The sequence below is a fragment of the Mytilus edulis genome, chromosome 9 (assembly GCF_963676685.1).
Source record: "Mytilus edulis chromosome 9, xbMytEdul2.2, whole genome shotgun sequence".
NCBI classification, from domain to species: domain Eukaryota; kingdom Metazoa; phylum Mollusca; class Bivalvia; order Mytilida; family Mytilidae; genus Mytilus; species Mytilus edulis.
In genome coordinates this window covers 77,450,916-77,523,004 of record NC_092352.1, presented here as the reverse complement: position 1 = coordinate 77,523,004, position 72,089 = coordinate 77,450,916, and the positions used below count along the sequence as shown (strand labels likewise).

At 33.2% G+C, this 72,089-nt stretch overlaps 1 long non-coding RNA gene across 1 annotated transcript; it reads right to left on the bottom strand.

Annotated features, from left to right (window-relative positions):
• Positions 1-27,649: 27,649 nt before the first annotated feature.
• LOC139489102 (uncharacterized) lies at positions 27,650-31,922 on the bottom strand. The gene is made up of 3 exons (XR_011656145.1): positions 31,841-31,922; positions 29,646-29,844; positions 27,650-28,263 (listed from the first exon to the last, which is right to left on the bottom strand). It is a non-coding gene; the product is annotated as an uncharacterized lncRNA (long non-coding RNA).
• Between the last annotated feature and the right edge of the window lie 40,167 nt (positions 31,923-72,089).

Genomic DNA, 72,089 nt, shown 5'->3' with positions numbered 1-72,089 from the left:
ATATTTTATGTGAAAAGAAAGCCGAGTGTGTAAGTCTTTCCTGCCAGTATACAGCCTCTACATTACCAAGACTCAAACAGTATCCTCCTCGTTGGTAACACTGGTAACTGACATCTTTCGAAGTCAGGCTGAACTGCTTGGGGATCTCGGAGCAGCAATGGTCTCAGAGATTCAGTGTGTAGGCCCATCGATGTGTGGACATGCCCTTGCACTCATCAACCTTGCTCCAGCTATGGGTAAATAGTTGGCTAGATAGGAGTTATAAGCCAAGCGAGGCAACCTATCTTAGAGAGACAACTCGAACAAAATTATAATTTTTTTGTGTGTGAAAACTAGGGTTTATAGTCTTTATACACTACAAAAATCTAGTCTGTCCTTCCACGAAATTTTTAATCATAATTTTTTTTTAAAATGTTTATGAATTTTCGAAAATTCCACATGACAACCGATTAGACAATAGTTTTAAGTTGAATCAATGCTGACAAGATCATTAACTGATGCTCATTAGCTAGTTGATACATTTGTCTTTTAAAATACAACTGACATATAAGGATCGTAATGGTGTAATGTGGATAGTTTTATCGGTTTCCATGAGCAAAATTGGTAGCGCGTCATCCCGTCAATGGCTTCCATTTCTACGATTGTGAAAATGAACTGGCGTAATGGGGAGATAATTCTGACGAAGTAGATTCCTGACTGAAGTTAACCCCTTACCTAGAGATGGATAATGCATGAAGTGTGCTGTTCGGTTATTTAAAGGAAACGAATGTCAACATTTAAAGTGAAACAAACTTAAATCGTTTGATTGACTGGTTCGATGCACATAACCATCATTCTTATAAGGTAAAAACGATGATAAACATGTAATTTTAATCTATAATATGAAATTAAACAGACCAAGAAAAGTCCAATTTCCTGTGTTCGCGTTGCCCTGTAAATTATTTAAATTAGTCTTTTTATATTTCGGATTAATGTTTTACATGGTTATAAATCAAATATGATAAATTGAGTCAAATTAGTGAACATGGAATTTGTTATCAAGTGTTCCTTTAATTTTGCTATCTATATAATTCATATAGAATATTTGCAATATCCGAAAAATAAAAATGAGATTTTAATACTTCCTTTTTTGATATCTCTCTCGATTTTTCTCTTGAACACCGATGTCAGGCGTATTGGATTTTGCTGAAGTTTCAAAACAAAGTGATATAAGAAGAGGTCCGTAATACGTAAGTAGCGATTCAGGAGGTTTGGGAGGGCGTTCCGTGGGTTGCTTTTTTCTTTTAACGATAAATGCCCCCTTTTAATAATGTATGGATCCGACCCTGACATTGCAGTAAGCAGATACATTGTCTACAGAAAGGTTACTCATATCGATTAGAACATGTACTTTTCTCTTTTTAGTATGTCTGTTCATCGAGTTATCCCTTCCGCTAATGGACATATTTATTCAGCTACCAAATTTGCTGTGACTGCTCTCGGAGTAGGTATCGGACACGAACTTCGAGAAATGAAATCACAAATAAGAATCACGGTAATTAAAATAAATATACGTTTTTTTTTAATATCAATACATAAATGTAAAAATAAGAAGATGTGGTATGATTGCCAGTCAGCCAATGAGACAAGTCATTTGGTATTTGGATTTAGGTATTTCATTCGTTTTTAATTTCAAGTATATAATATATGTACTATTGTCCTATTGATTTCAGTATACTTGTAGGTACTACTAACCAACTCTTTCTTGTATTTAAAACAATGTTTAAAGTTATGATTATCATTCAATATGTTAAGTTGGTATTTTTTCCTGCCTTTCTTCAAATACACTATTAGTAATTTTAGATCATGGTTTCATAAAAGTCGAGATTATAAACTTTGTCAAAGATAACTGCAACTATACACTTCAAAACACATACAATCAATTTCAGGCTGTGTACTTATTCTGGTAAATTGGGTAACTCCCTTATAATAATGCAAGTATATACATTGTTTATCGCTCGCTACACGGACAGTCAGAAACATATTTAAAACTTGAAGTAGACTGTCTTATTAAACACGTGCTCTGCACTTTTCAACTTTTACAAAATTGGTTAAATACACTGTTATACTATGAAACATCGCACTTCCGTTGGTACTATTTCTTTATTATAGGTATCCTGAAAGACGGGATATTTTGACCCCTTTACAGATCAATAAATTTTTATTCGTATTTTGTGAACTGCTAGACACTTTGAAAGTCAGGCAATCTGCTATAAGGGTGACTATGGTTCTGAACCTTGTGCTCTTCAACTTCGTTATATTTGATTTGGCTTTTCAAATTTTTGACTAATCTCTTGGAGACGGAACGTGCATATTACTTATCTCTATCTATTGACGACGTATCAACATCGATAAGCTGCTGTTTTTTTTAGTTCACCTGGCCCAAAGGCCCAAGTGAGCTTTTCTCTTCACTTTCAAGTTGCAATTGCGTCCGTCGTCGTTAATTTTTACAAAAATCTTCTCCTCTGATACTACTGGGCCAAATTAAACCAAACTTGGCCACTATCATCATTGTGGTATCTAGTTTAAAAAATGTGTCCGGTGACCCGTTTAACCAACCAAGATGGCCGTCATGGCTAAAAAATAAAACATACGGGCAAAATGTAGATTTTAGCTTATATTTCTGAAAACAAAGCATTTAGAGCAAATCTGACAAGGGATACATTTGTGTATCAGGTTAAGATCTATCTGCCCTGAAATTTTCAGATGAATCGGAGAACCCGTTATTGGGTTGCTGCCCCTTAATTGGTAATTTTAAGGAAATTTTGTTGTTTTTGGTTATTTTCTTGAATATTATTTAAGATAGAGATAAACTGTAAACAGCAATGATGTTCAGCAAAAGTAAGATCTACAGATAAGTCAACATGACCAAACTGGTCAGTTGACACTTAAGGAGTGTTTGCCCTTTAAAGTCAATTTTACGATTTTTTCTGAATTTTTGTGATCTTTTACAAACATCTCTCCTCTGAAGCTACTAAAACAAATTAAACCAAACTTGTACACAATCATCATTAGAGTATCTAGTTTAAAAAATGTGTCCTATGACCTCGCCTGTGAACTAAAATGGCGGACATGGTTAGAAGTAGTACATAGGGAAAAATGCAGTTTTTGGCTCATATCTCTGAAACCAAAGCATTTAGAGAAAATTGATCCATACGATGTGTCTTTGACCAAACTAGCTAAGGACATTTTTACCACATGGTAGATAGTGGTTTGTCATTACGTCGTCTAATCTTTTAATTACCGAACGTGACTTATTCCTGATTGTGACTGTTTTGCTGAGTGTGAATTCGTATTACTATAAGACGTGTTACGGTACTTATCTATCCCAAATTCATGTATTTAGTTTGATGTTATATTTGTAATTCTCATCGGATTTTGTCAAATGTCATGAATGTGTTGACGTCTTTTCTATTATATTCATGTGTTATGGTAAAGAAAATTAATCACCGCCTTCATTTATTAGATTTGATTTTGTTCAACGTAATCTGTACGATGTTTTACGTTTGAAGTTAGATTCAAGACAAACCGGACATAGCTGTATACTATAGTTAATTAATACCTTAGTTTGCTATTAATAAGTATTACAATGTGCATTGTTATTAAATGTAATATCAGTATTTAGTTCAAATATAATCTTAAATCAAATGAATCCTAATTCTATCTTATTTTTGAGATATAGTTTTAGTCATTCTAATGTGACGTCATTTTTATGCTGTTTCAGAATTTCAAATGTGACGTATTTTTTGTGTCTTTTCACCACTTCGTATGTGACGTCACTTTTTTCACTTTTTGCGTTGAGGCCTTGAAGTCGGATGTGTCTATTTTTTGTGTTGGTTTATGTGTGTATCCGGGTTTTGTTTTCTGTAATTAGTTAATACTTCAGTTTTATCATAAAATTGAGAATGGAATTTAGCGTAGTTTAAAGTATGTAAAGTGTTGTTGGAAGAATTTTGTAAAATACAGAATGACTGGAGAATTTCAGCAAAAGTATCATAAATCATAGGTTATTGGGGAAAGGAAAATGTTTTTTTACCCTCCACCTTTATTTCCAAAGTTCTCAATTGTTGGTTTTCTATCAATTTCAATATGAACATACATTTAGTATGTTATGAACATTTATTTAAGTAAGGAGCCTGTAATTCAGTGGTTGTCGTTTGTTTATGTGTTACATATTTGTTTTTCGTTCATTTTTTGTACATAAATAAGGCCGCTAGTTTTCTCGTTTGCATTGTTTTACATTGTCATTTCGGGCCTTTTGAAGCTGAGTATGCGGTAGGGCTTTGATCTTTGTTGAAGGCCGTACGGTGACCTATAGTTGTTAATATCTGTGTCATTTTGGTCTCTTGTGGAGAGTTGTCTTAACATGGCAATCATACCACATCTTCTTTTTTTTTTTATGTAATCAATGAATTTTGTAAAAGATTTAATGACTGGAGAATTTCAGAAAAAGTATCAAAAGTTCACATGAATAATTTTAGCGCTTATCTGTATATTATGAACATTCATTACTATATAAATAAAGCGTATTTACTTTCAATTCTAAGTTTACTCATCGATCCATGGTGATCATTGATATGGTATACAGACCCTCTTTATTTAATAAACTCTGTGACCGCCGTGGATAGTAAACTTGAAAATGATAGCAGATAAAATTCTGAAAATACACTTTATTCGTAGTATATGTATGTTCAAAGTATACAGAAAAACGCAAACCGGAAGTCTAATCTTACTTCGTACAATGACGGGACAATATCCGGATGCCTTTTTTCTCGTTTTTCTCCTAAAATAACTCAATCTGAATAATCATATGAATGGATGACAAATGAGACTATGCACTGTACCTATAGGACACAGAGGCGTGTTGATTAATTTATTCTGGAAAGAAGAGAAGCGGCACCAAAAATGAGGTCTTCTCGTTTAATAGTATAGATGCCTTTTGTTAGCTATTATTCATGTGTTTCTATGTCTAATATTTTCTCCTATTTATTTGTATTGTAGTCCTGTAATATTATGTTGTAATTTTAATGTTATATTTAACATTGCCATTAAACAATGTTAAAGTGCGAGGTTTGGCATGCCACAAAACCCACCATTTTGTCTTTTAAAATGTCTTGTACCGAGTCAGAAATATGGCAATTGTTATATTATAGTTCGTTTCTGTGTGTTACATTTAGACGTTGTGTTTCCGTTGTGTCGTTTGTTTTCTCTTGTGTTTGAGTGTGATTTCACATTACTATAAGACGTGTCACGGTACTTTTCTATCCCAAATTTCGTGTATTTGGTTTTGATGTTATATTTGTTATTCTCATCGGATTTTGTCTTATGCTTAGTCCGTTTCTGTGTGTGTTACATTTTTATGTTGTGTCGATGTTCTCCTCTTATATTTTATGCGTTTCCCTTAGTTTTAGTTTGTTACCCCGATTTTGTTTTTTGTCCATGGATTTACGAGTTTTGAACAGCAGTATACTACTGTTGCCTTTATTAAAGACAACTCTTTGACCGATAATTGTTAACTTTTTATACACTGTGACGTAGATGGCGAGTTGTCTCATTGGCACTCATACAACATCTTCTTAAATAAAGGTATTGTTACATGTTTTCCAAACTCAGTCCATTGACTTTCGGATTGTCAATCTGTTGCATAGTAAAAACTCTATTATCCGTGATCGGATATACTGTACCTGACACCATGGAATAAATTATTACATTGGACGTGCTTTACCAGAACATAACTGAAATTACCGTAAACTGCTACTTGATTTATTTATAGAATTTTGTTTTTAAAATAGAATAATCCATTTTATGACAGTTAACACATCAGTATCTATATAATATTCTTTTTCATACATTGTTTGTCAGGTAAATTATGTAAACTGTCAAATAAAATTGAGAAAGGAAATAGGAAATGTGTCAAAGCGACAACCCGACCATAGAGCAGACAACAGCCGAAGGCCACCAATGAGTCTTTAATGTAGCAAGAAACTCCCGCACCTTAAGCGTCCTTAAGCTGGCCCTTTAAAAATATGTTTACTAGTACAGTGATAACGGACGTCATACTTAACTCCGAATATACACAAGAAACTAAAATTAAAAATCATAAAAACTAACAAAGACCAGAGGGTCCTGACCTGGGACAGGCGCAAAATTGCGGCGGGGTTAAACATGTTTGTGAGATCTCAACCCTCCCCCTATACCACTAGCCAATGTAGAAAAGTAAACGCATAACAATACACACATTAAGTTCAGTTCAAGAGAAGCCCGATGTCCGATGTCAGAAGATGTAACAAAAGAAAATAAATAAAATGACAATAATACATAGATAACAACAGACTACTAGCAGTTAACTGACATGCATGTGAGTTACGTATATTAAGCGCGTCATTGTTTTTTTTATATCCTGTGATGTTTGTCATTGATGTGATATATTAGTTTTTGATCTGCAGTTTGCATGTTTTTTCGACTGCTAGTATTATATTATTTGTTTATGTTTTTCTCTGTGATGAATGTTCTTGTGTGTGTTCGTGCTGTATTTTTATCACGTAGTATTGTCATTTTATCTATATTTATTTTTACATTGTCATTAAGCGGGAGTTTTGTTTAGCCATTAAACCATGTTCAACCTACAATTTGTCTTAAAATATCCTGTACCACGTCAACAGTATGACAGTTGTTATCAATAGTTCGTTTCTATGTTTTTCTTTACTTCAGTGTTCCTGTTGTTCCTTTGTTTTTCTTTTATAGTTGTATGTTTCCATCGTTTTATTTGTAACCCGAATTTGCTTTCCCTCAATTGATTTGTGACCTTCGAACACTTGTGTACTACTGTGGCACAATTTGTCACAGCTTTACCTTTGTTTTAACGTCTTTTCCCTTCAAACAAGTCCCCATTCTCTTGTCACATGTTTGACAACCATTGACATGACATCTATGCTTCATATTTATTGTCCCTCCTTTCGTGTTGTTCCCGCTTTTGTTAATAACCGTAGCATTACACAAATGGTTAAAATTATCATGGAAGAACTTGGGAAAAGTTAGGTGCGCAGAGATCGCATTTAGCGACTTGTTCTGCAGATACGTTAATGGTAAAGCTGTCCTTTTACATATTAATAAATCTCATGAAAATTGTACTTGCACCCGTTCGTAGTAATTCTATGTTGATCAAAATATGAAAGATATTTGAGAAGGAGATGTAAAGTGAGTAGGAACATTTCTTGTTTCGGTTAAATACGAAGACAGTGTACCAGTGTCGATTCTAAAATTCGAACCGAGATTAGAACGATACATAGAAAAGGTTACATCATCTCATGTTCTGCTAGCCACTCCAAATTGAGCGAGACCGGATGCGTCGTCAGTGTAATCGTCTGCTCATGCGCTTTAGATAGTATCGAATGGATTATAGTGGTGACGTGCGATCTATGTAGGTTTAGACAAATGGTTTGAAGAAACAGAAAAAGGCGTTGCTATTGTTTTTACTGTAAACAAACACATTCATAAATTAACTGTTTATTATTATTCGAAATGGCGAATTTTTTATCTGTGTATTATAATTATTGTTTTATTGTTATAAGTAAAACAACAAAAATACTGAACTTAAAGTAAAATTCAAATCAAAAAGTCACTTAAAAAATAAATGATAAAATGAAAAGCCCAAATACATCAACAACATATTGAAAACAACTGTCATATATTCCTGACTTGGTACGGACATTTTCTTATGTATAGAAAAGGCAGTTTAAACCTGATTTTATAGCTAGCTAAATATCACATGTGTATGGCAGTCACATAAAATTATGTAAACATATGACATGACAGTGCTTTTTTAAACTGAAATTATTCTGAAATACAAGTTATGGTTTAAATGAAAATCTTTTTTTTGTGGATTTTGTTATATGTACAAAATTGATTTGATAATCCTGGGTTTATATTGAACAAAAATAACGTTAACAACATTGTTCGGCCATTGTGGCCACATATGTCTAGATCATGTCGATGTTGAATGAGTTTTTATTTGGAGATCTAACGTCTGACCTGTATTATGTTAGATCTTTCTTATATCATGCATTGTATGTTCCTATGCTGAGAATAGCATGGAGGACAAATATCACAAGCAGAGACATCAACCAAATGTTGTAAAGGAAAGGCAAAAGTTTAAATAAATATATTTTAGCTTAAAAGTATTTTTTTGTGTAAGTCGAAAACAAACTGACAATGACATAAAAAAAAACATGAGAACATTCAAAGCAACTACAAAATGACTTCTGGAAGAAAAAGCAAATACCTTCCACTACATTTTGAACTTCTTCTAGAGAACCACTGAATGGAATGAAACCAAACATAGCATAAATTTTCCTTATGAGGTGCCGACCAAGTGTTGTTACTTTGTAGCCGATCTTTCATGCAAGGATTCAGTTTAACATAGGACCCTGAACCACTGATTGGAATGAAAACAAACATAGCATGAATGTTCCTTATGAGGTGCTGACCAAGTGTTGTTACTTTGTCGCCGATCGAACATCCAAGATGGCTGCCAGCTGGGGGACTTATTTTAACATAGGACCCCATGAGAAATACATACAAATATCATCTTTTAGGAAACCACAGAATGGATTGCAATATTAAACCAAATTTTTTTATTTTTTTTATATAATTTCAAAAACCCAAGTAGAGTCGGTGAACGATACAGGCTCTTGAGAGCCTTTAGTTATTTTTTTCCATACTTTTTTTTTAAACAACATTCATTTCAGATTTTTAATTTTCTGTTTAATTAGATATATGCAGATGTGGTGTGAGTGCCAATGAGACAACTGTCCATCAATATATATAACAATTTAAAAAAAGTAACCCATTATAGGTCAATGTACGGCCTTCAACACGGAGCCTTAGCTCACACCGAACAACAAGCTATAAAGGGCCCCAAAATTACTAGTGTAAAACCACTAAGTATATATATGCTTTTAAATGCATAAACATGTTTTAACTTTTTTGAAGATAATTGCATGAAACTATATTAATATGTACATAACATGTGTTAAGTGTCTCATAAGTCAAATTTATGACTGGGTATTGATTGTTTAATTGAATACTGTGATTTCTAAATATTTGTCAATCAATATGTGACACTATAATAAAATAAATATTTAGAGACGTCGCACGATACTGGTGTTATTTTGGTGAAATTGTGGACAAGACACATTCATGTCATTAATTTATAAACAATGAAATTGATATTCCAAAGTGTTATATATCATTTTAACTCTTTTAAAGTGTACTTGCAGAATTTTGCAATTTTGTACATGTAACAAACCATTTTCATTAAGTTGAAATCAAAAATACCTTCATTTTTTTTTATATCTCACCTGGTCCAAAGGGCCAATTGAGCTTTTCTCATCACTTGGTGATTTCCTATGGGAAATACATACAATTTTTGTCTTTTAAAGAACCACTGAATGGAATGAAACCAAACATAGCATAAATGTTCCTAATGAGATGCTGACCAAGTGTTGTTACTTTGTAGTCGATCCATCATCCAAGATGGCCGTCAGGGGGGACTCAGTTTAACATAGGACTATATGGGAAAAACATACAAATGTCTTCTTTCAGAGAACCACTGAACGGAATGAAATCAAACAGGGCATGAATGTTCCTTATGAGATGCTGACCAAGTTTTGTTAAATTGTCGCCGATCCAACATCTAGGATGGCCGCCAGCTGGGGGACTTAGTTTAACATAGGTCCCTATGGGAAATACAAATTTCTTTTTTTAAAGAACCACTGAATGGAATAAAACCAAACATAGCATAAATGTTCCTTATGAGATGCTGACCAAGTGTCGATTTTTTGTAGCCTATCCGTCATCCAAGATGGACGCCAGCGGGGGGCTTAGTTTAACATAGGACCCTACGGGAAATGCATACAAAAGTCTTCTTCTAGAGAACCACTTAATTGAATGAAATCAAACATAGCATGAATGTTCCTTTCCTTAAGAGGTGCTGGCCAAGTGTTGTTACCTTGTAGCAAAATTTTATCTTTTTTTATTTGATTTCAAAAACCCAAGTAGGTTCAGGTGAGCGAGACAGGCTCTTTAGTTTAATATCATTTCCTTGTCCCGCGTTACACTTTAAGTTTTGTGAAATTCTTAATATCGTAAAAAACATATAAAAAAATCCACCAGCCGATATTAAAGTTTTGTAAAAAAAAACAGACACGTCATTATTGGTCTATGATGTAATGTCGGTTTCTTTCTTCGAAAAGAATGAGTTTTAAGAAAAGGGATGAAGATGATACAAATTAAGTATACTAGTACAGTGATAATGGACGTCATACTAAACTCCGAATTATACACAAGAAACTAAAATTAAAAATCATACAAGACTAACAAAGGCCAGAGGCTCCTGACTTGGGACAGGCGCAAAATTGCGGCGCGGTTACACATGTTTATGAGATCTCAACCCTCCCCTATACCTCTAGCCAATGTAGAAAAGTAAACGCATAACAATTAACACATTAAAATTCAGTTCAAGAGAAGTCCGAGTCAAAAAATGTAACAAAAGAAAATAAATAAAATGAAAATAATACATAAATAACAACAGACTACTAGCAGTTAACTGACATGCCAGCTACAGACCATAATTAAACTGATTGAAAGATTATGTCTTCATCATATGAATATCAGGCACAATCCCTCCCGTTAGGGGTTTAGTATCATACTATCATAAAATATATGAGAAAAACATAACTCTTGTCATGCCAACAACTGTTTTTTTTTTTAAATGTGTTTAGTGAATCAATATTTAAGCCAAAATATGCAATGTGTTTAGTTCCGATGCAAAGACCCTATAAGTTAATCAATATTAAAGCCAAAATATGCTTTATGACTTGACAACAGTATTGTACATGTAACTATATCCCTTCTTAATAAGTCTGTTTAAAGGTTTTGTAAGCTTTTGAGGTGAATTCTGACATTTTTGTACTTTGTAAAGAATATTACCATAAAAAATTGGATGTGAAATACCTGAACGTAAAGATGCCTGCATGTTGAGTTATATTTACGAATTATTTCCTTATACCGGTGGTAAATGTGTTGACCAGTTTGTGATATCGAAAACCCTGGTGTAATAATTTTTCTGTAATACATAAATTTCTCTCGCTAAAATCTTATATGTTGTTACATACACGAGCGAATCGTACAAGTTGAGATATATAAACACAATAAGATGGTGACAACGGAACGTCACCATCTAAAAATGGATAATTAACAATAGGAAATGAAAAATCATCTCTTTTATCATAAATTTTTGTATTAAGCTTCCCGTTAATGATATAGATATCAAGATCGAGGAAAGGGCAGTGGTCATTGTTAGTATTAGCTTTATTTAAAGTAAGTTCAACAGGATAAATTTCTTTAGTAAACATATTGAAGTCGTCATTATTGAGAGCCAATATATCATCCAAATATTTAAAAGTATTGTTAAATTTTGTATCAATTTAAATGTTGTTTCGACAAATTGCCGTTATTTTTCTAAATTGTCCCCAAAAAGCGGAATAACAGAGAAATCACCATGTCGCAAGTTAATATGCCAGCTTTAGCTGCCACTTATGGTAGAAGCACCGTTTTGGAATAAAGAGTGATAACTCTCTCTACACGACCCATCTGCAAAGTTTCGTCACTCTCATTAAATCTCGTACGATTATTTTTTTTTAAATGGCTGCCGAATTTAACGTTTAAATGTGAACTTGAAAAAACGGGACAGATCGGAATAATTTCGATGTTAAATAAGACATGAATTTTTATTTGATTACAAAAACGAGAATTTTGGTAATTTATGTAGTTTATTTATATTTGATTGTACCACGGAAATTACCGAAGTTTGGACAACAACATCTGACGCCATGTTTCGCCGTCTACTTCATTTTTCCATTATCAGTGAGGTCAAAACAAATTTCCCAAATAATCACAGGTACTTCATTTAAAAGTCACAAAATCATAATTACTGATAACATGTTTAGCGTAAAAGTTCCGTCCAGCCATGGGAACACAGAAAAAAACTCTGCAAGCAATACATTTCGAATTTTTTTTTGTAATGGCCATGCGGCATGCGGGAGTAAACTCCGGTGAACTGGTTGACTATGACTACTTATGTTCATCAGTCACATAGCCTAATTCCCCATATCAAGGAACAGTTATAATGACGTTGGTTATACTGTTGGATGTGATCACGGTTCTTCATGTACCCACAGACTAATTCAGAACTTTAAAACAAAACAAAAAAATATTTAATTAAAAACCAATTGTTCAAAGAACAATTGAAGGTCTTTCAACCAAAAAGGATCTATTTTGATATGAAAATATAAAGATTCAGTTGAAAATGTCAGTTCCTATGGCTTAATGATGTAAAAATATGAATTTCAAGCAAAGGTCAAAATCTAGAACGTAAAATTAACCTATGACCTTGACCTCAATTTCAAGGTCATAAACCAAGGAACCTAAATCAAAAGACCCTAGGTCTGTATTATGTATGGTTCATGAGCAATATCACTTTACGCTAAACTCTAAAAATAAGAGGGGCATAAACTCCCATTTATTGTCTACGCACCCTTCATATCTAAATTTATAAGTTACGACATGTTGCAACTAACAATTTAGTAAAGATAATTTGTCGAAAACTTATAAAGTTAATGAAAATAAGTGAAAATAAGCCGAAATCAAAATTTAGAATTTGACCTTGACCTTTGACCTTGACCTAATTTTCATTTTTTTGGACCAAGGATCTTAAATCAAAAGACCCTAGGTCTCTATCCTTTATAGTTTACCAGTTAGAAATGCATTTCACTTATATCATATATAAAAGGGGGGATAACTCTCATATAGAGTCTCCGGATAGCTTCGGTCAAAATGAAACAGAACATCCTTAGGAAGTAACGAGCAATTTGGTAAAATAAATTTGTCGTAATCTTTTACGGTTACGAAGGAGTAGTGGCCACAAGAAAAACATTGTTCGGGGAGATAACTCTTACAGGGTAAAGTTTTTTGTTACGCGGTGTCAGTTTCAGAAGCGTATTAACTGTTCGATATCATATACCTTATATCTTAGCGACATCTTACGAAACAAAAAAACAGGGAAGGAAATAAAAGTTGGCGGAAGAAAAAAAAAAAAAAAAATAATAATAATAATAATTAAAAACCAATTGTTCAGAGAACAATTGAAGGTCTTTCCACTAGTAAAGATCTATTTTGATATGGAAATATGAAAAATCAGTTTAAAATGTTAGTTCCTATGGCTTTATGATGTATTAATATCAATTTAAAGCAAAGGTTAAAATCTAGAACGTCCTATTAACCTATGACCTTGACCTCAATTTCAAGGTCACAAACCAAGGATCTTAAATCAAAAGACCCTAGGTCTTTAATATGTTTGGTTAAAGAGTAATATCACTTTACGGGTAAACCTAAATATAAGATGGGCAAAAACTCCCATTTATTATCTGCGCACCCTTTCAACCAAAATATACAAGTTAGGACATGTCGCAACTAACAATTTATGAAAAATTATTTGTCGATATGTCATACGGTATTTGAAAATCAGTGAAAATAAGCAAAAATCAAAATTTAGAATATGACCTTGACCTTTGACCTTGACCTCATTTTCATTTTTTTGGACCAAGGACCTCAAATCTGAAGACCCTAGGTCTCTATCACTTATGGTTTACCAGTTAGAAATGCATATAACTTATATCATTTACATAAGGGGAAATAACTCTCATATGGAGTCTATGGAAAGCTTCGGTCCAAATGAATTGCCTAATCCTGAAGAAGTAACGAGCAATTTGCTAAAATAAATTTGTCGTAATCTTTTACGGTTGCGAAGGAGTAGTGGCCACAAGAAAAACAGTGTTTGGGGAGATAACTCTTACAACGCAAAGTATTTGGTTACGCAAATGTCAGTTTTAAAAGCGCATACACTTTACGATATCATATTCCAAATATCGAAGCGACATCTTTTGAAACATCAATACTACGCAAGAAAAAAATTAGGCGGAAGAAAAAAAAAAAAAATTAAAAACCAATTGTTCAGAGAACAATTGAAGGTCTTTCCACTAGTAAAGATCTATTTTGATATGGAAATATAAAAAATCAGTTTAAAATGTTAGTTCCTATGGCTTTATGATGTATTAATATCAATTTAAAGCAAAGGTCAAAATCTAGAACGTCCTATTAACCTATGACCTTGACCTCAATTTTAAGGTCACAAACCAAGGATCTTAAATCAAAAGACCCTAGGTCTTTAATATGTTTGGTTAAAGAGTAATATCACTTTATGGGTAAACCTAAATATAAGATGGGCAAAAACTCGCATTTATTATCTGCGCACCCTTTCAACCAAAATATACAAGTAAGGACATGTCGCAACTAACAATTTATGAAAAATTATTTGTAGATATGTCATACGGTATTTGAAAATCAGTGAAAATAAGCCAAAATCAAAATTTTGAACATGACCTTGACCTTTGACCTTGACCTCATTTTCATTTTTTTGGACCAAGGACCTCAAATCTGAAGACCCTAGGTCTCTATCACTTATGGTTTACCAGTTAGAAATGCATATTACTTATATCATTTACATAAGGGGAAATAACTCTCATATGGAGTCTCTAGAAAGCTTCGGTCAAAATGAATTGCCTAATCTTGAAGATGTAACGAGCAATTTGGTAAAATAAATTTGTCGTAATCTTTTACGGTTGCGAAGGAGTAGTGGCCACAAGAAAAACAGTGTTTGGGGAGATAACTCTTACAACGTAAAGTATTTGGTTACGCAGTTGTCAGTTTTAAAAGCGCATACGCTTTACGATATCATATTCCAAATATCTAAGCGACATCTTTTGAAACATCAATACTACGCAAGAAAAAAATTAGGCGGAAGAAAAAAAAAAAAAAAAAAAAATTAAAAACCAATTGTTCAGAGCACAATTGTAGGTCTTTCCACTAGTAAAGATCTATTTTGATATTGAAATATTAAAAATCAGTTTAAAATGTTAGTTCCTATGGCTTTATGATGTATTTATATGAATTTAAAGCAAAGGTCAAAATCTAGAACGTCATATCAACCTATGACCTTGACCTCAATTTCAAGTTCACAAACCAAGGACCTTAAATCAAAAGACCCAAGGTCTTTAATATGTTTGGTTTATTAGTAATATCACTTTACGCGTAATTCTAAATGTAAGATGGGCAAAAACTCCAATTTATTGTCTGCGCACCCTTTCAATCAAAATATACAAGTAAGGACATGTCGCAACTAACAATTTATGAAAAATTATTTGTCGATATGTCATAAGGTATTTGAAAATAAATGAAAATAAGCCAAAATCAAAATTTAGAATATGACCTTGACCTTTGACCTTGACCTCATTTTTATTATTTTCGACCAAGGACCCCAAATCTAAAGACCCTATGTCTTTATCACTTATGGTTTACCATTTAGAAATGCATATCACTTAATTAAATGGAAAAGGGGGAATAACTCTCATATGGAGTCTCCGTAAAGCTTCGGTCCAAATGAATATCCTAATCCTGAAGATGTAACGAGCAATTTGGTAAAATAAATTTGTCGTAATCTTTAACGGTTGCGAAGGAGTAGTGGCCACAAGAAAAACAGTGTTTGGGGAGATAACTCTTACAACGTAAAGTATTTTGTTACACAGTTGTAAAGTTTGAAAGCGTATAAACTATACGATACCATATTCCAAATATCTAAGCGACATCTTTTGAAACATCAATAATACGCAAGAAAAAAAATTAGGCGGAAGAAAAAAAAAAAAAAAAATAATAATAATAATAATTAAAAACCAATTGTTCAGAGAACAATTGAAAGTCTTTCCAAACTAAAGTAATTTGGATAAGAAGGTAGTTTCTTTATACTGATGCGATAAATGATGGTTTAATTATATTTTTGAGTGATATAAGGGAGATAATATGCTACTTCCGGTGAAATTAATGTCACATCCGGTCTCATATGATAGCTTCTTTCACACTGATTCCAAAAATATATAGTTTCTATATACTTTTGTATGTAGAATGGGAGATAATTGGCCACTTCCGGTTTGTTGGAAGTCATTTTTAGTCTTCAGTAATCTGTTCATGTATCTATATGACAAAATATATGGATTCTGGGTACTTTTAGGTGAAAGAAATTGCAAAAATAGCTACTTCCGGTTTTCTAAAGGTCACTTCCGGTAGCCATTTTTCAAGGTCATTAGTCACTTAACCTTTTGTATGAGGTCAAATGTCTTTATAATGAACTTAATTGAAGTTATAATCAAATAACTTCATATCAAGACATTTCAGGGGCACCAACTCCTATAAGATGCCATTTAATTGTATAAGACTAAATGTAACATATCTTCATTACAATAAAGCTGACATTTTGCACTTGTTCTTTTATGTGTATCTCTCAAAGTGTCGGAGAAAATGCAAAAACAAGCAAAAGTCACAATTTAGAACTTGACCTTGACCTTTGACCTTGACCTCATTTTCTAAGTTGGGACCCATTGGACTCAAATAAAAACATTCCAGGGTTATACGGTTAACGGTTTATGAGTTAACTAAACATACCGACAAATTTATTTTGTAAAGGTAGATAACTCCTATAAAATTTCATCGAATCGCTTCGATCCAAATGCGCCAAAAATTTCTGAGGATGTAACGAACAATTTGTAAAAAGAATTTTGTCGCTATCTTTTTTTGTTACGAAGGAGATGCACACAGATGATAAACAGTGAATAGGGAGATAACTCTTACAAAGAAAATGGTTCGGCTTAGCAGGGTAAAATTTAAAAGCGCATAAACTATACGATACCATATGAGAAATATTTAAGCGACATTATGCGAAACAAACATTTATCGCAAGAACAAAATTTGGCGGAAAAAAAAAAAAAATAATAATAATAATTAAAAACCAATTGTTCAGAGAACAATTGAAAGTCTTTCCACAACAAAGAAATTTGGATAAGAAGATAGTTTCCTTATACTGATGCGATTAATAATGGTTTAATTATATTTTTCAGTGATATAAGGGAGATAATATGCTACTTCCGGTGAAATGAATGACACTTCCGGTCTCATATGATACATTTTTTCACACTGATTCCAACAATATATAGCTTCTATATACTGTTGTATGTAGAATGGGAGATAATTGGCCACTTCCGGTTTGTTTGAAGTCATTTTTAGTCGTCAGTAATCAATTTATGTATCTATATGACAAAATATATGGATTCTCAGTACTTTTATATGAAAAAATTGCAAAAAAAACTACTTCCGGTTTTCTCAAGGTGACTTCCGGTAGTCATTTTTCAAGGTCATTTATCACCTTACCTTTTGTTTAAGGTCAAATGCCTTTATAATGAACTTAGTTAAAGTTATAATCAAATAACCTCATATCAAGACATTTCAGGGGCACCAACTCTTAAAAAAGCCATTAAATTGTATAATATCAAAGGTAGCATATCTTCATTACAATAAAGCAGACATTTTGCACTTGTTCTTTTAAATGTATCTTTTAAAGTGTCGGAGAAAATGCAAAAACAAGGAAAAGTCACAATTTAGAACTTGACCTTGACCTTTGACCTTGACCTCATTTTCTAAGTTAGGACCTAGGGGCCTCAAATAAAAATATTCTAGGGTTATACGGTTAACTGTTTATGAGTTAAAAAAACATACCGACAAATTTATTTTGTAAAGGCAGATAACTCCTATAAAATTTCATCGAATCGCTTCGATCCAAATGAGCCAAAAACTCCTGAGGATATAACGAACAATTTGTAAAAACAATTTTGTCGATAACTTTTTTAGTTACGAAGGAGATGCACACAGATGATAAACAGTGAAAGGGGAGATAACTCTTACAAAGAAAATGGTTCACCTTAGCAGGGTGAAAATTAAAAGCGCATAAATTATACGATATCATATGAGGAATATCTAATCGACATATTGCGAAACAAACATTTATCGCAAGAACAAAATGTGGCGGAAAAAAAAAATAATAATAATAATAATAATAATAATAATAATCAGAAGAAAAACAATAAGTCTTTCCACAGAAAAGTGGAAAGACTTAATAATTAAAAACCAATTGTTCAGAGAACAATTGTAGGTCTTTCCACTAGAAAAGATCTTTTTTGATATTGAAATATTAAAAATCAGTTTAAAATGTTAGTTCCTATGGCTGTATGATGTATTTATATGAATTTAAAGCAAAGGTCAAAATCTAGAACGTCATATTAACCTATGACCTTGACCTCAATTTCAAGTTCACAAACCAAGGACCTTAAATCAAAAGACCCAAGGTCTTTAATATGTTTGGTTTATTAGTAATATCACTTTACGCGTAATTCTAAATGTAAGATGGGCAAAAACTCCTATTTATTGTCTGCACACCCTTTCAATCAAAATATACAAGTAAGGACATGTCGCAACTAACAATTTATGAAAAATTATTTGTCGATATGTCATAAGGTATTTGAAAATAAATGAAAATAAGCCAAAATTTAGAATATGACCTTGACCTTTGACCTTGACCTCATTTTTATTATTTTCGACCAAGGACCCCAAATCTAAAGACCCTATGTCTTTATCACTTATGGTTTACCATTTAGAAATGCATATCACTTAATTTAAGGGAAAAGGGGGAATAACTCTCATATGGAGTCTCCGTAAAGTTTCGGTCCAAATGAATATCCTAATCCTGAAGATGTAACGAGCAATTTGGTAAAATAAATTTGTCGTAATCTTTAACGGTTGCGAAGGAGTAGTGGCCACAAGAAAAACAGTGTTTGGGGAGATAACTCTTACAACGTAAAGTATTTTGTTACACAGTTGTAAATTTTTAAAGTGTATAAACTATACGATACCATATTCCAAATATCTAAGCGACATCTTTTGAAACATCAATAATACGCAAGAAAAAAAATTAGGCGGAAGAAAAAAAAAAAAAATAATAATAATAATAATCAGAACAAATTCAATAGGTCTTTCCACGGAAAGGTGGAAAGCCCTAATAATCAGAACAAATTCAATAGGTCTTTCCACGGAAAGGTGGAAAGACCTAAAAATAATAATCAGAACAAATACAATAGGTCTTTCCACGGAAAAGTGGAAAGACCTAATAATAATAATCAGAACAAATTCAATAGGTCTTAAAGACCTAATAATAATAATCAGAACGAATACAATAGGTCTTTCAACAGAAAGGTTGAAAGACCTAATTAAAAACCAATTGTTCAGAGAACAATTGAAGGTCTTTCCATTAGTAAAGATCTATTTTGATATTAAAATATGAAAAATCAGTTTAAAATGTTAGTTCCTATGGCTTTATGATGTATTAATATGAATTTGAAGCAAAGGTCAAAATCTAGAACGTCCTATTAACCTATGACCTTGACCTCAATTTCAAGGTCACAAACCAAGGACCTTAAATCACAAGACCCTAGATCTTTAATATGTTTGGTTAATGAGTAATACCACTTTACGCATAATTCTAAATGTAAGATGGACAAAAACTCCAATTTATTGTATGCGCACCCTTTCAACCAAAATATACAAGTAAGGACATTTCGCAACTAACAATTTAGGAAAAAATATTTGTCGATATGTCTTATGGTATTTGAAAATAAGTGAAAATAAGCCAAAATTAATTTTTAGAATATGACCTTGACCTTTGACCTTGACCTTATTTTCATTTTGTTGGACCAAGGATCTCAAATCAAGAGACCCTAGGTCTCTATCACTTATGGTTTACCAGTTAGAAACGCATATCACCTATATCAAATACATAAGGGGGAATAACTCTCATATGGAGTCTCCGGATAGCTTCAGTCAAAACTAAAATCATAATCCTGAAGATGTAGCGAGCAATTTGGTAAAATAAATTTGTCGTAATCTTTTACGGTTGCGAAGTAGTAGTGGCCACAAGAAAAACAGTGTTTGGGGAGATAACTCTTATAACGTAAAGTATTTTGTTACACGGTTGTAAATTTTTAAAGCGTATAAACTACACGATATCATATTCCAAATATCTAAGCGACATCTTTTGAAACATCAATACTACGCAAGAAAGAAATTAGGCGGAAGAAAAAAAAAAAAAAAAATAATAATAATAATAATTAAAAACCAATAGTTCAGAGAACAATTGTAGGTCTTTCCATTAGTAAAGATCTATTTTGATATTTAAATATGAAAAATCAGTTTAAAATGTTAGTTTCTATGGCTTTATGATGTATTTATATGAATTTAAAGCAAAGGTCAAAATCTAGAACGTCATATTAACCTCTGACCTTGACCTCAATTTCAAGGTCACAAACCAAGGACCTTAAATCAAAAGACCCTAGGTCTTTAATATGTTTGGTTAATGAGTTATATCACTTTACGCGTAATTCAAAATGTAAGATGGGCAAAAACTCCCATTTATTGGCTGCGCACCCTTTCAACCAAAATATACAAGTAAGGACATGTCCCAACTAACAACTTATGAAAAATTATTTGTCGAAATGTCATACAGTATTTGAAAATAAGTGAAAATAAGCCAAAATCAAAATTTAGAATATGACCTTGACCTTTGACCTTGACCTCATTTTCATTTTTTGGGACCAAGTACCTCATATCTGAAAACCCTAGGTCTCTATCACTTATGGTTTACCATTTAGAAATGCATATCACTTAATTTAATGGAAAAGGGGGAATAACTCTCATATGGAGTCTCCGTAAAGCTTCGGTCCAAATGAATATCCTAATCCTGATGATGTAACGAGCAATTAGGTAAATTAATTTTGTCATAATCTTTTACGGTTGCGAAGGAGTAGTGGCCACAAGAAAAACAGTGTTTGGGGAGATAACTCTTACAACGTAAAGTATTTTGTTACGCAGTTGTAAATTTTTAAAGCGTATAAACTATACAATATCATATTTCAAATATCTAAGCGACATCTTATGAAACAACAAAACTACGCAAGAAAAAAATTTAGGCGGAAGAAGAAAAATAATAATAATCAGAACAAAATCAATAGGTCTTTCCACGGAAAAGTGGAAAGACCTAATAATCAGAACAAAACCTATAGATCTTTCCACGGAAAAGTGGAAAGACCTAATAATAGTTAAAAACCAATTGTTCAGAGAACAATTGAAGGTCTTTCCACTAGTAAAGATCTATTTTGATATTGAAATATGAAAAATCAGTTTAAAATGTTAGTCTCTATGGCTTTATGATGTATTTATATGAATTCAAAGCAAAGGTCAAAATCTAGAACGTCCTTTTAACCTATAACCTTGACCTCAATTTCAAGGTCACAAACCAAGGACCTTAAATCAAAAGACCCTAGGTCTGTAATATGTATGGTTAATGTGTTATATCACTTTAGGCATGATTTTAAATATAAGATGGGCGAAAACTATCATTTATTGTTTACGCACCCTTCCAACCAAAATTTATAAGTTACAACATGTCGCAACCCACAATTTAGTAAAAATAATTTGTCAATATCTTGCACGGTTGTTGAAAATAAGAGAAAATAATCCAAAATCAAAATTTAGAATATGACCTTGACCTTTGACCTTGACCTTATTTTCATTTTTTTGGACCAAGGAACTTAAATCCAAAGACCCTAGGCCTATATCACGGATGGTTTACCAGTTAGAATTGCATATTACTTATATCAAATGCATAAGGGGAAATAACTCTCATATGGAGTCTCCGGATAGCTTCGGTTCAAATGAATATCCTAATCCTGAAGAAGTAACGAGCAATTTGGTAAAATAAATTTGTCGTAATTTTTTACGGTTGCGAAGGAGTAGTGGCCACAAGAAAAACAGTGTTTGGGGAGATAACTCTTACAACATAAAGTATTTTGTTACGCAGTTGTCAATTTTTAAAGCGTATAAACTATACGACATCATATTTCAAATATCTAAGCGACAACTTATTAAACAACAATACTACGCAAGAAAAAAATTTAGGCGGAAGAAAAAAAAAAAAAAATAATAATAATAATAATAATTAAAAACCAATTGTTCAGAGAACAATTGTAGGTCTTTCCACTAGTAAAGATCTATTTTGATATTGAAATATTAAAAATCAGTTTAAAATGTTAGTTCCTATGGCTTTATGATGTATTTATATGAATTTAAAGCAAAGGTCAAAATCTAAAACGTCATATCAACCTATGACCTTGACCTCAATTTCAAGTTCACAAACCAAGGACCTTAAATCAAAAGACCCAAGGTCTTTAATATGTTTGGTTTATTAGTAATATCACTTTACGCGTAATTCTAAATGTAAGATGGGCAAAAACTCCCATTTATTGTCTGCGCACCCTTTCAATCAAAATATACAAGTAAGGACATGTCGCAACTAACAATTTATGAAAAATTATTTGTCGATATGTCATAAGGTATTTGAAAATAAATGAAAATAAGCCAAAATCAAAATTTAGAATATGACCTTGACCTTTGACCTTGACCTCATTTTTATTATTTTCAACCAAGGACCCCAAATCTAAAGACCCTATGTCTTTATCACTTATGGTTTACCATTTAGAAATGCATAATACTTAATTCAAATGGAAAAGGGGGAATAACTCTCATATGGAGTCTCCGTAAAGCTTCGGTCCAAATGAATATCCTAATCCTGAAGATGTAACGAGCAATTTGGTAAAATAAATTTGTCGTAATCTTTAACGGTTGCGAAGGAGTAGTGGCCACAAGAAAAACAGTGTTTGGGGAGATAACTCTTAAAACGTAAAGTATTTTGTTACACAGTTGTAAAGTTCTAAAGCGTATAAACTATACGATACCATATTCCAAATATCTAAGCGACATCTTTTGAAACATCAATAATACGCAAGAAAAAAAATTAGGCGGAAGAAAAAAAAAAAAAAAAATAATAATAATAATAATAATCAGAACAAATTCAATAGGTCTTTCCACGGAAAGGTGGAAAGACCTAATAATAATAATAATCAGAACAAAACCTATAGGTCTTTCCACGGAAAAGTGGAAAGACCTAATAATAATAATCAGAACAAATTCAATAGGTCTTTCCACGGAAAGGTGGAAAGACCTAATAATAATAATCAGAACGAATACAATAGGTCTTTCAACAGAAAGGTTGAAAGACCTAATTAAAAACCAATTGTTCAGAGAACAATTGTAGGTCTTTCCACAAGTAAAGATCTATTTTGATATTGAAATATGAAAAAATCAGTTGAAAATGTTAGTTCCTATGGCTTTAAGATGTATTTATATGAATTTAAAGCAAAGGTCAAAATCTAGAACGTCATATTAACCTATGACCTTGACCTCAATTTCAAGTTCACAAACCAAGGACCTTAAATCAAAAGACCCTAGGTCTTTAATATGTTTGGTTTATTAGTAATATCACTTTACGCGTGATTCTAAATGTAAGATTGGCAAAAACTCCCATTTATTGTCTGCGCACCCTATCAACCAAAATATACAAGTAAGGACATGTCGCAACTAACAATTTATGAAAAATTTTTGTCGATATGTCATAAGATATTTGAAAATAAATGAAAATAAGCCAAAATCAAAAATTAGGAATATGACCTTGACCTTTGACCTTGACCTCATTTTTATCATTTTGGACCAAGGACCTCAAATCTAAAGACCCTATGTCTTTATCACTTATGGTTTACCATTTAGAAATGCATATCACTTAATTAAATTGAAAAGGGGGAATAACTCTCATATGGAGTCTCCGTAAAGCTTCGGTCCAAATGAATATCCTAATCCTGAAGATGTAACGAGCAATTTGGTAAAATAAATTTGTCGTAATCTTTAACGGTTGCGAAGGAGTAGTGGCCACAAGAAAAACAGTGTTTGGGGAGATAACTCTAACAACGTAAAGTATTTTGTTACGCAGTTGTAAATTTTTAAAGCGTATAAACTATACGACATCATTTTCCAAATATCTAAAATGTCAGTTCCTATGACTTTATAATGTATAAATATGAATTTAAAGCAAAGGTCAAAATCTAGAACGTCCTATTAACCTTTGACCTTGACCTCAATTTCAAAGTCTCCATCCAAGAACCTCAAATAAAAAGACCCTAGGTCTGTAATATGTATGGTAAATGAGTTATATCATTTTAGGCATGATTTTAAATATAAGATGGGCGAAAACTCTCATTTTTTGTTTACGCACCGTTCCAACCAAAATCTATAAGTAACAACATGTCGCAACTCACAATTTAGTAAAAATAATTTGTCAATATCTTTCATGGTTGTTGAAAATAAGTGAAAATAAGCCAAAATCAAAATTTAGAATATGACCTTGACCTTTGACCTTGACCTCATTTTCATTTTTTTGGACCAAGGAACTTAAATCCAAAGACCCTAGGCCTATATCACTGATGGTTTACCAGTTAGAAACGCATATCACTTATATCAAATGCACAAGGGGAAATAACTCTCATATGGAGTCTCCGGAATATCCTAATCCTGAAGAAGTAACGAGCAATTTGGTAAAATAAATTTGTCGTAATCTTTTACGGTTGCGAAGGAGTAGTGGCCACAAGAAAAACAGTGTTTGGGGAGATAACTCTTACAACGTAAAGTATTTTGTTATGCAGTTGTAAATTTTTAAAGCGTATAAACTATACGACATCATTTTCCAAATATCTAAGCGACATCTTTTGAAACATCAATACTACGCAAGAAAAAAATTTAGGCGGAAGAAAAAAAAAAAAAAAAAAAATAATAATCAGAACAAATTCAATAGGTCTTTCCACGGAAAAGTGGAAAGACCTAATTAAAAACCAATTGTTCAGAGAACAATTGAAGGTCTTTCCACTAGTAAAGAGCTATTTTGATATTGAAATATGAAAAATCAGTTTAAAATGTTAGTTCCTATGGCTTTATGATGTATTTATATGAATTTAAAGCAAAGGTCAAAATCTAGAACGTCGTATTAACCTATGACCTTGACCTAAATTTCAAGGTCACAAACCAAGGACCTTAAATCAAAAGACCCAGGTCTTTAACATGTTTTGTTAATATAACTTTATGCATAATTCTAAATGTAAGATGGACAAACACTCCCATTTCATGTATGCACACCCTTTCAACCAAAATATACAAGTAAGGACATGTTGCAACTTACAATTGATGAAAAATTATTTGTCAATATGTCATACGGTATTTGAAAAGAAGTGAAAATAAGCCAAAATCAAAATTTAGAATATGACCTTGAACTTTTACCTTGACCTCATTTTCATTTTTTGGGACCAAGGATCTCAAATCAAAATACCCTAGGTCTCTATCAATTATGGTTTACCATTTAGAAATGCATAATACTTAATTCAAATGGAAAAGGGGGAATAACTCTCATATGGAGTTTCCGTAAAGCTTCGGTCCAAATGAATATCCTAATCCTGATGATGTAACGAGCAATTAGGTAAAATAATTTTGTCGTTTTTTTTACGCGGTTGTAAATTTTTAAAGCGTATAAACTATACAATATCATATTTCAAATATCTAAGCGACATCTTATGAAACAACAAAACTATGCAAGAAAAAAATTTAGGCGGAAGAAGAAAAATAATAATAATCAGAACAAAATCAATAGGTCTTTCCACGGAAAAGTGGAAAGACCTAATAATAATCAGAACGAATTCAATAGGTCTTTCAACAGAAAGGTTGAAAGACCTAATAATTCACAATCTTCTAATTCTGTACTTCCTTTGGCAAACTCTCAACAAATATTTTCACTGATTATGTGACATATCAGATATCTACCTTATACAGTCCCAATAGATAGACACTGTTTTGTTTTCTCTCTCTATCTTGTCTGATATATATATAAATATTTCACAAACATACAAACATATATATTTATATATTTATTTATATATGTTTGTATGTTTGTGAAATATTTGAAGAAATAAAACAAAACATCTGTTTATGGACCAATTTTAAGGATTTGAAATTAAACATAAAATGATGTATGGAATTGGGGCACTGACCTCATTACAGAATGGTGGATTGTTTGGAGGTCAGTTCAAACCCATTTGTCTATGACTCTACATGGACTCAAAATTAGTCTATCCTTGTAAAATAAGCACAGAATGGACTTTTGTCTCTAACTACATATCTCCTTAATTTAATATGATAGTCCTACAAAACTATTGAAAATGTGTGAATATATAGTGAGGAAAGTTATCAATAATTCTGCTGATAATGCAATTTTATTAAGTGTTTTGTAAATTTTCTGTTACAATTTTCACACAATCAGTGAAATATTCAAAAAGGCTAAACTAAATTTTTATTACTGAGAGTTTCAAACAATGACAAGTGTTTTATTTACCAAATAACTCATGTGACTGTGAGAAAAAAATCCCGTGCAATTTTGGGAATTGGCACATGTCCATTGTGAATATACTTACCAAATTTGCAAATATGGCCGTATTTCCACCAAGAAATAGTTATCAAAGGTACCAGGATTATAATTTAGTATGCCAGACGCGCATTTCGTCTACATAAGACTCATCAGTGACGCTCATATCAAAATATAGAAAACTACTGTGTACAGATTACCTGTGCAGTTTGGGAAGTTTTAAATGTTTTAAGATATTATATATAAAAAAGTTTCTATTTTGCATATCTGAAAGATAAAATCATTTTTGGTAAAGATCTGGATTCAAAATATTTTTGTTGTCCTCTGCTTGAACAGATTTTTTTTTATCAATTTGGGAATTGAATATTTCTTTTATAAAACAGAAAAATACCATACCCTCTCCTGCCTTTTGAAGTCCAATGATCGTTTCCTAAACATTTTTTTCATCTGAACCTATTATTTTATTTTAGACAAAAACTATATGTTAATGTAGCCTAGGACATTCGTCCTGACTGACATGCATGAAATATTTGCCACTGGACGTTATGCAAACAACAATCAATCAATATATTATAGGACATTCTTTGTCTTGGTATAAAGCTGGCATTCAAGGTAGCGCCTTCCTCGTATTAATTTTTATACTAGTACTTTGTACAAAGCTCACACTTTCGCCTCATGCATGCAACTATCGGGTTTTCTTTTTTTTTATAAATAATTTCTTTTTATTCGAGTTGAATAACAATGTCCGACATTTTGTCCCCTTCAAACCCAATTGACATAGGGTTACGTTTTTTCTGTTTTTCATAATATTTATTTGATACAATCCTATTCGATACATAAAAAAAGTATAGAAAACACTGGACACTTTTAATTTGCAAAACACTCATTTGCAAATCCGCCGCCGCCTCAAACAAGAGCTACAATATCATGTATATAACCAAAATGTGCAGAATTACATGGGATTCAATAATTTCATTGGTTTTCTACAGTTACTTTCATATTTATTTTGCAATTTGAATTATAAAAACATGGGATTTTTAATATCCCATGGGACAGGGCAAAATCCCATGGGATTTACCATTATCCCATGGGATTTTGGTTAAATCCCATGGATTTTTTTTTGTCCCATGGGATTATTGTAGTCCCATGGGATATTTGTTGTCCCATGGGACAAAAAAAATCCCATGGGATTTTTATTATCCCATGGGATTTTTAATATCCCATGGGACAAATTAAAATCCTATGGGATTCTAATTGTAAATATATAGATATAAATAAACAGTAATGTGTATGTTACAATGTTTTCTATTTGGTAGTAAATTATTATAAGATGAATCTTTTTAATTGAATATCTTTTTTTCTTGGGAAATGTTAATTTAGCATATTGTTCTTTAACTGTTCAAAACTAAACTTTTAAACAACAAAGCAGATAATGTAAGTATCAATATATGTTTATTCATGCATTATAGAATACTTTCTTGAAACACAATTATTTGCCATTTGAAATCAATAAAAACTCTATTGTTAGGCTTAACATACTAGTAGCTATTTAAGTAAATCTATTTTTTTCACAATATCCCTCAACACAAAACATTAATAGTTTCTTATCATCCAGCATTGTTTGATGGTATAGTCCACTTTTTGGACATTCAGCACAGAACTTTGACATTATTGTGGTTTCAATATTTTTTTGAATTTAAAAGAACTTCAAATCATTGACTGAGTGATGAAAATAATAACTGATCCAACTTTTGTCTTTGAATTTATTCTGGTCTTGTTTCTATGTTTTCTCCATTTATTCTAGGTGGTGAATTTCAATCCTTCTGAAAAAGAACCAATAAAATCTAAAGTAATGGATTATACAAAATTGTTTTCATACATGTAGCAATAATATGATTTTCAATAAAAATAGCTATGCGATATGGATTTTACTGATTGTTAAAGGTTGTCCAGTGTCATCAGTTGCTAACGGCCTACATCCTTTGGTCTCTGATGGAGGGTTGTCAAATTAGCAATATACCACATCTTCCTATTCTAATACCATATAACAATCAATTAATTTATTCTTCTTTATAACATTTGGGTATTTTCCCAAGTTATATACATAATATATATATATACTGTAAATTCGGAATTAATGCGAGTTTTTTTTTTATTGCGAAAAATGCAACGGAGTTGTAAACGCAATAATTTAAAATCGCATTATGAAATATTTTATATGGATTAAACAGGATTTTTCTCAAAATCGTAAAATTTAAAATCGCATTTAAGTCTAAAATGACAGAATCGCAATAATAAATGCACGCAATAATTTATGAATTTACAGTATAAAGATCAATGTTAAAACTTAAGACAACTATAATAACATTCCATTATTCACAAGAATTTGCAATATATTACATGTATTATACAAAATGCAGACAACAGAAACAATATTTCTTTAAGCTTTTGAAGTTCAGACAGATTTCAATTTGTGTTTTATTTCAATGAAAAAATACCTTGAACATATTGGAAATTATAACATTGATACAAAAAAAATATGTATGTTTTATCCTTATTTTTTGTGTTGTTGGCTTGCTGTCTCATTTTAATATACATTTAAACATACATCAATAATCTTCTTCTTTATTAAAAGTAAAAATGGGATATTTTTGATTTTGATATCCCAAAACATTATAGTTCTATCAAACACCAATGTGTTTGATATTAATTTTAAGACATGTATAAATGTTCCAGACCATATCAGTATTCGGATGTTACTTTTACGGTCCAGAACTTACAGTCCCACCATATGTGTACAGTCAGACCATTTAAGTATATTTGTACTGTCTGGTACCAGCTCGACCAAACCTGTGTTTTTATTTTAACTGCAATTAAACTTTTTGTATTAATCTATTTAAGATTTCAGTTATGTTGATCTGTACTGTACATTTGTTTGTAATAAACTTGACCAACTTCTTAAAATTGGGCAAGCGTACAGTCCAAATACTTGTTTGTTCTGGAACATAAACATGATTAACAAGCATTTGGCAGGATGTCATGCTAAAATCCCATTAATATTAGTACTAAATTTTGAGTATATACATGTAAATCCACAAGTTACTTACTGAAATTCATGGTGAACACTCACCAAAAACTTACAATTTAGAGGAAAGACTGGAAAGATGAATGCACTAACACTATCAAAACAGAGCATAAAACTTACCGAAAAACAAGATGTTTTACATTTATCCAGGAGCAGGATAATTGAAAAGTTGTTTTTTTCTTTCTCTGCTGTCCATCATATAACCTTTGATTTCATTCATGCAAAATATGAAAATCTGCAAAGGTAAGACCTAGAACCTCAACTTATCCACATTTTGAATTTTGAACTGCATACTTGTCCTTTTCATCTTGCTGACAACCTAAACATAAAAAAATGATAAAAACATAATTCTAGATTGACTTTGTGTTTTTATTTTTGTTGGTACATGTACAAACAATTTTCCCAACTTTAAAACGAAAACATCATCACCAAAGAGGAGGTCATACTAACCTCCGAAATATTTAAACAAACCGAAATTATTACTTGATTAAGATCTTGTCGTAAATTAATGGCATAGATACTCTTATTTTTGAAAACTTGATGTCTATTGCATACTTATATTCTTTTGTACGAGAGTATGCATATTAAGATGGACTCCATGGACTTTAATGTTAGCATGATTAATTTTACAGTCACTGACAGTTTTTTAGCTCTATGTGTACATTTTGAGAGAATCTTGCAATACTGTATATTCTGATATTCAGAACTTATTATGAGGTTTTTATTAATACAACTGAAAGCTGTATCTCGTTTTCATTTCTGATACATATTTATGAGCTGAAGACCAGTGCCGAATTTTTCTCACTGCATTGAAGACCCATAGGTGACCTTCGGCTGTTGTCTGCTCTTTGATTGGGTTGTTGTCTCTTTGTCAAATTCCCAGTTTCCACTTCCCATTTTATATCATGTATGCTGATTTTTCTTAAATTACAATATTCAATCATGCAATTTTGTCCATAATTGAAAATACGATAAGCAAAAATAAATGCACAAAAAATTTAACATTGTTATATATGTAAAAGACTTTTTTTTAAATTCAAAACAGTTGCCTAAACTGTTAATTTCCTTGTTTGATTTCATATTTTTAAAGCCTTTATAGCTAGCTAGATGGTATGCCGGGGCGGATCCAGCCATTTTAAAAAGGGGGGTTCCCAACCCAAGACAAAGGGGATGATCCTATATTCATTTGATTTGTTTTATTGTCTCATACAAGAATATATATGGTTTGACGGTGGGGATCAGGGATCCTGAAATTTTTTCACCTAACCACTGGATGACAGGGGATCTCAACCATTTAAAAGTTTCTCAAACATGTGGGGGTGGGGGTGAACCTCATGGACTCTCCCTATATTTCCTTTTATTTGTTTTATTGTTCTATACAAGAATATATAAATATGGTTTAGGGGTGGGGATCTTGACCGTTTACAAGTTTTCAAACTAGAGGGGGTGGGACTTCACTTTTATTTTATTTCATTATTAATTTTATTGTCCCCGACAAGAATATATATGGTTTAGGGGTGGGGATCTGGATCGTTCACAAGATAATAGCACATTCTCAAATTGAACAGAGTGGTGAAACCCCCAAAGGCCTCCTTTTAATTTCATTTGATTTGTTTTATCGTCCCATTCAAGAATATATATGGTTTAGGGATGGGGATCTGGACCGTTTACAAGATAATAGCATATTCTCAAATTGAAAGGGGTGGGGATTACCTCCCATGGACTCACCCTCCCTTCTTTCTTCCCCCCCGAAATACCTTTTAATAAGCCCCAATGCACAGATAGTTCACAGTATTTTCCCTTGATTTACACTAAAGAATATACACTATACAGGTGTAATTTTTTTTTTAAAAAGATAATACAACTGAAGACCACCCTGACCACAGTGGTGGGTCCAGAATTTTTCATAAGTGGGGCCCACCGACTGCCTAAGAGGGGCCTGCTCCTGCCATGACTCAGTGATTCCATATATAATCAACCAATTCTTTTCCCAAACAGGGGGCCCTGAACTCCTGATCCCCCCTTTTTTTTCCTCATTTCAATCACCCTGATATAAATTTAGTTTTATCACTTACAATAGGAATGGTTTGAATTCCCCAATAATTCTTATATACCATTAATATCAACATATTTCATTTTTGATAAATGAAAGGCAAAAGTTTTCTATGGGTAGAAATGGATAGTGGGAAGCTTTCAGATTCACACCATGCCGGTGGCTGTGTTCAAAGTGCTGGGTTTTTATTACCCTCGTTGTTTGCGGACTAACTATTTAGGCCAGTGGTGGATAATAGTGTGCGTGCATTAATCTTCTATACCTTCTTAATCAATATATTCAAATACTGACGGCAAGTGTGTGTTGTAATGATGTATCAATGTCTTTTTGAAAATCACCGTGCTGAAGATGAACAAATAATTCTCTCTATTTATATATTAAAATCTCATTAATTTAATCTAAAATATAAGATATAAGATAAACCTATAATGTCCGATAAAATGTCCCCACATGCAATTTTGACGTTATGTTTCAAAATATATGACGAATGTTACGTCTAATTGTCATTATTGCGGTATTCCCATACAATAGAGATTATAAAAATTTCATATTTTCAATAATCTGGTTTAATTCAATCAAATATTTGTGTGGGTGTGTGGGTGTTGCAGCCTGTAGCTCATTGCCATATTCGGCATGGCCATAGAGGGCGCTCGCAGCTTGAATCAGAATTTTGGAATTCCCGTATCAGCTTGAATTAGAATTTTGGAATTCCCGAATCGGGCACTTGTTAATTTGCTGTCGACTAGAAAGCAGGTGTTACACAAATTAGTTAAACTTTTAAAAGAAAAAGAAAAGATGCCAAACAAGAGAAATGCCGTAGGATCGCCATCAAGGGCCATGGGAAAGAAGAGAAGAACGGCTAACAGGACAGGCGGACAGATAATGCAGAACGAGGAAATAACCCAAAAGAAGGACGGAGCTGGCCGGAGAAGAATTGCAAAGAAAACACAAGGGGTCGGACACGTGGTGGCAGAAGGACCGGTGGAAACTACTGATTTTTCACCAGGTAATGAGTCGGAGGAGGATGCACGAGCGTTCACCTCTTTAAGGCACGACCCGTTACACAAAAAATTTGAAATTGCAAATAATTCCATTGATTTCACTCCTTCACAAGAATCTAGCATTCATGACACGCGCCTTTTAAAATTAAGGAAAAAATTTGGGAGGGAAAGTTTATTGAGCTGCATTCTCTTTTGAGAACGCAAAAAGCAATGGAAGAGGTGGACGAGGGCGATTTGAAATTAAAAAAAGGGAAAAATTTGCATTGAAAAAAGATCGTCGAGTGTTAATTTGTCCATAAATGAATGGACTTCAGCATTCATGGTTTTTATGAGTGTCTACATTGAGAAATACGGCACACGGGCACAGGAATTGTTAAAATATATGCGCGATATAAGACTAGCGGCAACGAGGTCAGAAAACTGGGCCACCTATGACGAGCAATTTAGGCTAAAAATAGAGAAGAATCCAAATTTATCTTGGGGAAATATACACGGTGAATATTGGCTATTACACATCACATCTCCCATAGTACAAAACAGCGTGTCAGTGCAATCACAGGGTTAAAGGACAAATACACAACATCCGCTAATCTGATGATTATAAATTCCTAACTGTCAGTATTAATTATAAGCCGATTCAACTATAAATTAGTGATAACGTATAATGTAAACATAACCAGACAAGGTCGTTAAACACTTCCATTTGTTTGTTAACATAACAATCCTCCCCCTTTTAATTAAGATGATCAAGATAAACAAGATTAATCTCCAGTGAATAAAAGCAATAAATTCAATTTGCACTCAATTGAACTAAATAGCTACAAGTTTTAATGTTCAATTATGAAATCCTAAACCTACAGTTATATCACTGCACTAACTTAATTAACCACAATTATTTACAGTCATATATGTTTTCAATAAGTCTCTCTCAGTCTGGTGCCTTTCTTACTCTTTATGTGCGGTGCATAACTATAGTATCATTAGCATCTTCAATTGTTCTATTTTCGGTTATTTCAGTTTGTTCGGATTCATTGTTATTTTCAGATTTTTCGGTATCGCAAGTGAATTACATGTTGGTTAGGTTATTAATTCAGTGTAAATATCAGATATGGTAATTTCAAGTATGTTTGGTATGTTTTTATTTTCCTGCGGTATGAAGTTACGAATCTGAAAAATATGTCACTTCTAGATATTATAAAGTTACTGTTCCGAGTTTATGAACGATAGCTCCTTGTTTCCATTTGTTATTGTCTCTATAGTCTCTTTAAGATTTGAACTCCCTACTGGATGCAAAAAGAATATTTGTTTTTACCATCTCCCCATTTTATTATTATTCTCTGTGGAGCTATTGATTTGACATATTTAGAATTGACATCAAATGGTTTAATTGAAAATGAAAAAATGGTCTACCCTACGTAACCAGGCTTTATTTAAAAAGGTTATTATAATATGGCCTTTATTGCTACAGTACGTCTGGCATGTTGCACCCTTGAATGTGGGTGCAATAATAGAACAGAACAGAAAAGAGTGATTTAGTGGCCAAAACTCTTTGTTACGGAAAAGAGGGGTAAAGCTATATTACATGAGAACATTAGGGCAAGTGAAGTGTCTTTATACAAAACAAATGGAACTTATTTGTCACAAACTGGAAATCAGGTTTTCTTGAATAATATACAAGGGTTTGTGTAGGGGGGAGTCGGTCCTACGCACAACATAATCAACTTTTCCTTAGAGTCAATAAAGAAAATTTTGTGGAGGTGAGAACCCATGTCAGATTTGGAAGCTGACTTGGGCTCTCATGTGGCGGTCCAGGGAGACTGGTAGTGATTGGGGGATTATTTCACTCGGCCCTTGCTCTGGGCCTGACAAGTTATAAAATTTGCAGGTTTGGAAAATGTGGTTAGTGGTAACGGTGTGGTCTACAGATGGGTGACTCTGGGACCTCCTCCACCTCATCTCATAGAGGGGAGGCCTACACCTGCCAACAGGTGGGGCGCTAACTGGAGCATTGGTAATACGAGTGTTTTCCCCGGTCACTCCCCATGGTAGATGGTGGTGTAACCGTGTTTAACTACCAGGGGTTTTATGACACTATGTCAACATAGGTCAGCTGATAGCCATTGTGTGTAGGTAATCAGTAGTCACCCTGGCGCCTCAACAAAATATCATAGAATACTCTGTAGCCAAAGTATTGCCAAAAAGTAAAAAATGTATATTCTAGTCATGAAAATGTAAATACAAGTTGGTGTAATAAAATGTATGTTTAATTCAAAGGATTGTTTTTGTATAAGTTGTTTATGAATTACAGAGGATGGAACCTCTACACAAATGAGTATAATATACAGAAAGTCTTGAGTTAGTATTTGGTATTTGTGAATTATAATTCACAACAGAAAAAGGGAGACAACTCTTGATTAAGTTTTAATATGTTTAGAAAATACGTCAACAACTCTGGATCGTTGTTTTTCATCTCATTGTTATTCGTTCAGTATTGAAATAGGGTCTTCATATATGCGTATTGCAATTAATAGAGATTATAAAAATTTCATATTTTCAATAATCTGGTTTAATTCAATCAAATATTTGTGTGGGTGTGTGGGTGTTGCAGCCTGTAGCTCATTGCCATATTCGGCATGGCCATAGAGGGCGCTCGCAGCTTGAATCAGAATTTTGGAATTCCCGTATCAGCTTGAATTAGAATTTTGGAATTCCCGAATCGGGCACTTGTTAATTTGCTGTCGACTAGAAAGCAGGTGTTACACAAATTAGTTAAACTTTTAAAACCCGCCCGCCCTCCCTATGAGAATAGTTGCTGCTGTTTTTGTTTTATATTTTCAGGCATCTGTTTGCTGTATTTGATTGGCATATTATGGTTACCAGTATCCAAGCAGGACCTTCATAGTATTGGACCAATACAGGATAATTTCGAATAAACTTGCGTTTCTATGAATTGGACATTTCTGTTATTAAGCACTTTATTAACATATTATGGACTATTGTGATTTGAGCATCCAGCATTAATTTTAGTTTTTATTAATTAACAATTATATTAATTGGAACGAAAACAAGACATTTTAAAAAAATCAATTATCTTCTTTTATCCTAAGGCGCAGAGTCAATTTTGAATGGGGGGAGGTCCAGGGAGACTGGTAGTGATTGGGGGATTATTTCACTCGGCCCTTGCTCTGGGCCTGACAAGTTATAAAATTTGCAGGTTTGGAAAATGTGGTTAGTGGTAACGGTGTGGTCTACAGATGGGTGACTCTGGGACCTCCTCCACCTCATCTCATAGAGGGGAGGCCTACACCTGCCAACAGGTGGGGCGCTAACTGGAGCATTGGTAATACGAGTGTTTTCCCCGGTCACTCCCCATGGTAGGTGGTGGTGTAACCGTGTTTAACTACCAGGGGTTTTATGACACTATGTCAACATAGGTCAGCTGATAGCCATTGTGTGTAGGTAATCAGTAGTCACCATGGCGCCTCAACAAAATATCATAGAATACTCTGTAGCCAAAGTATTGCCAAAAAGTAAAAAATGTATATTCTAGTCATGAAAATGTAAATACAAGTTGGTGTAATAAAATGTATGTTTAATTCAAAGGATTGTTTTTGTATAAGTTGTTTATGAATTACAGAGGATGGAACCTCTACACAAATGAGTATGATATACAGAAAGTCTTGAGTTAGTATTTGGTATTTGTGAATTATAATTCACAACAGAAAAAGGGAGACAACTCTTGATTAAGTTTTAATATGTTTAGAAAATACGTCAACAACTCTGGATCGTTGTTTTTCATCTCATTGTTATTCGTTCAGTATTGAAATAGGGTCTTCATATATGAGTATTGCAATTAATTCGGAATACGGCATTTTTTTAGTTGCTTGTGAGGAAAACTTTAAATGTTTTTAAGATAAAAGCTCTACCAATTCATTGGAGGGGCAAGATTTCCTCGCGGAAATGAAGTGGATTTCGGACTTTGTTATAATGATCGACAGACTCATCCGCTACAATGCAAATTAAAAGAAAGGAAAACAGCTATTTTTCCTGCTGATGCCCATGTATATATTTGTGCAGAACTAAATGACACTGGCATGCTAACTATACTGTAGTCCATTCGCCTTTACCTTCTGGATTGTATGAATGAGTGCATTTGAAGTGCGTTGTGTATTAAAAAGAAATTGTTTGCTTTTGTAATTAAAATGTATTTTCAATTTAATTAACATTTTTATTTTAAATTTGCTTATAAAAAGCTTAGTATTGTCACGTACTTGGTGTAGTGACTTCTGGGTATCGTACCAGAGTTTACCCCTGGATATTGGAAGCTGCACCGTTTCTTATATATTTATCTTTAATTTGTTAACTTTGGCCTCTGACACACAATAACAATTTGTGGGACGTGTTACTGTCTCTGAAAAGACATTGAGTGTCCAGTGACAATCAGTGCTAACCTGTGCACTATTATTTTGCTGTATACTTCCTATGTACTGCTATCCCTGTGAACCGCCTGTCTGTTCCGTCTGTGCACTACTTTGCGGTTGTTTTCCTGTGCACTAAAACCGCACAGTCGCCTATGCACCTATTATCCGATGCGTATGTTCAACTTATAATATCCTCCTGCAACCTTATTTAGGTACGCAGATAGATTCTTATTCAGAATCTATTTAATCCTTTATAAATGAAATAATTACCTTCTTGCTTCTTCTTGGCGTCTTTACTATTCATTAAGCCAACCTTGTTCTATATATGTGGTGGTGTTTAACGACCTTGACTGGCCTTTCAGCCCTCGCACGGTCGGCTCGGTGCCCGAAGGCGTTTGGTGAGCTTTAAATATTCTGGAGCCATGGGTCAGGAACAAGTAGTGGAGGTCGCAATATGGAGGCCGCCATCTTGATTTTGGTGAGTTGTTTTTGGTTTTTGACTATTTTGTTGTTTATTCTTCACTAACGGCTGCTTTCAGGGCCAGTTTGGTCAGCTTGGCAGCCCGCTAGCCTCGATGATGGAGTACTGGTAGATGATCTCGGACGTAGTTCGAAAGATGACAGGAAGCATTATCAGGACCAAAGCCGTGAGGCAGTGAAATGAAGGTCGTATCACCCAACAGCCTAGGATACAGCTCGGCATAACACTCCCCATAATACAATGGTTTTGGAGTGCATGTTAACGCGGGTACGCCAACTACTACGTCTATCTGTACGGCATGGATCGGTTTCTGTCATCTTAAGTAGTAAGTCGTTGATATCTAACTGTAAACCCTCATCGAAGATAGCGGGTAAAGGAGAGCTGGCCCAGCACGTCCGTTCAGCTGTAATGACTGAGACGTGACTGATGGATTGATTGGATTACCAAGGTATTGGACCATCCCATTTACTTTGGACGATACCAAATATCGTATTCCTGTGAGTGTTTATATATTCCTAAACCCCTATTGCTAAACGTTTGAATGACGGCCCTTATGTTTACGACTACCGATCGGAATATTTCCGGGTTTGCTAACCACAATCTGACCGTTACTGATTCTAAATATTATAAATTTCCATAGCAATGTAAACAAAACAAAATCGAAAGTAGACAAATGTTCAATTTTCAAACATAACGAGTTCGTATAATTAACAATGTTTCAGCTTGATAAAAGAAATAAGAAGATAAACACTAGTAAAATGAAACAGGTGAACCATGTTCATCACAGTATCTATTATCTAAGAAAAACACGAATCTAAAGTTCTTTACATATTTCAGTAATAAAATACGTTAAAAATTATTTTAGAACTTGAGCCATCTTAAAAACGTGCATCCTCATACAGTGATTTTGTTACGTTATGTGACACCAGAATCGTGCGACGTTTCTTATTATTTCTTATTATTTTATGGAAAACTACTGCTTTACCTGTAATCAGCCATATAACTTATCAGTTGACTGACCATGCTTCTACAATTTAAAAAGTGTGTTGAAAGATGACAATGAAAATCATCATTTTAATTAATTGATTTCATGATAAAAAAAAATCAGGAGTGAATTATCACAAATATCGAGTTTCGATAAAACATTATGAAATTCAACACTCAATTTTGATTAAAAAATGTTTTTTTTATAGTTCTTAAACTATGAACAAGTTTTTGAATCAAGATTGGAACAAATTCTTTGACCCAAACGAAAGCCCCCCTTTTTTAGCCGCACAAAAAGACAAATGGTCACATTTTAAAACTGCCTCAAGTCACTCATTTTAGTAAAGCAAATTTGACTGGCGGTTTTTCGAACGGCAAAAATCCAAATGCTGTTTGTCAGTCACTTTGACATATATTCCAAGTGAAAACAATCAATAAAACGTTTAATAAAATAAAATAAAAAATAAACTACATTGGGGGTCATTCGGGGTATTCCCACTTAAATGCATTCAAAGGGTATCTTACTAAACAAAATTAATCCTTGATTCCTCAAAGTTTAGATCAGCGATAATAAATATGAGTTTATGTCATAAACAGTGCAAAATGTGTCTGTACACATATCAGGGCGAAATTTATACTGTTGAGATAGTGTCAAGACATCTTTTAGACCGTCAAGAATGTGTCGAGATATATATATATATATATTCAGACAGCTTTTAGACGGTCAAGAATGTATCAGGACATATTCACACATTAATTACAATGTCAAGAATATGTCAAAACACATTCAGACATTATTAAGAATGTCAAGAATATGTCAAAACTAATCAAGACAAATTGAAGACAGTCAAGAATGTGTCAAGACTAATCAAGACTCTTATCAAATGATACAGGAAGCGTCGAGAAATTTTTAGAGAATGTTCATACTGTCAAGACACTTGCCAAGAAAAAATAAGAACCTTATTAGACAAATTCATACTATGTTAAGAATTTAAAAAATAATTCAGAATGTCGAGTACAAATTCGTGTAAATTCAGTCAAAAATTGGTCTTTTCAGACTTGTTGACTTTTGTAGTGTTCTCCACATGTGGCACCCGTCCTGCTGGTCATTTTCGTTCAACCTTGGTGATAAGTATAATACAGTGTGTCACATTGAAGAACAAGAAAGGGTTGTGGCTACGACAATATGAACATACCAGTCGTCATCTGTGAAGCGGATATTTTATTTCATTCGTCCTTGATCGACTCACTATGATCTGAATAACTGAGATAGAAAAAAGTCACTAAATTTATGTAAATAATCTGATACAATTATAAGGCTAGGCAGATTTCAAATGGGACACAGTCCGTACGTTTAAGTTGCCATTTAATTCCTATTTTATTTCGAACAATGGATTTCAGCCAATTAAACTGTTTCTGTCCTACTTCCCCTAACATTTTATACAAAAAACACCACCAATTAAAAAAAAAACAATCGAGATAGAACATTTTTAATAACCTTAACGATAATTTATTTTGACCACTATTAGATCTGATACAATGGTCCTGCAAAAAAGTGGGATGGGATATGTTGACATGATTGGGCGTTTATATAAAGAACACGTTTCAACGTCTTAAAATATAACCCACAAATAAATCCCACCCCAACCTACATCAAAGTACCGCCCACCCTACAATAAGGAATTAGAAAATTCAAATTATTGAATTACTAATAATAATAAACGATTAAAATTTTTAAACACTGCTATATTGTCTGAAAAAATCCAAGGTAGACTACTACAATATATGATTGTTTGTGCATTTGTTTTTTTATAACATCATAGTCAAACGAATTGGTTTAAGTTTAATGTTCTTTAGTTTGAGGCTGTTATTCCGAAATTCATATATCCTACACCTGTCATTTTTTGCTTAAATATTTCATCAATGATTATTTTTGCTTTTCTATATATATTTATGAATGGCTTAAAACTTCAATTGAAATTTTCTTTGTATCTGTCATATTTCCTTTAAAATCAAACAAATGGTATTTACCCCTATGTTCCATTTTAGCCATAGGGGCTATGTTTCATGATATACAAGAAAACAAAATATAAAATACTAGATACTATGAAACTCATTCAACACAAGTTTGACTGCGATTGATTCAGCAGTTTCAAATGAAAATATTTTTTTAAAGTAGGCAAACTAAATGAACAAATTGTGAAAAAAAAATATTTTAAAGGCAATTACTTTAAGGGGACAACTGACAAATGGGTCATTGAACTTATTCGAAGAACATACTTTGCTGAACATTTTTGCTGTTTACAGTTTATCTTTATCATTACTAATATTCAAGATAATAATCAAAATAATGCAAAATTTATTAATATTGCCAATTTAGTGGCAGCAACCCAAAAGGCGAACAGATTCAACTGAAATAGCTTCAACTACAGAAAACATTTACCCATTTCAAATATGCTCTAAATGCTTTGGTTTTGATATGACCGCACACAAATTTTGGTATCGTATAATAGTATGATGTTGTCGTCTGCGTCATCGTCGTCTTCCGAAGACACATTCCGTGTCCGGACAATAACTTAAGTTTAAGCGAATGGATCTCTATGATATTAAATAACAAGGTTCCATTCCACAAAAAGAAGGTTGGGATTGATTTTGGGTATGATGGTCCTAATCGTTTAGAAATTAGGGGTCCAAAAGGGATCCAAAACAAGCATTTTTCTATTTTCAGCATAATAACCTGTGTATAAGTATTTCAATTGCTCTGAAATTGTAACACAATGTTTAATACCACAAGCAGAATGTTTGGTTTTTTTGGGGGGTTATGGTGCCAACAGTTAAGGAATAAAGGGCCAAAAAGGGGCCAAAACATGCATGTTTGTAGTTTCTGTGTGTAAGTGCATGGATCTCTCTGACATTGTACCAAAGGGTTCCATATAACAAAAGGAAAGCTGGGATTGAGTTTGGGGGTTATTGCCCAATTCATGCAGGAATAAGGGGCAACAACAAAGAGTCAAAATCAAGCTCGGATTTAGTGTAGGGTTAATTGCTCTAAAGAGGAATTCAAATAGTTTGGGGGGTTCCAATATTTTTTAAGGTGTTCAAATTGTTTTCAAAATGTTTTAAATTTCAAATTTTTGAAAATTTGCAAGAAGAATCTTTAATTGCACAGTATTGTGCAATAGATTTGTAAGATCTTGACTGTCCCTTTGGTTTCTTTCGTCCCTCTTTTACTTTGTGTTAGAAACCTATACTATGTCAAAGATTTGATCACAATCCAAACTCAGACAGTATCAAGTTTGAATATTGTGTCCAAACTTGCCCCAACTGTTCCTGGTTCTACCTCTGCGGTCGTATCAAGCTGCGCTCAGCGAAACATTTTATTGAGATATAAGCCAAAAATTGCATTTTTACCCCTACGTTCTATTTTTAGCCATGGCGGCCATGTGTTTTTTTTAACGAAAAAGAAGGTAAAACACAAACTTTATTTTAGTTACCGTTAGGATCATTCAGCTTGTTTGTTTGGAATTGGTTAAGCAGTTCCAGAGAAGAATATGTTTTAAAGTTAGAAACCATCATAAACATATTGTGATTTTTTTTTCTTAAAGGGTAATTATTCTTTTATAGGTCAACTGACAATTTTGGTCATTGGGCTTATTTGTAGATCTAACCTTGCTGAACAATTTTGCTGTTCACAGTTTATCGTTATCATATATAATATTCAAGATAATAACCAAACATTGCAAAATTTCCTTAAAATTACCAATTTAGTGGCAGCAACCCAATAATGGGTTATCAGATTCAACTGAAAATTTCAGGGTTGATAAAAACTTTACCTTAAGAACATTTCTACCCATGTCAAATATTCTCTCAATGATTTTTTTTTAGACATAAATAAAAAAATCCATTTTACCACTATGTTCTATATTTATCCATGGTGGCCATGCTTTTTTTAAGAAACAGTAAATGAAACACAAACTTTGTTCTAGATTACCTAAGGATCATTTAGCGTAAGTTTGGTTGGAATTGGTTCAGTAGTTTCAGAGGAGAAGCTGTTTGAGATAGTTTACAACAGACGGACGACGACAGACGACGGACGCCAAGTGATGGCAAAAGCTCACAGTTCATTCGGTTAAAAATTTACGTTCATATAATATATGAAACAAGAAAATATATTGTTACAATACTTATCTGTCAAAGAGTTAAAGGCCATTTCAGTTGTATAAAATGGGGCGTATACATTGTGCACGTGACGATCACAAACAAATTTCATTCACACTGAAATACATAATTATAATAAACATTCAGTTTAAATGTAAACTTGAAAATTCCTTGGAATTTGAACTGTGAACTTGAATGGAAACCAATAGGGAAAAGGTTATATATCCTATTATAAGTGCCTGCTATAGTATAAAAACTCGCATTAATAGGAGTACACAGTACAATAGTAACAGACAATTTGACAGGTTTGCATGCATTTTCAATTCGAACATACTAGCATATAGACTAAAGTTTCTACTGTTAATCACTCAGGAACTTGTAAATGATAATAAATATTTCTTTTATAACATATAATATAAAGTAATATAATAGTAGTTTTCTGCCGTGGCATATATCTTTGTATTGAACTTGAAAAATATACAATCTTCATGAGTTTTATATTTTTTCAGCAATGAATTTTCAACAAGAAAGTATCCATGCGTCACTTGTCTTGAAGGCATCCTGTATATCATTGCCTGTGACGAAGTTACGGCAGGATTTATATAGACTGCATAATACTGTTACCTGCAAGTTCGAACAGAAACCAAAATTGACTATTAAAGTTGCTGGAAGTTTGGCCGAATGCTATTTTGGATATACTTTTAAACGATCTGATGTTATGTTGTCAAGTGACGTAGACGTTATTGCGATTGACAATACACGTAGGGTTCATCAGCATATAGGGGATTTGATAATCAATAATATTTTAAATCCGACACTAGAACATCTTCTACATATACAAGATGAACCAGGTTATGCAAGGTTAGCTTTTTCACCAGAAAATGAAATGGCAGAAAATGAAATGGCAGAAAATGAAATGGCAGATTGTCATACTGAAAGCAGGTTCTACTTAAGAAATGATCAGAAAGAAAAATTGTATCAAATTGACAGAAAAAGTTATCCTGTTCATAATATATGCATCCATGGACCAGCCGTGACTTCTATAAATCTTTTTGCAGACGTTCTAGAACATTTTCATGCAGGTGGTACGTTGCCCCTGAATTATACTAATCTTAAGAAAGATGCAAATGGAAATGTTCCAGACAATTTTAAAGATATAGATTGTGTTTCATGTTTAGAAGGCAAAACTTGGCCAGTTGAGGCTGCAAAGTGGGCGACAAGAAAAAGATTGTCAAATTGGCCGACAGAAGAATTGATTCAAAAGATTTTAAAATCAGGCTATATCCTCGCTGGAGTCGGAAGTAAAGAATCGAAAAAAAGTGAATTCCAATGGAGAATATCTTTTAACAACGCCGAACTATTTTTATTTGAATCTTTCAATGAAACAGAAATTCACTGTATTTGGCTTTTAAAATCATTGAAAGCTCAACTGTCCGATAAAGCTGGAAAGAACATAACCTCATATACAATGAAAACTGTAATGTTTTGGTGTATGGAAGAAAAATCAAATGAATATTGGCAATCATCAAACTTGGTTAACTGTTTTTGTGCTTGCATATCAAAATTGAAATCCTTTGTGGAGAAACAATTTCTCCCAAATTACTTCATCATGGAAAGAAACATGTTTATTTTGAGTGAATTCACAAGCTCGATGCAAACCAAAACAATACGTTATTTAGATCGTTTACTTGACAATCCCACAGAAACCATTATTTCTTTTTTACCAAAATGCGACATAAACAATGAAATTCCTATATCTGAAAGACAAATTACAGAGGTTTTCATTATGGAATGGATTCTAACAAGAGTAACAATGACCACATGTTATTACAGTGTTTGTAAATTCTGGAAACTTTATGACAGATATAACATTGAAAATAGTTTTCAACAATGTAAAGCTGCCTCTGAAAAGTTGTCAACCATCAACTATACACAACCTTTTGTCAAAACTTTGACAAATTGCATGGCCATTCTGCAATATATTCTTTTAAAAAAAGAAAGAGAAATAGTTGAACAAACGTCGGATTTAGATAAAAGAAATAAATGTTTAGAAAACATGAAAATAAGTTTCAAGGCAAACAAAACAAACACTAGACTTCGCATTGCAACGTGTTATCTAGATAATGGTGTAAAGGGAAAGTACCAAATACTTAAATTTATACGCAAAGTAACAGATAAAGAATATGTTAACCATGATTATTCACTGGAAAACAATTTATATTTTCTTAAAAAACTCTGGACTGTTTTGAAGGATTTTGAAAATATGCCAAAAGAACGCAAGAATAACGAAATCGAAATATACAACAGTGTTATCGACTATGACTTAACAATTCAAGATCCGTATAAAACATATAAAAAATTCAAACAGTTTAAGAAAGATGGTCGTAAGGTTCGTGGTTACGGACTGTTCAAACTTATATGGAATGAGTGTTGGTTTGATGTTACATTTATGCCAGCAGAAGTGTCCATTCTTCCAAAACCAGCGGCTCTGGAATTGTGTATTGTTTCAAATAGTCACAGAATTAGCTTTAATCCATTTTTGTATGGACTCCTTCTCGAATTTCTGTGGCATGTGAAGAATGATTCAAACATTAAAGACAGGACAAAAATAATCGAAAAAATGGTTAATTGCGTTCAAATAATACCAGAAGGACAACAGACGATAGGACTTAATTTTATTACCTATTGTTATGCATTACAGCAAGATTATTACTCAGCATCTCAATACTTGATTCGATCATTTATTCTTAATCCTACCAAAACAAATGTGGCATATCTGTATATCAAGTATATCATAAATCTGCTAATGATAACTATGAGGTGCGGACCATGCTAACATTGACAGTGAAATTGTGTTACTTTTTCTATTACGATATGCTTAAGATATATCATTGTATATCGGCTTACTTATAACAACTATCGTGATACTATTGAAAAGTGAGGGCTTTGTTATCAAAGGTAGGTCGATGCAAAATACACACTCATGAAGTAACATAGTATCTGCTTACTATTCCTTAAGGCGTTATTTTTTAAAATTATTTCGTGACTTTTTATTTGTAAACTTATAAGCGTTATCGTCGAATTTTGACTAACTTGATGTCCTCTTGGTCGTCTCTTCAACGTTATGATTTACGAGAGTACCTATCACCCACTGTATAAAAATCCTTAACAATTAGGTGTTGCACAACACTTTGCTCAAATAGATTTGTATCCTTCAGTTTTCATAAGAAATTGACAAAATATGTACTCTGATTTGAATTTTTTTTTTAAAAGTCAAGAAATTTGAACCAAACAATTTACCAGAATAACTTCATTGGATGTATAGCAGTCATAAAAACACTAATTTTGATCATTTAGAAGATTGATTTCTCTTATCGATAGTATAAGAATAAGAATAAGAATAAGAATACTTTATTAATCCAATTATGGACCCTTGCGGGTTTTAAATTTCATACAATGATTACAATGATTTGTTATAACAATGAAATAATAAAATGAAATACATGACAATAGAACTCTGAACAGTTATTGCATGCACATGGAATAGAAAGTAATATGGGAGACAATCAATCAATTTCTGTAAGGATTATTCCCCTTTAAACAGATATGGTGTTTTGAGTTGCATACAAATGATAAGCAGCCCCAACTGATTAGATATAAGGGTATTTTTCTCCCATGTACACACAGCAACCAATTACTAGATATTTATGTATATAATTATATTTTTTGACAATTGCAGGAATATGATAAGCACCTTAGAGTTTTACTGCAGTTTGTTTATAAGCATTTACATAATAATAGAAGAAATATGCATACACATAGAGAAATGTGCACTTAAATTAAATTTTTGAATTTAAAATATATATATATAGATAAACTAAAAGAGATTTAGCCATTAACAGAATTTGTGGATCTCAATTGAAAACTCTGGATAAGAAAAATGCATAACTTTTTCAGTATATGTTGATCTTCAGTGGTCATTAACCATAAAAATTTTGATTTGCAGTCCAAGTATATGATTGAAACGTTCAGCTGATTTTTAGATTTTAATTTTAAATACATTTTGCAACAAGTACCAAGTCAGGAATATGACAATTGCTATCATTTTGTTTGATGTGTTTAAGAATTTGATTTTGCCATTTGATTACGTACTTTCCGTTTTGAATTCATCTCAGAGTGCAGTATTTTTACTTTTTTATAGCTAGCTTTATATCTCACTTGTATTACAGCCGCAAGCGTTGGTTTCATAGTAACATATGCATTAATTTGAAATACCAATTGATTTATCTATTGACATATACGTATAATTATTCTTTTACATATTATTTTATAAATGTTATAAAATGGGACTTGCATAGAATATGAATATAAAATTTAAAAAAAGATTTATTTTTAAATTATTTATTTAGATGACATTACGAATCTTTAAAGTTTAAGGTATTTTTTTCATTTATGCACTCATATCATTGAAATGTTAAGGAAGTTGCATTTGAGATAAAAACATATCTTTTTTTTTTAAACAAGAGTATTCAACACTTTAACAAATCAACAAATTAATGGATTCTTACCATATGAACATGATTTCTATGATAGCAGGGTTTAAGAAAATCATTTATTCGACCTTTTAGTCAAATGCTTTTTGTTAAAATATACTATATAAAATATAGCAAATCCTGCTCCACATATGGAGCAGGATCTGCTCACCCTTCCGGAGCATCTGAGATCACCCCCAGTTTTTGGTCGGGTTCGTTTTGCTAAGTCTATAGTTTCTATGTTGTGTCTTCTATACTATTATCTGTCTGTTTGTCTTTTTATTTCAGGCGATGGCGTTTTCAGTTTAATTTCAATATTTGAGTTTGACTATCCCTCTGGTATATTTCGTCCCTCTTTCATTGTTTTAGTCTTTTCGAAAATATTATTTGTGCCGTCATGCACACTTATAAAATTGCTTTTTTTTTATCAAACGCAATCATAGGTTTGAACGTTGTTTTCAATTTAGACTTGTTTATATTTGTTAAAATATACTTTTTCGCTTTTTTGGTCTTTTGGAAAATGTTGTTTGTGATGTATTTAGACCCCTCTACAACGAAATTTGGGTTACATGCATACTTATTTACATTGCGGTTTTTATCCAACGTAATCGAACGTTGAACGTTGTTTTCAAATTGGCATATATATATATAAGTACGTCTGCACCAGTGACAACTCTTTCACTGTCTCTCTATATATATATGTATTATATACTGAGTGCCAATGAAAACGCAACACTTTTTTTCCCCAAAAAATCTTATAATTTATTTTATTTATATTAGAACTTTGTATAGTTGGTTGAAAATGACTTTGAAGACAATTTTCGACAACTTTACGGTTGAGTGATTTTTGAAACAAATGCGAAGTAAGGGTTATTTTGAACGAACAAAAACCGAGTTCACCGCTTTTCAACACACGCACCATTTTCACGATTTTGTCATTTAAATCATCCACAAATTCAACCAAAATGGATCATTTAACGATCAGCCACATCCCGGGGTACAAAAAGCAAGAAACGCTAAGCAAGACCGATACATTTGGTCTTTCACATATCCGATATCGACTATGATGGCTGTCCAAATGTCAAAGAGTTCAATGGTGGTCACGATAGAACCTTTGGATCAATTTCAGTTGAAAGCACCATTTGCGCAGAAATTGTTTAAGAGCACCACAGTCTTTTCTTAGTGACATCTAAACGGCCGTCTGGCGTACATATCGAATTCTTTAGACCAAAAATCATTCATTATGTACAAAAAAAGTCAATGGTGGTTACATAGACATTTGGCACCCGCCTTTGATAAAAGTCATGATTTTCGCCGGATTTTGGTCCGATCGACCAAATTTTGCATCAGATTTGACATGTTTTAGACGATGAAAACCACCTCCAATATCATAAAGTCAGCTTGCGTTTGCTTTGCGGGACAAGTGGAATAACATTCCTCGGGATCACATTAAACGTCCGGGATGATCAATTCCACGGCGCTGTCGAGATTGCGCTGCACCACGGGGTTGTAACATTTTTTGTTAGGACTGTTAGTTGATGATTCGACATTGTGTGTTTCGTTTACTGTACCTATTCAGGCCGAAAGATGACAATAAAACATTTTTGTTTGATATCGATCTATTGTTAAAATTGTTTATTTTCAAGAACAATTTATTTTGAGAGATTATCATTTCTTATATAAATTTTATTTTTGAAAAACCAAGTGTTGCGTTTTCATTGGCACTCAGTATATATAACAATGTAAACGAGTACAAAATCACCAAAAAATAATAAAAACATGAACCTGTGTTTAGATATTTGGGATAACTAGAATCCGTCATCATTAAGATGTAAAACGAATCTTATCTTGACATGTGGTAATCAAACTGAAATAGAAATCTTGAAAGCTATACAAATTAACAATTATGAATACGCTGATATTTTTTTTGAATATCGATGTTTGGGAGGCGGATTAAATTTCCTAAAACTGTAAGTCCAGTACGAAAGCCTTAGTTTCTGAGAAAAAAAAAGATGGTAGGCGAAATGAGTGACATATTCTATGTTTTTTTCTTCATTTATGACAACTGTCCTTAGCTTTCTTATCAAAAACCTTTTCCGAGAAAGTATGTCGGCCCTTGACCACCTCTCGTTGTGGTCTTTGATATTGATGGTAAGGTTTTTGAGATCAGCTTTGGCGTGCCCAGGTGATCTCAAATGACAACTTACGGGGATGTCGGGCTTGCAGGTGTAGTCAGTCACTTCGATGATCATTCTTGTGTTTGTTGAATAGCTGTTCTGTCTCGCCAACATACTGCATGCCACATCGACACTGAAGACGGTATACAACATTCTGGGGTTTGCCAGTTCCATTGCAAAATATAGTGTACACAGATCCATCAGAGTGGCAAGTAAATGTTTGAGTATTCAGTATGTGTTGGCAAGTCGGAACTCATCCGATACCACACAACTTGCACCATCCTGCAGTTGAACAGCTTTTATTAGAGGACACAAATGTTCTCACAAATAAGTCTTTAAGACTTTCTGAACTTTGAAAAGGTAAGACAGGAGGCGTGAGAAAGATTTTGGATAATTTAGGGTGCTTTGCAATAGTTTGCCAATTGGAACGGATCAAACGTGAAAGATTAGTAAAGGCGGGATTGTATGATAAAACAAATGGAACTATTTTGCTGCGCCTTTTCTGTTTGTACTGTAAAAGGTCATTGCTGCTAATATATGTTAGCACGTGCAAACCCCTTAGCTATGTCACATTTCTTATAACATCGTTTGGTCAAAAATCCGCGAAGTTCCTTTAACCGTTTCGTGACAGCCTCCTCAGAGGACCAAATCCGCTTTAGTTTGAGAGTTTGACTATACAGGATACTTTTTGTACATGGTTTATGGTGACAGTTTTTGGGAGAAAGGCACTGATGTTTATCTTAGGTTTACAGTAGATGCTGTTGATATGACACCGTCATGTATAGATGTAGTTGTGTCCAGGTAAGATATTTTCGAGTCGGAAATTACATGTAAATTTCATTGACTTGTTGGCGTCGTTAGGGAGCTACCATTTGATTTTTATGTTTGGGGGGGGGGGGGGGGGGGGGGGGGTCTAGGATGAAATTTGAAAAAAAATAGGCAGGACAGGAGTTTTGAGTTAAAAAAAAAGGCAGGATGAGACACTTTGCAAAAAAAAAAAGGCGGGATGACAATTTAGGTAAAAAAAGTCAGGATAAACTAATAAAAAAAAAGGCAGGACTGAATAGAGTGAAAAATAAAAAGGCAGGACAGAGATTAATAAAGGCAACAGTAGTATACCGCTGTTCAAAACTCATAAATCCATGGACAAAAAACAAAATCGGGGTAACAAACTAAAACCGAGGGAAACGCATTAAATATAAGAGGAGAACAACGATACAACACCGAAACGCAACAAAAAGAGAACGAAAAGAGATTACAACTAAAAAAAAAATGCAGGACAAAATTTTTCATCCTAGCCCCCCCCCACCCCCCCATAAAAATCAAATGGTAGCTCCCTTATTCAAAATATCTTAAAAAAAAATGTTCATAATTTTATTATTTTTTGGTGATGCTGTACTCTTTAAGACTTGTAATTCATAATATTTTGTTGTGAACTGTATAGTAATTTCATGATTCATCGCCCCGTAAGATTTATTGTTGGCTAATATTCAGTCATTTTATATAATCATAAAAATAAGGGATTCAGAGAATACCGACTTTGATGTAAAATGGTACTTCCTATTCCATTCTTATTTGCAACGTTTATAATCTGGTATTTAGCTAAATCATTAGACAAATGATGTACGCGGCATACGCAGCTATAAATAAATGATATAAGAAGCCGCATGGCGCAATTTTTGCATTCAAAACTCAGGCTTTTATAGTTACAACAAAAAGGGGAAAGGACCCTTTCTTCCTGATGGTCGCACTATTTGTAGGCGTTTTAACACAGGTGATTGTTATCGAAAGGACTGTAAATTGGCACATCACTGTGCAATATGTTATGCTAAAAATCACAATGCTTCTCAGCACTCAACTTCATTTCAGTTTCGTCAATCAAACAGTGTTTCCACACAACAGGCATCTCAACCAGAGTTCAATGATCTTCAATATGCATGGTTAAAAAAAAACGAAGGAACTACGGGTCGTTAGACCCACACACATGGACAGAATCACTGCCAACATCAGATTTTGATTACAATTTTATTATTGATGGTGTAACCAATGGTTTTAATCTGATGAATAATTTGTTTCACTCTAATTTTGTATGTGATTTTAATGAACCTTTTATTTGTAAAAATTACAAGTCAGCGTTAGAAAATTCTGATAAGGTTGACCTAAAATTAAGGTCCGAATTTAAACTGGGTAATTATATTTTGTGCAATGAGATAGAAACTCCGACACTTGTAAGTGCTCTTGGTGCAATACAAAAACCTAACGGTTCAGTAAGATTGATTCATGATGCAAGTTTACCAGAGGTTTGCGGTATAAACTATTATGCAAGTGATACATGTACATCATGTAAATATATGGACTTAAAAGATGCATGTACAATTATTAAAGAAGGTGATTTGCTAGCAAAAGTAGATTTGTCAAATGCATATAGAAGTATGAAAGTGCATTCTTCTAATTACCATTATCCTGGGTTGCACTGAAGATTTCAAGGTGATAATCAGGATACATTTTTCTATGACACTTAGTTACCTTTTTGTGTGTAGAATTATGAAATCAAAATATAATTTTTGTGTTATTGCATTTTTAGATGATTTTTTAATTATAGAGTCTACATATGATAGATGCTCTGCTGCTCTAACTTGTTTGATTAAGCTATTGTGTAAATTAGGTTTTTACATAAATTGGAATAAAGTTGAAGGACCTTCACAGCGTTTAATGTTTTTATGTATTTTAATAGATACATGTAAGTTAACACTGAGTTTACCAGGTTATAAGTTAACATAATTTTTTAATTTGTTATGTGATTTTAAAGGTAAACATAGGGCTAATAAAAAGGGCTAGTAAAAAACAAATAGAGTCTCTTATTGGGAAGCTTAATTGGAGTTGCCAGGTTATAAAGGGGGGTCGCACTTTATTTAGGCGTTTGCTAGACCTCAAGCATTCTTTGAAAGGAAGCCAACACAAAGTTATCTTGTCAGATGATTTTCAAAAAGACTTAAATTGGTGGATTCAATTTATACATGAACTTAATGGAACAGTGAATTTTATAAACAGCAAACCAATAACCAACATTCAAACAGATGCGTTAAATTTTGGAGGCGGTGAATTCTTTAACAGTGATTTCTTTTATATTAATTGGAAAATTGACATGCCAGCAGTTGCAGATTTTCATATCAACATTAAAGAGACAGTAACACTTATTTTGGCCCTTTTTCATTGGCATGAACAGCTACGAGACAAACATGTCATGGTATTTACATATAATATGACAGCACGTTCAAAATAAGCAAGGGCACATGCAAATCATCATATGTTATTAATTTATTGCGACAACTGTTTTGGTTACAAGCGACTTTTAATTTCACTGTTCAAGCAATTTTTCTTCCTGGAAAATTTAATGTATTAGCAGACTGTGTTTCAAGATTGCACGAAAAAGGACAATTATCTAAGTTGTGGAGTTTGAACTATATATACTCGTGTTGTATTATACTGTTTACTTTGAAGGAGCTTTGTTCTCATATGTTACGGCGGCCTTTGTATTTTACAGGTTGGGAAGAGCTTCGTGCAAGACTGTATAGTAGTGTGCAGAAATAAAAAGCCTGTGTTTGTCAGAGGGGACAAAGCGTACATACAGGACTCAACTGAATTGTTTTTATACCTTTTGCGAATTATTAGACTTGGCTTTAGTGTCCTTTTCAGCAGATAATGTGTGTTTATATATAGCATATTTAGTGGATGTGAAATCGTTTAAATATTGTACAATTGTGAATTATTTGAATATAATTAAGCATTTACACAACGCAAATGGACTAGATGAGCCAATCTCCGGTAATTGGCAGATTCAGAAAGTTTTAAATGGAGTTCGTCGTTCTATAGGTGATGCACAGAAAGGTGCAGAATTAATGACACCTCGATTACTCTTAATAATAAAAGTTAGTTTAGATTTGAATTCGTAAAATGATATTTGTATCAATTGGTCAGCTTGCTTTATGGGATTTTATGGATTATTACGTCCAGGAAATTTTTTGCATTCAGGAAAATATGTAGAACATAGAGATATCCAAATTTGTGATTATCCCTATCATAGAAATGGTTACGTTATTGAGCCTCAGTGGACGAAAACAGTACAATTTCGTGAACGAAAATTAAATATTGTGTTACCCTCTACAGTGGGGCATCCGTTGTGTCCAATCTAATTAAAAACCGATCTCTCATCGCACTTGTTTCTGATATGTCGCTCCCACGCGACATATCAGAAACAGGAGCGATGAGAGATCGGTTTTTAATTAGATTGCCGTTGTGTCCAGCTTCTGCAAAAAAGGAATTATTGCATTTTCATTTTAACCGTGGTGCAAATGAAGACGCACCTTTATTATGCAATTTATCATATCAGATGTTTATTTCACGCATTAATAGCATTTTAATTAGCAATGATATCAAACAGCATATAACAGGTCGCTCTTTTCGACGGGGCGGTGCCACTTGGTGTTTGCGCATTGGGATGTCGGAAAGTATGATAAAGGATATTGGAATGTGGAAAAGTGATGCATATTTACGGTACACAGAAGTGGACCTCAGCAGAAAATTCGACATTGTGCTATCTTTTGGTACTAGCCTTCCGACCTAGCTAACTTGGCAACTTCCCCTTTTTTGGTTGGGCTGTGGATTGTCTACCCTTCATTGTACTGATTGCATTATTAATTGCATTTTCTTATTATCAAAATTTGGCCCATTACACAGCCTTATGTTTATTTACCATATATATTTATATTGCCAAACTTGGAACCGAAATACGAAAGATGTCAAAATGCCGACTATCAAAATTGTATATAAAGTTAATTTTGAGTTATAGAGTGGGAGTATTTTCGCATTGTTCACGATAAGTAAATGGTTTTAAATAAGTAAACAAAATCAAAAGACAATTTTTAATGAAAATAAAAATTTGGTGTATACTTCAATGATACAGCAAGATACCGACAATAGTCGAAAGAGACATCTTGTCTGGGACAATATATTAATATTGTCTAGTATATACAATGTACAATGTCAAGCTCAGTGAGGTCGTTATTACAAAAAAAATAACAAAGACTGGCGGATCTTTAAATTCATATGCTACATCGTAATTAAAAAAACTAACGTTGCTCAGCACAAATAAAATATAGTACGAGTTGAATCGTTCAATTAAGTACGTTAATATAAAGACTCTTTCCACGTCCATCACCTCGACATCTATAATCTTAAGTTCAGGGTAAAACGCACCATAATAACTTTTTTTTGAAATATCGTTAAATCAATTCAATTAACTCATTCTTACTTAAGGGAATACGATACAGTAGCAGGGGCAGATAATAATGTTTTCAAAACTTTTTGTGTTGTTTTCGCGATGTTGGTAACCAGAACGTTGTAATTTCGCGATGTTTCTAATAAGAACGTTAACATTTCGCGACGTCGCTTTAGATGAAGTCATATTTTCGCGGAATATTCACTGACGTCATAATCAGGTTGCGCGAATTTCAAAAAAGTATCTGCTAAAAAAGCGGCCATGTTGTTTCTAAAAGACGGCGAAATCCGCCGAAGAGCAGTGAGATCAAAGGAAATACTGAAAATGAACAAAAATAAATCAAATACAACTTTGCATGACGAATTGAAAAGAAAAGGTAAAAGACACAGAAGAGAGTTCTGACAGCATAAAATGGAAAGACGGAAGAAAAATTGTGGAGCTTTTTAGTCTGTCAAAAGCACTGAATAACTGCCAAAACTGTACGGCAAAACAGAATCTGCTCAACGTACAAGAGAAAGAAAAATTGCAAGGATTTCGGAGCTATCCTACTATTCGTTGCTTAAACTGTAACATGCTGAAAAACATTTTAACAAATAAGACACATTACGGAACAAAAGAACCTGCTATTTTTGACATCAGCACAAACATGACAAAAGCTGCAATAGCTAATTATGAGTATAGATTTTATATAGATTGGACCGTTGGTTTTCCCGTTTGAATGGTTTTACACTAGTAATTTTTAGGGCCCTTTATAGCTTGCTGTTTGGTGTGAGCCTTAAACATTGTTGAAGGCCGTCCGATGTCCTATAGTCGTTTACGTCTTTGTCATTTGATCTCTGGTTGCGATTTGCCTCATTGGTAATCATACCACGTCTTCTTATTTGTATAAGCATCACCCTTTTGTACTTCAATGTATCGAGAGATATAAATTGAAGTATCGACAAATGTACACTAATTGCAGACAGACAGACAGATCAAAAAGTGTACACACGTTAAAACTCGTCGCTGTCAAGCTGATGAGCAATTATGAAGTCATGCAGTAGCGTTGTTTCTGAGAAAAGTAACACAATTATAGTTACACCATCGGACAGAAGAACAAATAAAGTGTTTTCAATATAGCTCTACTTATAGACATACAAGTACGCTATATTCACACAGTTACGCCGTATGAAAGGTAATGCAACTTATCTATCGACAAAGACATCCTTGACTATTATTCTCTAATATACTAGCTGCTGTACTTCCTATGAAATGTTATACTACAACTTCATTTTCAGTCGACTGAGGCAATTATGACATGAAATTGCACAAAATAGCTCAAACTATAGAACAAGAAGTACTCCTTATAATCTAAATTTGAAAGATGATTATTTTTTTAATGTAAAAAGAAAAAAAATCCAAGTACGTCGGGGCCTTTTAAAGCTGACAGGTTTTGTCATTGTTGAAGGTTATACGGTTGTTAATTAATGGTATCACCTCACTTAATTTATAGTTGGTTCACATTTTGCCATGTTAGGGCCTTTGCAATAATGTTGGCTATCCTCTTTCGGTACATGAAGTAATTTAAAACTTATGTCGGACGAAGCTGCACCTGTATACTTCTATAAGATTTTTCTGTTTTGCCGTACATCTGACAAAGTAATCTGCTGGGATCCTTTTTTATATCCTTTTTTTTATTATGAAAAGGTTCCTGTACGTCCAAATTCCGTTTCGTAAATGCTTAGCCTCATGTTTATCACAAATGTTTAGCGATTTTATGAATAACCATCTTATGAACTTTTATGCTAAGTATCAACGCTTTGGAAAACACCTTCATATACTTGACAGCGTATTCGTGTACGGTGGGAATGATTACACGACGTTGGTGCGATTAAAACTTTATATAACGTAATTTAGCGCCATACTGACAGACGTCGTAAAAATTTAAGGTATATGGCTTTTATTGAAAAAACAAGCACATGGACCCATATTTTTTTCTTTTGCAATCAATCAAGTACTGTTTCAAGAACACTCCCCCAAAATTTCAAGAAAAAATCAACGATCATTTTTTTTCTGCACTTCCGAAAAGACGCAAAAATATGGTCAATTTCTTCATTTCGCATATATCAATCTAAATCCGGAAAATGATAATTTGGTTTAACCTTAAACTTGTTCCAGCATGTAGCTGCCATGGATCAAGGGAACGTTTTACAAAAAACCCGGTTAAGTTATGACTTTTTGTTCAAAAGTATTGTTACTTTCTTTAAAAGTCATTATTTATGAATTTTCGGGAATTTTCTTCCAAATATGCAAATTTCGAACCAAATTATCTCAAAAAGTAAGTCATGAAGGTACTTTTTTCTTTTCATATTTGGAAAGTACACATTAAAATTGACTTACTATCAAAATTTTAGGAAAAAATCAACGAGGGATCTCTACTGTATCGTATGCCCTTAAGATGTCTTATTTGCCTCTTTTGTATATTTGACATTTAGACATGCAATGACTTAAATTATTATTTTGCAAACGAAATAAACGTATTTGATATATACATCTAAACACAAATAATAACTTGTCCTTCAAAAGAAAATATAAAACATCATGGGAGATCATACTCAGTCTGTTTTATATGCCATAATTATATGTTATATGTTATATAAATATTAGCTATATTTATTTGCGTGCGTAGTGCGTATTTCCATGGTGTACTAGCAGTGAAAAACTTTTTAAAAGACTATTATTATGTTACATTATATCGATAAACACCGAGGACACATAATTATAACGATTTTATATCTGACGAAATGTTTTTTTTTACAGCGAATTCAATATTAAAACATTTCCATAACTGAAATAATTCTTTAACAATTTAAACAAAATAATAACAACGTTTAAAGTGGTAATGACTGTAAGTGAAAAATAGAGTTTCCAAACAGAATTCAACGTTTTCAATGGCAGTAGTTTTGAACGTAAAGTTGAAGTTATTGTGAATCAAAAATGTCAATTAATAAAGGTATAAGAGTGGAACCTATTTTGATAGGAATCAAGTTGCCCGACCTTAAGTTTATATTTTACAAGTATTATCGTTCATATAAATATACAAAGTTGATTTTCCGTTGCTTTATGGATTTTATATAATTGATTTCATTTATGTTCAAGATTTATGAAAGTCAACAATAAATTCTGCCGTTAGTTTTCTCGTTTGAATTGTTTTACATTGTCATTTCGTGGCTTTTATAGCGGACTATACGGTATGGGCTATGTTCATTGTTGAAGACCGTACGGTAATCTTTAATGGTTAATTTCTGTGTCATTTGGTCTCTTGTAGAGAGTTGTTTCATTGGCAATCATACCACATCTCCTTTTTTATAATCATTGTCATTTTGCTTAGTTTCTTTTGTTAACTATTCTGACATTGGACTTGAACTTCTTTTAAACTGAGTTCTACTGTGGGTATTGCAGTGTGTTTGTTTCTTCTACATTGGCTAGACGTATAGGAAGAGGGTTGATATATTACAAATAAAATTGAGAATTGAAATGGGTAATATATTAAAGAGACAACAAACCGACCCAAAAGCAGATAACACATGTTAAAACCCGCCGCATTCTTGTGCCTGTTCCAAGTCGGGAGTCTCTTGTTTTTGTCGAGCCTGTGGCTTTTGTCGCAGAAAGCTCGACATAGGGAAAGTGATCCGACGGCGGCGGCGGCCATAGCTAACTTCTTAAAAGCTTTATATTTTAGAAGGTGGAAGACCTGGATGCTTCATACTTTGTATATAGATGCCTCATGTTACAAAGTTTCCGTCAGTCACATGTCTAAGTCCTTGATCTCATTTTCATGGTTCAGTGACAAATTGAAAAAAAAGTTAAGATTTTGTGTAATATTAAATTCTGTCTTATTTTAAAGAATATGATAAATATATTTGGTATGTGCGTACTTTGCAAGCTCCTCTTGCCGGTCAGACAGTTTTCACTTGACCTCGACCTCATTTCATGGATCAGTAAACAAGGTTAAGTTTTTGTGATGAATTCCATATCTCAGATACTATAAGCAATAGGTCTAGTATATTTGGTGTATGGAAGGACTGTAAGGTGTACATGTCCTACTGGAAGGTGTCATCTGACCTTGACCTCATTTTCATGGTTCAGTGGTTATAGTTACGTTTTTGTGTTTTGGTCTGTTTTTCTTATACTGTATTCAATAGGTCGACCTTATTTGGTGTATGGAATGATTGTTAGGTGTACATGTCTAGCTGGCAGGTGTCATCTGACCTTGACCTTATTTTTATGGTTCAGTGTCCAAAGCTGAGTTTTTGAGTTTTGGTCTTTTTTTCTTATACTATATGCAATAAATCAACTATATTTAGTGTATTGAAATATTTTATGATCTATATGTCAGTTGCTCATGTTTAATTTGACCTTGGTCGCATTTTAAGGTTTAATGCTCAGTGGTAATGTTTTGTGTTTTGGTCTGTTTTTCTTATAGGTCAACTATATTTGTTGTATAGAAGAATTGTTAGCTGTACACGTCTGCCTGGCATTGTTCATCTGACCTTGACCTCATTAACATGGTTCATTGGTCAATGTTTAGTTTTCTTGGTTAATGTTAAGTTTATGTGATAGTTATAGTGAAGCTTTATATTTAGGACTATCAATATATCAATGATTAGTAAAGTATGCGAGACATTTCAGCGTGTGCACTCTTATTGTAAGTCTTGTATTTTCTTAATCGTAAGTTCATTTTTGTGTTTTGGAGTTTGAACTAGTACAAATTTTGTTTAGGGGCCATCTGAAGCCCACCTCCGGTTGAGTGATTTTCTCTCTTTGTTAAATACCCATTTGTGGCCTACGACTGCTTTCTGCTCTTTTGTCATGTAACTATCACTTTAACACATTCTACATTTCCATTCTCAATGTTTAAGAATGCTGGTTTCAAATGAAAACTAAATCCTTTAATTTATGTGAAAAATTACCGAGACATGTATTGCTTCAGTAGTACCATGTGCTACAATGTACCAGTTGTGATAGATAATGCAAAATGTTTCAATCATTTTACCTTTACATTTCATTTCATAGATATGTAGATATGGATAGTCTGCTTTTACATCTTAAAAATTCACTGTGACACACAGAAGGTATACGCATATCAATAAACTGAACTCAGTGCAAAGAACCTTTAACGTACACTTAGACTGTAAGACAGAAAGTTCAATCTAATGAAACACTTTGTTATGATGGTCACATGAAACTTGAAATACATGTATCACTGTCTGTTACCCAACTGTACTGAGATCATGAAAAACATATATATAATTTACTTCTATTAGAGTTTAAGAAATGTAGTATATGTCCATCGGCCACAGATGCCCCCGCGTGTGAAAAAAAACATGAGTAATCTTCCACATACATGTACAGATGCAGGGTTCAAGTAGTTTTGGCCGTTTTGTGACATTAAGCATTGTGTATAAGTTTCATAACATTTGGTTGAGGCAAATTAAAGTTAGATAACGGAAACAACAGATTTTTCCTGTCTTAAGGCCCCATTTTGACATTTGTATCATTGGTACTCGTACCACATCTTCTTATATCTAATAACTCATGAACAGTAAAAGTGACGCCACCCAATATTGAACTTGATAGATCTGTGTTTTCGGGTAACAAACATTTGATTGAAGTAAACCTATTTAAGTGGACGGAAACGAAAATTTGGCATTTTCTATGTTTATAAAGGGGCATGATAACTCATGAACGGTAACAGTGACGCTACCAAATTTCAAATTTGATTTTGTGTTTTGTGGTAATAAGCATTGTTCCCGGTTAGCGGAAGTGTGGGGTTCACGCTAACATGTTTAATTCCGCCTTATTTTGTATTTAAGTACCTCTCCCAATCCTTTTTCAACTAATTTTTATAGTTTGTTCTTATGTTGCACTGTTACACCACTGTCTCAGATTGGGGAGGGCTGGGATCCCGCGAACATGTTTATACCCGCCACAATCTGTAGGTATGTGCCTGTCTCAAGCCAGTAGTCTGTAATTCAGTGGTTGTCGTTTGTTCATGTGTTACGTATTTGTTTTTCGTTCATTTTTTGTACATAAAGTAGGCTGTTAGTTTTCTCGTTTGAATTGTTTTACATTGTCATTTCGGTGCCTTTTATAGCTGACTATACAGTATGAACTATGCTCATTGTTGAAGGCCACCTAATTATATGCATGCCCTTCACAATGAGTTTCAAATTTGACAAATTTATTGTACATATACATTTTTGTAATATTTTATAGCTTATTTTTCAACATATTAAAGCTTACAAACTTAAATTGATCATCACTTTCTCTTTATATGACTTATAACATTCTGTTTTGAACAAAACGATTTGTTACATGTACTTCACACGTATTTCTATCAAATCTGACATTACAACGCCAATTAAATAAAATTCAGTCGAACTTGAAAATAAATGTTCAATCAAATATATATGCTAGTCGTCAAGTGGATAATAGATGCATATATTTTGGCCAATTGAATGACCTGTCCTAATTTGGTGGTTTTAAAACTTCTAGAAATATAAACGGAATGAAGGGATGAGTAAAGGAAAATAAATGAAAACGGAACGACTGAATTAAATAAAAGGATGTTCGATATAATGTATATTTTGGTTTATTTTTAAAAGCTAAACGATGCTTTATTTTTGTCTAGTTTTCTAATCAAAATAATTAAAATGAGAAGATAAATACCTTACATTCGTTCCAGCTCCATTATCCGTCGATGCAGAAATGTTTAACATCTAACATGTTTTTTATTCTATATTTTTTTTTTGCATGTTATTTTATATTCGGTAATCTCAATCAAGATCCTTATTTCTGTTATTATAAATAAAAAGGAACATGATAGCACTTTCCAGAAGAAACACGAGGTTGGATCACGAAAAATAAAATCCCGCGTTCCTGAATCTCTAAGACTAAGGCATGGATTCATATGATTAGTACAGAATGATACATTTATTGTTAAAAGGAGGAGCAGATACAAAGAGAATTAAAAAAAAAAAAAACAAAAAAAAAAACGACAAGCCGACGATACACTGATATAGTCTTGTAACATATGACTTCTGAATCAGATTGTTCTTCAAATTAAACGTTTTCAGATTGATTTTTTTTGTTGATTTAAGAATGCGAACTCGGATGGCGCATACACAGTAAAAAAGAAAAACAATTATAAATGAAAAAAGCGACTAATCAGAAGAAAATATCGGAAATAAATGGAAATCAAAGACAATGCTTCAAGGTAATATTTATTTACATAAATAATACATAGCTGTATTTGGCAACACTTTTAGGAATTTGGGATCTCAATGCTCTTCAACTTCGTACTTTATTTGGCTTTTTTAAACTTTTTTGGATTCAAGCGTCACTGATATATGTGAAGAAGAGTCCTGTTAACGCCGTGTAATGTATTCCATTGTGTGAAGAAGAGTCATTTTTAACGCCGTGCACCACTTTCCTTTGTGTGAAGAAGAATAAATCTAACGGCGTGTAACTGTCTCTATTCTGTAAAGACGAGTTATTTCAACGCCGTGTAACAGTTTCCATTGTGCGAAGAGGAGCCATTTTAACGCCGTGTAACAGTTTTGGTTGTTTGAAGACTTGTCATCGAAGCACCGTGTAACAATTTGCATTGTGTGAATAAGTATCATAACATTTGCATTGTGTCAAGAAGTGTCATCGAAACGTCGATTCACAGTTTCCATTGTAAAAAAATGTAAAAAAAGGGTCATGTCAATTAAGCAAATTCGGTCAAGTCTACAAACATGGCAGACTACTAGTATCAAAATTGTCTCAATTGGAGACTAACTGTGTTTTGAATGTATCTATCATAGATCGACAATGTTTTTGATTTTATTACACGACCAGTGGTAAAATTTGCAACAGTAACATAAAGTCCTTGCAGTCCACAGAGAATTGTGAAAACATAATCTAACCAATCAGAATCCAACATGGCAGCGAGAATACCAGTCATCCAAAAACACTCCTGACAACACCACGATTCTTAGATAAATTTGTGCATCTTGGTAGACATTTAACTGACACATTCTTCTCCTTATCAAACGAATCCTACATATCTGAACTATACTTTGTAACATACAAACAAAGTCTAACTTGGCATTGCACAAGGTCATGTTTTTCTCTGGCTGTTTATGACGTCTTTACACTAAATCTATTGGATGTTGGATGTGTACGGATTGATAGTTGAGTCTTAGATGCATGATTGTTTTTATTGGTTGTTAGTGGCTTTGAACTAGCTGTCAGATAACTGCAAGTACTCTCAGATCTGTTCATTGTGTCTTTTTGTGTCGGGATGTATAAGTACCCGGCCACGTTCACTTGTATTTTTGTCCATCTGATGAGTTAAGCCTTTTTCAACTGATTTTTATAGTTCGTTCTTATGTTAACGTTGTACTGTTATACCACTGTCCCAGGTAAGGGGAGGATTGGGATCCCGCTAAGTAAACATGTTTAACCCCGCCACATTATTTATGTATTTGCCTGTCCCAAGTCAGGAGCCTGTAAATTCAGTGGTTGTCGTTTGTTTATGTGTAACATTTATTTTTCGTTCATTTTTTTTTTACATAAATAAGGCCAATAGTTTTCTCGTTTGAATTGTTTTACATTGTCTTATCGGGGCCTTTTATAGCTGACTATGCAGTATGGGTTTTGCTCATTGTTGAAGGCCGTACCGTGACCTATAGTTGTTAATGTCTGTGTCATTTTGGTCTTTTGTGGATAGTTGTCTCATTGGCAATCATACCACATCTTCTTTTTTATAACCCAACTGCAAAAACTACAGGCCCAGAAAAGAAGATAATATTTGCAGGATACTGATTAGGAAAGCATTCAGAACCAGCGTATCCAAGGAGCCAATATATTGGACCGAACTGCTCAATAAAAACTGCGTGTATAACGATGAATAAAGGTACAATTAGCCCTACGAAAGTTACAGTGCGACGTTTATTGGCATCTTCACTCGGGACAGAACGACGATATCTTATTTGTGAAAGACTAAACACAATATGGGCTACTGTTATTGTCATGTAGGTGAAAACGGTCAACCATAAATAGTGGAGAATTGTACCAAACACATAGCATATCACAGAAATCTTTGATGCACCTATACCAAATAGAAACAAAATATTGGCCAGTAAAAGTGACCTTGACAAGTTCTCCATATTTGAACCAGGGATACTGTTATGATATCTATGTTTCCTATTGAAAACCATAAAAATAGCCAGAGCAATGATGGATATTGAAAAGCAAGCATATGTTATTATGACTAGTGTAGGCAAACGTACGATTGAAATTGTGCTCTCTGACATTTGTTTGCTTTCATTACAATATATCGCATCGGAACCGATATACAATCCTCCATCTGGGGTAACGTCGATAGCTATCTTTTGATGACTGCAAAATTTGTCATTCTGGACAGTTATATTAATATTGGTAGATGAAAGTAATTACTTCAAAAACACTTCTTTCTGATCAGGAACGATAGATTTAAAATATATTTTGTTGAAACGATGTGAATCGTCGGTCATACTTGAAATCGGATTTCTTGTTTTGATCATAGTAATTTCTTCTGTGTCATAGTCCGTCATAACAATATCTACTCTATGATCTCGCAAAGATTTTTCAACTACAGGAATCTCGTGACTAAATAGCTTCTTCAAGATCTGTAGGGATATGCTCACTTTCACCATCATTTTATTTTTGCTTTCGTCCATGCGAAAATAGCCAGAACACTGTGTAAAATGTGTCACCACATATGACCATAAAGACACTAAACCTATTGCAATAAGTTCCTCCTTCGTATGATTTTTTATTGATACCATGATATATTGCAGGTTTATTTCATGATTGGAGTACGTTTCCAGATGTACACACAAGCTACTTCTTTCTACCTACAAAGAACATAAAAAATGTATATAATTTATTATATAACATGACATTAGTTTGACGTCCATATTCACTGAACTAATACACAGTTTTGTTTAGGGGCCAGCTGAAGCCCTCCTCCGGATGCAGGATTGTCGCGCTGTGTTGAAGACCCATTGGTGGCCTTGGGTTGTTTTATTCTCTTTGGTCGGGTTGTTTTCTGTGTTACACTCTCCATTTCCATTCTCAATCTGATAACACTTGTGTATTGTGGAAGTATTGACCACTAGATGTCGCTATCTTACCTTGTATTGCTTTCTTATTGTCGTTAAATCTGCATCTTATCATAATAATGTTTATGTAATTGTTTTCTTTTATATTCTGGCCAACCAATGGTTATTTGGGTTTCGGAATAAAGAATAGCGTCATAGTCTCTGTTGAGTTTATTCAAATATCGTTTAGACCAATTGTAAAATTTAAGTTTGATATATGCGATCATAAGTGTTTGTTTGAATTCTATCCTAATTTTATCCTATTTTTGGGAAATTTTTAGAAGTTCAAATGTGATGTCACTTTGTGCGTTTATCGCTTTGGCTAACTCGGCTTTGAATTTTTATGTGCTGGTTTAGGTTGTTTTATCAATTTAGTCCTGGTATCTATGATGAGTTTATTTATGTATCCTTTTTTATTCTGTAGTTAGTCACCAATTCGGGTTTAACATGTATATCTATTATATAGTCATTTTATAAACATGTACTGTTTTCAAAAGTATGAATTATTCTAAATAAGTAGGATGTTCTTATCCCAGGCAGAAAATCCTCAATGCTCTTCAATTTTGTACTTTTATTTGGCTTTGGAACTTTTTTCATCTGAGCGTCACTGGTTAGTCTTGTGTGGACGAAACGCGCGTCTGGCGTATTAAATTTTAAACCTGGTACCTTTTGTTAGTTATTACTACTGTGTTTCTCTGTCCTATATGTTCTCCCATTTATTTGTATTGTAGTCCTGGCATGTAGTGTTATCCTTTTAATGGTATATTTAACATTGCCATTAAAGCAGGAGGTTTATCATGCCACAATACCAGGTTCAACCCACCATTTTTGTTTTACTAAAATGTCCTATACCAAGTCAGGAAAATGGCCATTTTTATTTTATAGTTCGTTTCTGTGTGTGTTACATTTTATGTTGTGTTTCTATTGTGTCGTAGTTTTCTTATATTTGATGTGTTTCCCTCAGTTTCAGTTTGCAACCCGGATTTTTTTTCTCAATCGATTGATGAATTTCGAACAGCGGTATACTACTGTTGCCTTTATTTGTTTCCCTTAAGGAGGTAGACCTAGGTTAAGGGAGATAACTCATAAAATCATCAGTATGTTTGTGTCAACCACTTTCATAAATATATTCTAAGCTTCTAGGTAACATAGATTATTTCCACTCTGTTTCAGGTAAATGCTTAAAAAACATTGATGAAACTTGACTTTTACAAACGCATTACTGATTTATTGAGTTATCTCCCTGAACCAAGGTCTACCCCCTTAAATTCAATACGACTGTAAATGTATTTCCGTCTTTAAGCGTGTTTTGCATTGTTGTAAATTTGATTGGTTTTGATGAGGACGTATACCCCATGTCTCTTATTATTAAAATTAACTTTAGCACTTATAATATATCTTATGTTACCAATTATAGCAATCAAAATATATTTAGATTTCTTTAATGAACTACAATAATGTCAGATAGTTACCAATGATTGCGGTTTTCAGGGGCATCAGCTGGCACCTGAACAATAATGTGTACTAGTTCAGCAAAAAATGGAAGTCACACTAAACTCCAAAACATATAAATGAACCAAAGTAAAAATAAAACACAAACAAGACTATCAAAGGCCAGATGTTCCTGACTTAGGACATGCGCAAAAATGTGACACGGTTAAACATGTTTTGTGAGATCTCAGTCCTCCCCTTTTCCTCTAGCCGATGTGGAATAAACAAAGATACAGTAATAACCTTTTGGTATTTTAACAAACTATGTTCCGAAGGATATCTATGTAAATTGGATTCACTTTTGTATATTGGATCCTCAACCTTACTGTTCTTGCTCTTTGAAATACAAAAATAAAGAATTTGGAAAACAAAAAATAAAACAGTCTAGTCTAGTCGTGGGAGCAATTAATTAGATATATGCTCATACAATGACAAGTGTTCAGGTGAACTTTCAAATATCATGTTTAAGGAATTTTAAAAGGACTATACATAGACAATAATAGTGCATTGACTTGACATATCAACGATATAAGGATGAGGCTTAGAAACGGGGAAATGCGAGGCTGTGCCGAGCATTTTCCCCGTTTCGGGCCGAATCCTTATGTCGTTGATATGTCAAGTCAATGCACTATTATTGTCTTTATATTGCAATCTAAAAAAACATTTTCAATTGTTGTTTATTGTGTTAATGTTATTTATTTGATTTAAATATTGGGGAGAATCCCCCTTTAAAAAGGCCTCATATCACACAGACGGAGAAATATAAAACACGATGAAATGTACATCATTACCGCTATCAATGATGAACGAATTCGTTGCAAACTAAAATATCAACAATAAACATAAAACATAATGATTTATAGGTTGCAAACAAAAAAATATTAATAAGTGAAATATGTTTTCCCAAAAATTGCAAAAGAAACAAGTTTGAGTCGTTAAACGCATCGTTGTTTACATTGGAAACAAGAACAGGTTGAAGAGGTCGTATGAATAATTAAATATAATTTCGACAATTTCTATTTAAATATTCATGAGGGAAAGTGATATCAGGTCAGTGACTGTATATGGCATAGAAATATACAGTCAACGCATTTTGACTGCTCAAATAGAACGAGTGCAGTATAAAAAAACATTACCTCTTCAGACCACTTTTGACACTCGTTACTACTTTCTGTCATCAGCTTAGGTTCCTTGAAGGAGAATATGACAGATAAACTATGAATCTCGTTAAATCGCCACAGCACTCCCATGATCGTAGCCAAACAAACGAAATATTTCTGTTTTTCTTTGTCAGGCATACAAAACTCATTTCTGTATAAGCGATAATCCCTTCCAACTGGTATAAATGTTGGATTTACATACTTTTGACATCGAGGGTGGCTGTTTTCTATTAAGTTTGCTGGACAAATCCTGAGATCAATATTTGGAGGTGGTTCTAGTTTGTAATCAGCATGCATGGAAATAAAACTAAGTTTTGACTTTGTTGTTTGATTTTGAAAATAATCATACTCTTCAGAAGTCATTTCTATATCGTAAAATGTAACATCAAAAGGAATGTATGTTTTTACATCATTGCAAAGAGCACAATATTTGTTTTTAAAAACAGAGTTTTTGCCAACAACAACAGGAGGTCCAGTTTCTAGTAAGTTGTTAACATGACATTTACCTTGAACAGTTTTATTCTCATAATCCAGTGAACATGATGATATGGCCTGAAAACCAATCAATGACTTTTTATCAGTATTGAACTTGATACACTGATAAACATGGTGAACATTTTCTGTTTTTGAATTGTTCTGAAGGCAGCAATCGTTGTAATTATCACACTCACTATCACAGTTGCAAAACCACCCGTATTCATTCAAAGTCTCCTGTGTAGGGCATCCACCTTTTTCAAAACAAACATCTCTAACATTATCAGGATAGGTAGATATCTGCACACCAGAATTTGTCGTTTCATCTCGTGATTCCCTTTTGTTGATATGCATCTGACTGGTCGCTGTTTGTCTCGAAACTTCTGAAATAGCACCAATTATCGTGCTCCCGCTCTCTAGATCTGTAGTTACATCTGTCCAAAATTCACTTCCCGATCTTCGGTCTTGTAGAGAAACAGGTAAACCCAAACTTATAATCACCACTAACAGAATCTGATTTACCTTCATTTTTAGCTCACCTGGCCCGAAGGGCCAAGTGAGCTTTTCCCATCACTTGGCGTCCGTCGTCCGTCGTCGTCCTGCGTCCGTCGTCCGGCGTTAACTTTTACAAAAATCTTCTCCTCTGAAACTACTGGGCCAAATTTAACCAAACTTGGCCACAATCATCATTGGGGTATCTAGTTTAAAAAATGTGTCCAGTGACCCGGCCAACCAACCAAGATGGCCGCCATGGCTAAAAATAGAACATAGGGGTAAAATTCAGTTTTTGGCTTATAACTCAAAAACCAAAGCATTTAGAGCAAATCTGACATGGGGTAATATTGTTTATCAGGTCAAGATCTATCTGCCCTGAAATTTTCAGATGAATCGGACATTTCGTTGTTGTGTTGCTGCCCCTGAAATGGTAATTTTAAGGAAATTTTGCTGTTTTTGGTTATTATCCTGAATATTATTATAGATAGAGATAAACTGTAAACAGCAATAATGTTCAGCAAAGTAAGATCTACAAATAAGCCAGCATGACCAAAATGGTCAGTTGACCCCTTTAGGAGTTATTGCCCTTTATAGTCAATTTTTAACCATTTTTCGTAAATCTTAGTAATCTTTTAGAAAAATCTTCTCCTCTGAAGTGAAACTACTGGGCCAAATTTAACCAAACTTATCCATAATCATCATTGGGGTATCTAGTTAAAAAAATGTGTCCGGTAACTCGGCCAACAAACCAAGATGGCAGCCATGGCTAAAAATAGAACATGGGGGTAAAATGCAGTTTTTGGCTTATAACTCAAAAACAAAAGCATTAAGAGCAAATCTGACAGGAAGTAAAATTGTTGATCAGGTCACGATCTGTCTGCCCTGGAATTTTCAGATGAATAGGATAATCGGTTGTTAGGTTGCTGCCCCTGAATTGGTAGTTTTGAGGAAATTTTGCTGTTTTTTTGTTATTATCTTGAATATTATTATAGATAGAGATAAACTGTAAACAGCAATAATGTACAGCAAAGTAAGAACTAAAAATAAGTCAGTATGACCAAAATAGTCAATTGACCCCTAAGGAGTTATTGCCCTTCATAGTCAATTTTTAACAATTTTCTTAAAATTTGAAGATTTTCAATACCATTTTCCACAGAAAGTACTGTTATAGATAGAGATAATTGTAAGCAGCAAGAATGTTTAGTAAAGTAAGATCTACAAACACATCACCATCACCAAAACACAATTTTGTCATGAATCCATCTGTGTCCATTGTTTAATATTCACATAGACCAAGGTGAGCGACACAGGCTCTTTAGAGCCTCTAGTTTCTGACGGTATGAGATTATGTACGTTAATCGCATGATATCATTTTATCTCATTAAAAGCAGCGTTTTTTCTTAATCACATACCAACTGTCATTTGCAATTGGTTATCAATTTTAACTATTATTTTGTATATATTAAAGAAAATCTTCGGTTCCGAAGACGAACAGCAATATTTTGATTATTTAACAATAGTCTTTACTATAGTTGAATATACTACAGAATGTACACAGCCATGTATCACCACCACTGCTGGTGATCCGATGGATAAATCTGTTGTAGAGGTGTGTCTCTGGTTCAGGCGTACTTATATATACGTACTTATATATAAAATAGTCATCCAATTATCACACATTGCTCATTAGTGGTGTTAGCCTACTTCTAGTATGTGGAAATCTTTTTTATGACATTAAAATTAAAAGAGTTTTGAAACTATATACAAAAGTACATTATTATTCTCGGAAATATTCCATGGTTTCTTGGACAAAGACATATTCAGGATGTATTACCAATGTACGAAGAAATTTATCTCACTATACACATGATACACTTTTACGCAAATTAATAATGTTATTCCGATATGTAACCATATCGATACAAGTGATAATGCTATTGACATTCGAAACGAAATATATATATATGTATATAAATGTCTAAGAATATAACTTAAACACGCTAATTAATACATTAAAAGTTTTTCAGATAAACCTTATAACCATTTAGTTCTGCTTTTAGATTATTTGATTGTTCTATTGCCATTCCATTTTCCTCTAGGACTGATATCAGATTAATCAGTTGAATAAAGGCCTCATGACCCTCAGCTGAAGTATTGTCAAGGCCTTTCAGATTAGTTCGTTTAGAGGCTGCACAAGCCTTCAGTATTTTGAATAAGGTTGCTCTTGAAAGAGGTTGGTACTGTGTTTCCCTACAGAATGATTCATACATTGATATGAGAGTTGAGTGACATGCTGTACGGACAACATCTGGTATTTCAATCACTGTTCCAAATTCTAGTTTTATTCGACGTATTCCATATGATACAATCTGATGGAAAATAGGATTAAAAAATGCAATTTTGCGTTTTGCAATTTGATGTTATAAATATGTTGTATTTTCTCTTTGTGACTGTGCTGACGAATTTTGTTTCGATGTTGGCGACTTTGCAAAACTTACAATTGCCCCTTCCGCATGGTTTATAACCTCCGATTGTTGATATCTCCTGTTTAGATACTTTGGATGTTACTAGAATATCTTTGAGGTTTTTGGGTCTACGGTAAGCCATAACGGGAGGTGATGGAAAAATCGCTTTTAAGGAAGGATCATTTTCAATAAGACGCCAGTGTTTGTGGACAATTGATGAAAGATTTTTCAGGTGAGGATGAAAGCTAACAACAAACGCGATTTTATTTGTCTGTGCCCATTTATGTTCTAACGTGTGGAACTTGCAAATTGCAATGTGTTGGTGAAACAGAAACACCATTTAACATCCGACTAAATAACCATCGGTCATTTTATACAAAAGAAAGGAACTGCCCAATTACAAGATACCTTTTAAGAGCAGGACATGATTTTGAAAACGTCACATTTCAATTGCAAATCATTGAGAAAAATCAAAATTGGGATACACAAGGAAGACAAAAAAAGAGAGAGATTTTAGATGTACCAGTTACGAACTCTTGAACCTGATGGACTCAATGAGAGAGAAGAAAAAAGATTTAAAAGCAAATCAAAACCATAATTATCTTGAAATCATACAAATTAATTTATAGAAATTATACAATTAATCGAACATCTATAAATGTGTTAAACTTTTATTCCAACTTCATGTAGTTGTAGCTACAAACATATTTTCTGCAACATCAATCAATATGTTACACTTTTCCTCAAATCTTGTATAGATTAAGCTACAAAAATATTTTTTTGTCATGCATCCGATTTCACCTTGAGAGATGCACACGCCTGATGAAGCTAATTTGTTTAGCGAAATATTGCGTATTTCTATTCAAAATCTAATAAAACTTTTAATGTATTAATTAGCGTGTTTAAGTTATATTCTTAGACATTTATATAATTTTAAATCAGTAACTTTATCAGTTTATTTTCCCAAACTTATCCACGTTTAAATAGATTGAATGTTGATTGTTGCTATTTTTAGACATTATATATATATATATATATATAAATGTAACAGTTATTTTCTTAGTTTAGGCATTTTCTAAAATGCATGAATTTTCTGGCAATTTATAAAATGCATAAGCTTATGAAAAAAATGGTATTAATTATTTTTGTAGTGTTAAAGATTATATAGAGGTTTTAGATAAAATACTTGCTTTTGGTGGTGCTTTTAAGTCTGTTGACAGTG